The following is a 72,089-nucleotide window of genomic DNA, read 5'->3' as shown; positions in this document are numbered from 1 at the left end:
AAATGTGATAAGAAATAAAGTGAGATTAGTTGCAAAAGATTATAATCAAGAAGAAGAAATTGATTTTGATGAGATCTATGCATCTGTTGCTAGATTAGAAGCGATTAGACTTCTACTTGCATATGCTTGCTTTATGAATTTTAAGTTATTCCAAATAGATGTCAAAAGTATTTTTCTAAATGGATATATTGCTAAAGAAGTTTATGTAGAACAACCTCCAGATTTTGAAAATCATACTTTTTCTAATCATATTTTTAAATTAAACAAAGCATTATATGGTTTGAAACAAGCACCTAGGGCTTGGTATGAAAGGCTAAGCAAATTTTTGCTTAATAATAGTTTTTCAAGAGGAAATGTAGACACAACTATTTTTATTAAAAGAAATCAAAATGATATATTAGTTATACAAATATATATTGATGACATTATATTTGGATCTACTAATGAAACTCTTTGTCAAGATTTTGCTAAGCTCATGCAAGGGGAGTTCGAAATGAGCATGATGGGAGAACTTACATTCTTCCTCAAAATTTAAATCAAACAAATAAAGGAAGGAATCTCCATCATTCAAAGCAAGTACACAAGAGAACTACTCAAAAGATTTGGAATGGAGAACTCCAAAATAATTGGTACACCCATGAGCCCATCATGTAAGCTTGACAAGGATGAAGGAGGTAAAAATGTAGACTTAAAATTTTATAGAGGCATGATTGATTTTCTATTGTATTTAACTGCTAGTAGATCAGATATTATATTTAGTATTTATCTTTGTGCTTGCTTTCAATCAAATCCGAAAGAATCTCACTTGAATGCAGTTAAAAGAATCATTAGATATTTAAATGGTACATAAACTCTAAGACTATGGTATTCTAAAGACTCATTAATTGACTTGATAGGATATTCAGATGTCGATTTTGCTGAATGTAGATTAGATAGAAAAAGTACTAGTGAAACTTGCCAATTTCTTGGAGTTAACTTAATCTCTTGATTTAGCAAGAAGCAAAACTCGATAGCATTGTCTACGATCGAGACTGAATACATTACAGCCGGAAGTTGTTGTGCTCAAATATTGTGGATTAAGCAACAACTTGAAGACTTTGGCATCAAACTCAATGAAACTCCCATAAGATGTGATAACACCAGTGCTATAAATCTAACTAAAAATCCAATTCAGTATTCTAGATCAAAACATATTGAAATTAGGCATCATTTCATAAGAGAATATGTCCAAAATAAAAATATAATTTTTGATTATATTTGTACTGAAAAATAATTGACTGACATCTTTATCAAGACCTTAAGTGAAGATAGATTTTGTGAAATTAGGAGAGAACTAAGAATTCTTGATCCATCAGCTTAAGTATCTCTCTGATTTCAAATTTTTAATACCAAAAATTTATTGAACCAAATCTATTGAGCTTAATTCTCATTTTTCTTAAGAGCTCAAAAGCTCAAAACTATCATTCACATGATCAATATTTGGGTAAATATCTTTCTTTCAGAGTTTCAAATTTTTTTGAAATTATCCCATCATTCTTTTGAATTTTTCTGTGCCATGAGTCAACCCCCAGGGTCGACCCTAGGGTAATCTTGCAATTTTGTCAAAACCCTTCGGGCGCTCTCTTCTTATTGAGAATTTTTTCTTGAGCCAACTCAGCCCTTCATCTTCTTCCTCCCATCGAACAAAAAGCTCTCCATCCCTTCTCCCTAAAACCAAAGATTTCTCTCAAATATCTCCTCCCATCGATTTTCACTCCTCAAATCACCCGTTAAGGAACCAACTTCCTCTCCTCTCCCTTCCTCATTTGGGGCGGTTCGAGCTTGCCCTAGAATTATCCCCTTTTCTCCAAACTGGTGATTTAACTCCTCAAATCTTTGCCTTTTTCCTTCCAAAATCCTTTCCTCTCTGCCTCACATTTAGTCTCCTAAGCTCCTTTTAAGTCTCTCTTAACCTAATGGCTCTCAAAATGAAGCTACTGCAAAGAAAAAAATCCGTTTGCGGGTTGGAAGAGAGTGTGCTCAGAAAGAGATTAGCAGCCGAGCCCTCTCCTGCTCTAAATCTCTACTCCAGGTCCTGCTTCAGCTTCCACTCAGTCTTCAATCTGCCCAAGCAAGGTACCTCTCTCTGACTGAAAAGTAGAACCCAAAAAAAATATTGATTTCAAGTTTTTTGAAAAAGAAGGGTTCACTATTGGATCGAAGATTAAGAATCAAGGATGAAAATTTTACTGCTCTTTAAAGAAAAATACTTATGTCGATCTAGTCAGAGAATTTTACTTAAATTTGAGCTATAGCAATGGAACAGTGAAATCTACAGTAAAAGGTGTTGATGTTATTCTTGATCCAATCCACTTGGGATAGATACTGCATTTGCTTTGTGAAGGCTATACCAATATGGAGCTCCCTATTAAAGAAGAAAGAATTAATGTTATCTTAGGGAGAACTTATACTGGAAGTCTAAATAAATTAGAAGCAAAAATTCTTTCTATTGAGATGAGGCTGTTACATCACTTGGTAATCAAACTGCTTGTCCCTAGGAGTGGTAGACACGACCTGCCATCTGGTAGGGACATTTGCATTATGTACCATGTGATCACACAAACCCCCCTGAACCTTCCCATATTGATGTTTGAGGCCATGAGAGAGACCCTGAACAGGTTCAAGGCTCACTTGTCTTTTGGTATGACACTCACCTTAATTTTTAAAAGGTTCGAAATCAGTTTTGAGGGGGAGACAGTTGCTAGACTATCTCATTTCGATATCATCAACTGTCACACACTGCATCGCATTGGTTTCTCTAAGACTGATGGGGTTGGACAAAGGGTATTATGGAGAGAGCGGAGAATAAAGCAGATGAGGAGGGACCATTTTCACCTCTTCATGATCACAGAGCATCTCCAGATATTCAGTTCATATCTGATCATGAGGCTGGTCCTTCAGAGTCTGTGAGGAGGCATGCTTCAGTTCTACAGTCAGAGAGCAGGGCACATCCTTCAGAGTTCAGGCTAGCAGATGATCAGATTGAGATGATGTTCCAGCATGTTGCCTCCATTCTATCTCAGCAGTTTGCCACTTCAGTCTTTGCACAGAGATCGACATCCCAGGATGACTCAGACCAGACTCTGATCCCTCATATTTCTACTATTTTTTAGATGCTCACTGCTTAGTCGGTACGTATTAAGCAACATGAGGGATATATTTTGAGATTGACAGGCAGAGTATTAGATTTGCAGAGGCAAGTATTAGCTTTAGCCCATCCCCAACCGCATGAGGATATCACAGAGGTCTCAAACCTAACTACAGAGGCGGCTAGACTTCGAGGAGTCTTAGATAGTGGTTTTGACTTCTTGAGGATAGAGATCAGGGGCTCCAGTGAGAATGCTTCTACTCAGTTCAGTGCCTTGATGCAGTCTGTATCGAGAGCCTTAGATCTTTTGGACACCATCAAACTTTCTCTTATAGTACAGTCCATAGCTTCTCAGGCTCCAAGATCCTCTCACCCCTCTACTCGTGCTGGTACCTTTACCCATGGTCGAGGTAGATGCGGTCGAGGTCGTGCCCGTGGACTTGATCCTACATCTCCTCACCTTATTTCTGATTCTTCAGATTCTGATCCCTCTAGCCATGACATATATTAGATCTAGATTAATTTGTCTCCTATGTCTAGGATCTATCTTATGGGCCTTGTATTTGTTGGCTAATTAACTCTTGGATAGTTTCTATCCATGACTTTTGTATTTTGAGTTGACTCATGTGTATTGGGACACCTTTTGTATTCAATCACTTTTGAATATATATATATATATATGTGTGTGTGTGTGTGTGTGCGCGCGCGCGCGCACTTTGACTTTCAATGAATGTCTATGAATGTGATCAAATTGAATTATTTTAATTATGAGATATGAAAAATAACTCATATTAGTGCTGAGAAATACTATGAATTGCAATAACTTCTAGATGAGCAAGTTGATCTATCCTTTATGTTTGCTATGTTGAGGGGGAGTAGAGAAATAAGCAATCAAAGAAGGGGACTAAAGAAGTAAAATATAGTATCAAAAAGGGGAGTAAAGAAAATATATCCTTTTTATCATCTTTCTTTTCTTTTCTCTATCCTTAAAATTCTTTAAGATCTTAATTGATGCTATCAAAAAGTAGGAGTAAAGAAAATTTATCCTTTCAAGATCCTTTAAAAGGAGTAGAGAATCTTAATTGATGCTGTCAAAAAGAAAAAGTAGAGAATCAAAATTGAATTTGAACAATAAGCAATAAAGAAATACGCAATAAGTAATAAAGAAATTAGTAATAAGCAAAATTGTTAAGCAAATATGTCAAAGAACCAAAATCGTCAGCTCTTTTTTTATTTTTTTTATTTTTTATCTCATTTTTAAAGCAAATGAACTTATAAACAAATTTCAAATTGATCTTCAAACTGTTTATGATGCATTTCATTTAAATACTTGGTTATGATATTGAAGTGATGCATTTTCATAAATTTGAAATTCATGTTTAATACTTTATATATGCTTTTGCTCAAGTATTTTGTCATCATCAAAAAGGGAGAGATTGTTGCTCCTTGAATTGATTTTGATGATTACAAAGTATTTGAGGGAGTTACTAATGATTTTGGCTTGAAAAAAGATTATTGTATTTCAGGGATAAAATCGTAATTTTATCAAATTCTGATTTGGAAGCCTCAAGAGCAAGAACACAAGATTTGTAATATATTGGAGGCAATTTTAATATTTTTGAATATGTATTTTGAAAAAAAAAATCATGTTTATATATTTGAGTCGACCCCATGAGTCGACTCATGGCAAAAGGGGCTGAACGGCACGCTGAATTTTTTAGCTGGCACACTCTGTGAGTCAATCCCATGAGTCGACCCCTGAGCATGAGTCGACCCTATGAGTCGACCTCTACTGTTGTGTAGGCCAAAATTACAGAATAGTCATTTTCTGTTCTATGCCATAGAAGTCGACCCCATGAGTCAACTCATGAGCATGAGCCGACCCTATGAGTCGACTCCTGTGACAGAAAAATTTTGCAACGGCTAGTTTTCAGCTCGTTTTGGCTACATTTAATGCCCATTTAATGTGCTCCAACGGCTCTATTTCAGCTCAGATTACTCTCCACCATTATTTGAAGTTATAAAAGGCACTTAAAGGAGGAAATCAACAAGTTTTTTAAAAAGATTCTTCAAGCATTCATTTTCGACCTCAAGCAAGAGCCCTCTTGAAATTCAAGAAGCTTTTATTTCAAGTTCACCAACCCCTCAAGAGCTCATTCAAGTCTTCAACCACCTTGAGGGAAATCAGAAAAGCTTGCGTCTCTTTGTGTAAAGTGTATTTAAAGCTTTATTCGCTCGTTAAAGGAGCTACATCTGTATTTCTGTGTGATTAACTGCTATGCTCTATTTTGAGTTGATATTTTATTTTGGAAGGGTTTCAAAACGTGCAAAGGTTGATCCGAACCTTGAATCGGATTGTATTGGGTTAGTTTGTATCCGAAAAATAAGTGTTCTAGCTTGGAATAGCTAGAGTCGGAGGTTTCGACATTGTAATCGGGTTGAATATGGTTTAGTGGATTTGAATTCTCAAGTAGGAGCTTGAGGAGTGGATATAGGTGCAAGGTTGGCACCGAACCACTATAAATCTTCTTGTTTGTGTTGTGCTTACTTGCTCTCCTTTTAAATTTTTTTATCTTCTTGCATTCTTGCATCCAGCTTCTACACCTTGCATAAATTTTACTCTCCACATTTATCTTGCTTATTGTTATAAAATTCTCATAGTTGTAAATTAACTTTAAATTTTTAGAAACCCAATTCACCCTCCCCCCCTCTTGGGTTGCATAGCTGGGCAACAGTGCTCGTGCATCTGGACTTGCCCAACATTGCGGCCCACATGTGCCATATGCCTGGCTGGGCTGGCCCACTCCCTAGCGGCCTGCATCGGTCCGTGGGCCCCTTTGATGGCCTGTGGGTTGTACCAGCTACTTTCGATCTTCTCTCGTGCGTATCTCCTCCATTTGGGCTGTTCTTGGATTCGTTGGATTTTGTTCATCATCCTGGACCTTGTTCTTGGCTTATTATAGATTGAATCTTGAGATATTTTTCTTAACAATCTCCATCTTGACTCGATGTTCTGTCTCTATGTTGCCCAGCTATGCAACCCAAGAAGGGGGGGTGAATTGGATTTTTAAAAATTTTAAACTTAACTTACACCTTATGAAAATTATTTAACAATAGCAAGATAAGTAAGGAGAGTGTAATTGATTCAAGGCTAATAGTTGAATGCAAGAATGCAAGAGAATAAAGAAGTTCTAAAAGGAGAGAAATTAAGCACAACACAAACAAAAGGATTTATAGTGGTTCAGTGCCAACCTTGTACCTACATCCACTCCCCAAGCTCCTACTTGAGAATTTCAATCCACTAAACTGTATTCAACTTGAATACACTCATCGAAAACTCTGACTCTAGTTATCCCAAGCTAGTACACTTATTTTTCGGATACAAACCAACCCAATACAATCCGATTCAAGGTTCGGATCAACCTTCCCACATTTTGAAACCCTTCCAAAATAAAAACAATAACTCAAAAAGAGTATTACAGTTAATTACATAGAAATACAGATGAAGCTCCTTTAATGAGCGAATAAAGCTTTAAATATACTTTACACAATTAGAAGGAAGCTCTTTCTGATTTTCTCAAGGTGGTTGGAGACTTGAATGAGCTCTTGAGGAGTTGGTGAACTTGAAATGAAAGCTTCTTTTAACTTCAAGAGGGCTCTTTGCTTAGGGCTGAAATGTATGCTTGAAATTCTCTTCAAAAAAAAATATTCTCTCTTTTTTCTATTTTTGATTTTCTCCTTTAAGTCTCTTTTTATAACTTCAAATAATGGTGGAGAGTAATCTGGACTGAAATAGAGCCGTTAGAGCATGTTAAATGAGCATTAAATACAATTGAAACGGGTTAAAAACTAGCCATTGCGAAACTTTTCCATCACAGGGGTCGACTCATAGGGTCGACTCATGCTCATGGGTCGACTCAAAGGGTCGACCTCTGTGGAACAAAACAGAAAACGATCGTTCTGTAATTTTGGACTGCAAAACAGCAGAGGTCAACTCATAGGGTCGACTCATACCAATGGGTCGACTCATAGGGTCGACTCACAGAGAGTGCCAGTCAAAATTTCAGCGTACCATTCAGCTCTTTAAGCCATGAGTCGACTCATGGGATCGACTCAAAAATAAAAATCTGATTTTCTTGCAAAATATACTTCCAAAAATGTTGAAATTTTTTTCAGTAGACTGCACGTCTTTTGTTCTTGCTCTTGAGGCTTCTTAATCAGGTATTGATAAAATTATGATTTTACCCCTGAAAAGTAATAAGTCTTTTTCCAATCCAAGATCATTAGTAATCCCCTCAAATGCTTTGTAATCATCAAAATCAATTCAAGGAGCAACAATCTCCTTTTTTTTTTATGATGACAAAATACTTGAGCAAAAGCATATATAAAGCATTGAACATGAATTTCAAATTTATAAAGATACATCACTTAAATATCATAGTCAAGTATTGGAACGAAATGCATCATAAGTAGTTTAAAGACAGATTTGAAATTTACTATAAATTTGAAATTTGCTTATAGTTCAATCTCTTATTGCTCAATCTCGACTTCGATTTTTGGATTTGTGCTCAATCTCAATCTTATTGTTCAATCTTTGCTGCTCTTATTGCTTTGCTCAATCTCATCAATCTTGATTCTCTACTCCTCCTTTTTGACAGCATCAATTGAGATTCTTTACTCCCCCTTTTTTTTTTTGAAAATATTTTCTATTCCTTCCTTTTGATGGGATCAATTTTACTTCTTTAGCTGCTTTCTTTAATTGCTTGTTTTGGTATTGCTTATTGTTTTACTCTCCCTTAATATAGTAATCGTAAAAGATAGATCAATTTGCTCATTTAAAAGATATTGCTATTCAAGTTTTTCATAATTTAAAAGTAATCCAAGGTGATCACATTCAGAGATATTCATTGAAAGTCAAAGTGTATATATATATAGATCCAAAAGATGAGTGAGTACAAAGATGTTTCAATACATAAGTGTTGACTTAGAGTACAAAAGACATGGATAGAAACTATCCAAGAGTTAATCAGTCAACATTGCATTACATGCCCTACAAGATAGATCCTAGACAAAAACTAAAGAAAAGACTGACTACACTGGATCTAGTAGATATCATGACTGGATGGATCGGAGTCTGATGAATCAGAGATGGGGTGAGGAGATGAAGGATCATGTCCACGAGCTCGACCTCGACCGCGTCTGCCTCTGCCACGGGTAGAGGTGCCAGCACGAGTGGAGGGGTGAGAAGATCCTGAAGCCTGAGAAGCAAAGGACTGTGCTACAAGTGATAGTCTGATGGTGTCCAGGAGGTTTAAAGCTCTCGAAATAGATAGTAGCAGTGCAGTGAACTGAGTGGAAGCATGCTCACTAGAGCCCTTGATCTCTCTCCTCAAAAAATCAAAGCCACTCTCCAAGATTCCTCGCAGTCTGGCTGCCTCTGCAGATAGGTCTGAGACCTCATTGATGTCCTCATGTGGCTGTGGATGGGCTAGAGCCAGTACTTGCCTCTGCAAGTCGAATACTCTGCCAGTCAGTCTCACTACACAACCCTCAAGCTGCTCGATGCATACTGACTGATCAGAAATCATCTAGAACACAGTGGAGATGTGGGGGATCAGTGTCTGATCAGATATATCGTGAGATGTCGATCCCTGAGCAAAAGCTGAAGTACCCAGCTGATGAGATAGTATGGAAGCTACGCGTTGAGATATCATCTCTATCTGATCATTAGCCAATCTGATCTCTGAGGGATGTGCTCTGCTGTCCGGCTACTGGACTGAAGTATGCCTCCTCATAGACTCTGACGGCCCAGCCTCATGGTCAGAAACAAATTGAATGTCTGGAGATACAGCCCTGTGATCATGGAGAGGTGATGATGGTCCTTCCTCTTCTGTTCTGTCCTCAGCTCTCTCTTCCACACCTTTTGTCCAACCACCATCAATCTTGGAAACTCTTATGTGGTGCAGAGTATGACGGTTGATAGTGTTGGAGTGAGAAAGCCTAGCTACTGCCTCCCCCTCAAAGCTAACTCCAAACCTCCTGAATACTAAAGTGAGAGCCATACCGAAAGGCAAATGTGCCTTGGACCTATTCAAGGTCTCTCTCATAGCTTCAATCATCAATGCCGGGAGGTTCAGGGGGATTTGAGTAATAACATGATACATAATGCAGATATCCCGGCCAAAAAGGAGATCATGTCTACCACTTTTAGGGAAGAATAACTTAGTTACCATTTGGTGTAGTAGCCTCATCTCAATGGAAAGGATCTTGGCCTCTAATTTGTTTAGGCTTCCTGTGAACGTTCTTCCTAGAATTACATTTATTCCCTCCTCCTTAACTGAGAGTTCCATGTTTGTGTATCCCTCACAGGGTAAATGAAGAATTTTCTCCAAAAGCATAGGATCTAGGTTAATTTCTACACACTTTACTGTGGAATTTACTGTTTCATTGTTGTAGCTCAAGTTCAAATAAAATTCTCTAACAAGATCCACATAGGTATTTTCTTTAAGTGAGCAGTAGAATTTCCAACCTTGGTCCTTAATTTTTGATCCGATAGAGAACCCTTCCTTTTTAAAAAAATCTGAAATCAATATTTTTGCCGGGCTCTACCTTCCTATCGGAGAGGGGTATCTTACTGGGGCTAATTGGAGATCGAGATGTAGCTGGAGCAGATGCAGGAGCAGGGTCTGAAGCTGATGTGGTCTCGGTTGCTTGTCTCTTCCGGCACACATTTTTTTCCAACCCGCGAACTGATTTTCTCCTCTGTGGAAGCTTCATCTTCTGAGCCATTTGTACAAATAGAGCTAGCAAGGAACTTAGGAGAGCGAATGTGGGGAGAGATAAAGGGTTTTTAAGGGAAGGATAAGGATTTTGGAGAAGAGGAGTGCCGATTTGGAGGAGACGGGTAGAGTCTAGGGCAAGCTCGACTCGCTCCAAATAAAGAAGGAGAAAAGGGAGGAGCTGGGTTCCAAGAGGGTGATTTAGAGGGTGAGAGACAGTGGGAGAAGAGTTTTTGGGGAAGAACTTGGGTTTGAGGAAGAAGAGAGGGAGTCTTTTGGCTTGGTGGAAGGAAGAAGATGAAGAGTTGGATCGACTTAAGGGAGGTTTTCCAACAAAAGGAAGCGTCCGAAAGATTTGATCAAAATTACAAGTTTACCCTAGGGTCGATCCTGGGGGTCGACTCATGGCACAGAAAAATTCAGAAAAATGATGAAATAATTTTAAAAAAATTTAAAATATTAGGAGAAGGATGTATACCCAAAATTGATTATGAGAATGATTATTTTGAACGTTTGAGCTCAAAGGATGAGAATTAAGCTAAAAGAATGTTTAGTATTAATACCTTGGAATCAGAGAGACACCTAAGTAGATGGATCAAGGATTCCTAGTTCTCTCATAATTTCACAAAATTTATCTTTACTTAAGGCCTTGGTAAAGATGTCAGCTAATTATTTTTCAGTACAAACATAGTCAAGAATTATGTCTTTATTTTGGACATATTCTCTTATGAAATGATGCATGATTTCTATATGTTTTGACCTAGAATGTTGAATTGAATTTTTAGTGAGATTTATAGCACTAGTGTTATCGCATCTTGTGGGAGTTTCATTAAGTTTGATACCAAAGTCTTCGAGTTGTTGCTTAATCTACAAGATTTGAGCATAACAACTTTCGACTGCAATGTATTCGGCCTCGGCCGTAGACAGTGCTACCAAATTTTGTTTCTTGCTAAACTAAGAGATTAGATTAACTTTAAGAGATTGGCAAGTTCCACTAGTACTTTTTCTATTTAATCTACATCCAGCAAAATCGGCATCTGAATATCCTATTAAGTCAATTAATGAGTCTTTAGAATACCATAATCTTAGAGTTTGTATACCATTTAAGTATCTAAGGATTCTTTTAACTGCATTCAAGTATGATTATTTTGGATTTGATTGAAAGCGAGCACACAGGCAAACACTAAATATGATATCAAGTCTACTAGCAGTTAAATATAGTAGAGAACCAATCATGTCTCTATAAAATTTTAAGTCTACACTTTTACCTTCTTCATCCTTGTTAAGCTTACATGATGGGCTCATGGGTGTGCCAATTGCTTTAGAGTTCTCTATTCCAAATCTTTTAAGTAACTCTCTTGTGTACTTGATTTGGGTGATAGAGATTCTCTCCTTTGTTTGTTTGATTTGGAGTCCGAGAAAGAATGTAAGTTCTTCCATCATGCTCATCTCGAACTCCCCATGCATGAGCTTTGCAAAATCTTAACAAAGAGTTTCATTAGTAGACCCAAAAATAATGTCATCAATATATATTTGTATAACTAATATATCATCTTGATTTCTTTTCATGAAAAGGGTTGTGTCTACATTTTCTCTTAAAAAATTATTATTAAGTAAAAATTTTCTTAACCTTTCATACCAAGCCCTGGGTGCTTATTTCAAACCATATAAAACTTTATTTAATCTAAAAATATGATTAGAAAAAGTATGATTTTCAAAACCTGGAGGTTGTTCTACATAAACTTTTTCAGTAATATATCCATTTAAAAAGGCACTTTTGACATCCATTTGGAATAATTTAAATTTCATAAAGCAAGCATATATAAGTAGAAGTCTAATTGCCTCTAATCTAGCAACAGGTGCAAAGGTCTCATTAAAATCAATTTCTTCTTCTTGATTATAGCCTTTTGCAACTAATCTTGCCTTATTTCTTATCACATTTTCATGTTCATCCAATTTATTCCTATATACCCATTTTGTGTCAATTATTGAGTAGTTTTTAGGTCTTGATACTAAGGTCCATACATTATTTCTTTCAAATTGATTAAGTTCTTCTTGCATTGCATTAATCCAATTATAATCTTTTTCAGCTTCGTCTATAGTTTTAGGTTCAAGATGAGAGACAAAAGCACAATGATTGAATGCATCTTTAAGTGAGGAACGAGTTCTTACCCCATGTGTAGGATCACCAATGATTAGTTTCTTGGGGTGATTGTGATCATACCTCCATTCTTTGGATAGATTATTTGTACCTTGAGGTTGTTCTTGTTGTTCTTCACCTTCCTCATCCTGTTTATCTTCATGTTCTTCATCATCTTGAAATGTTGAATCTTTTAGAGTGATCTCCTTTATCCCTTCTATAAGAGGATCTGCATCATCAAAACCTTCATTCTTCCTTGAAAGAAGACCGTTAGTTTCATCAAAGACAACATGTATTGACTCCTCTACTACTAAGGTTCTTTTGTTAAAAACTCTAAAGCTTTACTAGAAGAGGAGTAACCAAGAAAAATCACTTCATCGGATTTAGCATCAAATTTTCTTAGTCTTTCTTTACCATTGTTCAAAATAAAACATTGATAATCAAAAATATGAAAAGTTTCATCCTTATGTGCCAAAAAGAAGATCCATGTAAAATAAAAAAAATCATCAATATTTATAAAATCATATTGTTTTCCACCTAGACTAGTAGTTATAGTGGATCCAAATAAATCCATGTGCAATAGTTCTAATGGCCTAGAAGTTGAAACAATATTTTTAGATTGGAATAAGACTCGTGTTTGTTTACCCATTTGGCATGCATCACAAATTCTATTCTTTTCAAAATTCAATTTGGGTAAGCCGATAACCAATTTCTTTTTAATAAATTTTGAAAGTGAATGCATGCTAATATGTGCAAGTCTACGATGTCAAAGCCAACTAACCTCATTAATCTTGGCATTCAAAGCTATTAGGCATTGCATATTTATTTTGAAAAAATCATTCAAACATACCATATAAACATTACCATGTCTATGCCTAACAAATTTAATACCTTCATTAATAGGACTAGTTACAATGCAAACTAGTTTCATATATCAAATATATGTAGTTTCAAATCTAAATAAAAATACATCACATATACATCAAATTTCAGATCTAAAACTAAATTTACACATATCAAATATATATATATATATAATTAAATCTAAAATAATGATTAAAATATTTTAAAAATATCTTTTCAAAAATTGATTCACATCAAACTAGGACAACCTTTACAATATAGGGGGTAAACTCTATATCAGGACAACCTTATATCAGTTTGATGTAAATTTTTAATCATTCTAATTTCAGAACTAAACTTAAATTAAACATATCAAATATGCTAATTTTTAGATCTAAAAGATTTGATTTAATTATGAAGATTCAAAAATGACTTTGTATCTTTTATCACAAAATTGACTGATGCTTAATAAATTATGTTTTAAACCATCTACTAATAAAATATTTTCAATATACTTAGAGGGAGTGATACCAATGTTACTTATACCAATGATCTTTCTTTTGCCATTATTTTCAAAGGTGACCATCCCTCCATTTTTAGCAACAAGTGTGATGAATTGAGATTCATCACCAGTCATGTGTTTTGAGCACCTGCTATCAAGATACCATTTTCGATTTACTTCTTGGGATGCTAGACACACCTGCAATCAAAAGTCAAGTTTTTACTTTAGGTACCCAAGCTTTCTTGGGTCCTTTTTGGTTAGTCACAATGATTCCTTTTGAAACCCATATTTTCTTTGCATTAGAATTTAAGAAATTGTTAGAGAGACAAGTGTATGACTTGTGACCTACTTTACCACATTTGAAGCAAGTAATATTTAAAAACTTATGGTTTGAAGAGTTTACATAGATATTTTTTAGAAACTTTTATTTCTTTAAGGGGTTGTAACCAAGACCAGCCTTATCACAAACAGCCTTTTGATTTTCAAGAATCATATTAAGTTTATTAGAACTTAAAGTGAATTTTTCAACTATTGATTTTAGCTTGGCAATTTCATTCTTTAAGTTCAGATTTTCTTGAAGCAAGGTAGATTTTTCATTTGAAATGCTCTCATTTTATTTTAGTAGAGATTGATTCTTTGATTTTAACTCTTTGTTCTTTACCCCTAGCTTCTTTAGTTCATCAATTAAATCATAAAAAGCTTCGTGAAGTTCTTCAAAGGTAAAGTCAATAGGAGTTGAAGAATTTACCTCATTCTCATGTGCCATAAGGCACAAGTTGGCTTGTTCAGTTGAGTCTTCTTCTTCGGAGCTTGACTCATCACTTCCACTCCAAGTAGCCATCATGGCCTTCTTCTTGTACTTCTTGGGACCCTTCTTTAGTGTGGGCATTCAGACTTAAAATGTCTCGGTTTCTTGCATTTGTAGCAGATAAGGAGTTGGTCTTTATCCTTTTCTTTGCTAAATTCTCCTTTTGTGGGTGGCCTCTTCCTCATTCCTTATTTTTTTTTCTTCAAAAATTTCTTAAATCTTCTAGTAATGAGAGCCATTTCTTCATCCTGCTCTTCATTTTCCGTATCATCAGTTTCTTCATCAAGTTGAGCCATGGATTTGAGGACGATTGTCCTCTTCTTTTTGACTTCTTCTTCTTGGTGTTGTTTCATGCTCAACCATGTGTCATCAGTGATCCTAGAAGCTCTTCCAAGGATAGAATATTCAGATCCTTGGCTTCTTGGATGGCGGTCACTTTGGCTTCCCAAGTTCTTGGTAATGACCTAAAAATTTTTCTCACGAGGTCACTGTTAGAATAAGACTTACCAAGACTTTTCAGACCATTTATAATATCCGTAAAATAAGTAAATATTTCTGTTATAGATTCATCATGCTCCATTTTAAAAAGTTCATATTTATGCACGAGCATGTTAATTTTGGATTCTTTCACTTGATTAGTTCCTTCATGAGTTACTTCTAATCTATCCCATATTTCTTTAGCAGACATGCATGTTGAAATATGATTGAATTCATTAGCATCTAGTGCACAATACAAAATATTCGTGGCTTTAGCATTTAGTTGGACCATTTTCTTATCAACCTCATCCCATTCTTTTTCGGATTTGGTTGATTCCACACCATCAATAATTTTAGTAGATGTGTGAGGGCCGTTTACTATGATACTCTACATATCATAGTCAAGTGCTTGAATGAAGATTTTTATCCGAGCTTTTCAATAGATATAGTTGGACCCATTGAAAAGTGGAGGTCAGTTAGTGGACTGCCCCTCAGCTAGAGAAGTGTCGACTTGAGTTACCATAGATCTTTAACTCTTTGATTGGTTAAGTCAAAGTAGGGCTAGAGCACCGGGCTTTGATACCACTGGTTGCCCAGCTATGCAACCCAAGAGGGAGGGTGAATTGGGTTTCAAAAAATTTTAAACTTAACTTACACCTTATGAAAATTATTTAACAATAGCAAGATAAGTAAGGAGAGTGTAATTGATTCAAGACTAATAGTTGAATGCAAGAATGCAAGAGAATAAAGAAGTTCTAAAAGGAGAGCAATTAAGCACAACACAAACAAGAGGATTTATAGTGGTTCGGTACCAACCTTGCACCTACATCCACTCCCCAAGCTCCTACTTGAGAATTTCAATCCACTAAACTATATTCAACTTAAATACACTCATCGAAAACTCCGACTCTAGCTATCCTAAGCTAGAACACTTATTTTTCGAGTACAAGCCAACCCAATATAATCTGATTCAAGGTTCGGATCAACCTTCCCACATTTTGGAATCCTTCCAAAACAAAAACAATAACTCAAAAAGAGTATTACAGTTAATTGCATAGAAATACAGATGAAGCTCCTTTAATGAGCGAATAAAGCTTTAAATACACTTTACACAATTAGAAAGAAGCTCTTTCTGATTTCCTCAAGGTGGTTGGAGACTTGAATGAGCTCTTGAGGAGTTGGTGAACTTGAAATGAAAGCTTCTTTAAACTTCAAGAGGGCTCTTTGCTTAGGGCTGAAATGTATGCTTGAAATCCTCTTCAAAAAAAAATTCTCTCTTTTTTCTATTTTTGATTTCCTCCTTTAAGTCCCTTTTTATAACTTCAAATAACGGTGGAGAGTAATCTGGACTGAAATAGAGCAGTTAGAGCACATTAAATGAGCATTAAATGTAATTGAAACGGGTTAAAAACTAGCCGTTGCGAAACTTTTCCGTCACAGGGGTCGACTCATAGGGTCAACTCATGCTCATGGGTCGACTCATAGGGTCGACCTCTGTAGAGCAGAACAGAAAACGACCGTCTGTAATTTTAGCCTGCAAAGCATCAGAGATCGACTCATAGGGTCGACTCATGCCAATGGGTCGACTCATAGGATCGACTCACAGAGAGTGCCAACCAAAATTTCAGTGTGCCGTTCAGCTCTTTAAGCCATGAGTCGACTCATGGGGTCGACTCAAAAATAAAAATCTGATTTTTTTAAAAAATATACTTCCAAAAATATTGAAATTTTCTCCAATAGACTGCACATCTTTTGTTCTTGCTCTTGAGACTTCTTAATCAGGTATTGATAAAATTATGATTTTGCCCCTAAAAAGCAATAAGTCTTTTTTCAATCCAAGATCATTAGTAATCCCCTCAAATGCTTTGTAATCATCAAAATCAATTCAAAGAGCAACACTCTATCTGTCTTTAAGAGCCTGTGATCCATCTCTCCCGCATGCCTTGGAGCACCCCTGCTGTCTCATGAATAGGCAAATATGGAAGTCGAGCCAGACCACTCGATCTCACCTCCATCATGAGCTGTGTCTACTCTGACCAAAAATCTGCTCGAAAAAGTCTCCTATGGTAGTAGAAATTTCACTCTGCGACGTCGCCTCTCATTCTTCTGAGTCTTCCATCTCGTGCCCGATCCACCTGCATCTGGAGCTCCACCACACTCTGAGCTCCCCCTGGCTCCTGAAGCTCCATCTCACATTGGACTTCCTACTAGATAGTAATATCCTCTCATCCTCTTCTTTTCTTCAATATCATCCTATCGCCATGCATAATCTTCATGATTCCATCACCAGCTATCTATCTGTGGTCGTTTGAATCTATTCTGCTTAATGAGATAAGATTTCATCTGAAATTGGATATATATCGAACCTCTCCCAATCTTCTCATTGCACCATTATGTGTCCTTCAGCTTACCATCTTGATGCCTCTGATCGCACAGCTTGATCCATCTAGCAGGTGAACAATGCCCTCACTGCTCTCCAGAGAGTCAAACAACTCCTCTCTGCAACATACATGATGGGTACGTATAGAATCTAAAATTCACTACTGAAAAGAAGGGATACCTTGGCAGATATCACTAGGACATCATCCTTTGATTTGCTACTAACCATCGCTGTAGTAGCTTTCATCCGATCTCTAAGTTAAGGGCAATCTCTAACACGATGCCCCAACTCATCACACCGGTAGCATCTGATCTTGCTGGGATCCCTTGTCTTGGACCTAGATCATCCTTCTCGTGATCCTTTGCTGCTCTGTCTGCTGCCACTTACTCCTTCAAAAACCACCAAAGCTAAGCTGCCACCATCTGAGCTCAAAGCCTGATTCTTCCGTCTGAAAATCTCATTCTGAAGAATCATCGAGGTGACCTCATCCATCTTGATGGTGCTCTTCCCCACTAAAAGAGTAGTTACCAAAGACTCATACAAAGGAAAAAGTGACGCTAGTAAGATCAACATCCTGATCTTCTCCTCAACCTTCTTACCTACACTGAGAAGATCGGTGAGAATCATCTGAAAGTGGCTGAGATGCTCCTGCACACTCTGTCTCTCGTCCATCCATAGTTGGTAAAACTGCCTCCAGAGGAAGAGAGTGTTGGTGAGGGACTTCACCATGTACAACTTCTCGAGCTTCGACCACAGTACCGTCGGAGAAGTCTCATCAAGTACATGATCATCACCTTATCCATCAGGTATAAGTATATAGTACTCACCATCTGTATTTGTAGCCGCTCTCAGGTCTTCTCCTCCATGGTGTCCGATTTCTTCTCATATAAGAGAATATCGATCAACCCATGTTGGATGAGCATGTCCTTCACTCTCGCTTGTCATAAGAAGAATTGCTCTTTCCATCGATCCAGTTGATCTCTATCTTGATTGTGCTTGTCTTTTCTATCTCTAATCTCGATCAACACCACCTCTGTCTGGATCGTCTGGTACTACTTGTCCATGGTAATTAGGCTCTGATACCAATTGTTATGCTCTGATACCACTTATTGGGATAAGAAGAAAGAAGAAAGAAAAAAAAATATCATAAATAAATCAAAGTAATATGGATCGGCCTCAAGCCTACCTCCATGGGATGTACAAGCTTCACTATAAGAGAAAGAAAATCAAACAAATATAAAAAGAACTCACCACTCAACCCTTGTATAAAGATCTTTCAACAAGAAATCTAAAACCCTCACAAAAGTTCTTTAAAACCTCTCAAAAAATCTCTCTACATGACTAGGACGTCACCAGCTATCCTACACAAAAAACAGCTCATCAATCAGAGCTATATATGCTCCAAAATCACCAAAATTATATTTTTCTAGGATACTAAGTTCAAATCAAATCCTAGAATCCTTCTGGATTGTCCGATCATGATTGGCTTGCTCCATTGCCATCGGATCACAAAGATTATGAGCCCATAGTCCTGATCAAAGGTGGATCCGATCCCAACCATTCGATCTCGACTGGCTGTAACATCAGCTGTCGGATCGCATCATTTCTTCGATCGTTGGATTTCCATAAGATTGCATCTGATTCGTTGGATCACCCAAACATTGGAGGCGTCAGATCATGACCTCAATCAACACCAACTGTATGATCATGCACTCGCACTGGTCATAGGATCAAAGCCCTAGATGGATCTCTACCGTCTGATCCATGCGTGGCTGGTAGACCGCACCAAACATCGCAGTCCATGGTGGACCATCATACCTCTGCGGGCCTGGGCGCCTGTGCGGGCCCTAGGCGCCCACGTGGGCCATGCCCGCACATCTGGGCCGGCCCAGTGTTACAGCCCATGTGCACCACACACTTGGCTGGGTCTAGCCCACTCCCTGGGACTTGCACCAGCCAGTGGGCCCCTCCAGCAGCCCATGGGCCATACCAGCTGCTCCCAGCCTTCTCTCGCGCATATCTCCTCTGTTTGGACTCTGTTTGGGTAGTTCTTAGGCTCATTGGATTCTATTCGTCATCTTGGATCTCGTTCTTAACTTATTGTGGACCAAATCTCAAGGTGTTTTCCTCAACACTAATCTATGATGCCATAATTAGCTAGTTTCATTGATCTTGGCATTTATTGCAACTAGATATTGTCATTCTTCATGGAATGATCATCAAGATCAACTATATAGATATTTTCATATTTATGTCCAATGAAAATAATGCCATTATCAATGAGACTAGACACAATGCACAATAAAGATTCAAAAACTAGGTAAAATATTTTATCACAAAATTGACTTATACTTAATAAATTATACTTTAAACCATCTGTTAAATGAATATTTTCTATATAAGTGGAAGGAGTAATATAAAGATTACCAATACCAATGATGTATCATTTGCTGTTGTCACCAAAGATTATCACTTCTCCTTTCTTAGCTTTAAGAGTGACAAATTACTTCCTATCATCCGTCATGTGCCTTAAGCACCACTATCAAGGTATCATTTTTATTTCTTTTTTTTGGCTGCAAGATACACCTCATCTTCTAGAGCCATTAGGTAAAGATTTATCATTTCTTATACCTCCTCATTTGAACTTGACTCTTTACTATCACTTCAATGGCCATCATCACCTTTTTCTTCATTTTCTTGGAGGTTTCTTCAATAAGAGATGTATCTTGAAGTACCCCAGTTTCTTGCATTCAAAATAGGTGGATGGCTTCTTATCTTTGTCTTTCTTTCTTTCTTTACTTAGCTCATCCTTAAAGAATGGCTTTCTCTTGAAGTTTGATCTCTTCTTCTTCATGAAGGTCTGAATTTTTTTGTTATGATGGCCAATTCCTCATCTTCATCACCTTCATCCAAGTCCTCACCCTCTTCTTTTTCTTTAGCTGTTGACTTGAGAACTATCGTCTATCTCTTCTTGGCCTCATCTTCTATATTTTACTTCATGATTAACTCATGAGTTACGAGAGAACTAAGAAGTTCTTCAAGGAGCAAGGTGTTGAGATCCTTCACTTCTTGTATAGCTATCACATTTGCCTCCCATGCCCGAAGAAGAGATCTAAGGATTTTTCTCATTTGATCACTGTTAGAATAAGATCTATCCAAACTCTTAAGGCCATTTATAATATTAGTAAAATGAGTGAATATTTAAGTTATAGTTTCAGTCGATTCCATTTTAAATAACTCATACTTATGCACCAGCATATTAATTTTGAATTCCTTCACTTGGTTAGTTCCCTTATGGGTAACCTCAAGTATATCTCATATTTTTTTGACAGAAATATAAATAAAAATTTGATTAAATTTATTGGCATCAAGCAAATAATAAAATACATTCATGCCTTTAGCATTCAGTTGAATATTTTTAGCGTTCAATTTTCTGTGCTTTAAAATTCTTGTACATCTTCCTTAACTATTGTTACAAATTTCTTAGATGAAGAAACTTACGGTTATTAAAGGGTTGGTCTACATCATAAATTGGATATTGTAAGATTTTGGTTAGTAAGTCAGAAAAAATTAATTGGATTGATTGTAAATCTGAAAAATGATCAATTGTAAGATTTTGATTGGTGAACCAAGAAAAATCAGTTGATTGGGTTGTAAATCTATGAAAACAATCAGACTGTAATATTGAGAAATTATAGTTGAAATTTCTAAATAATTTACCTTGAGAAGTAGAAATAGGTGCTGAGTTGAGTACTGAATCATTATAAATCTTGTATGTTTGTTGCTGTATTTTTACATTTCTTTTATTTTTCTATTATATTTTTAATTATGAATAAGCACTATACAAATATCTTTTAATTTATTGTTGGACACAAGTTCTTCAAATATTTTTTAAAAATCTAATTTACCTTCCCTATTAAGTTGTCACTTCTAGAAACAATTTTTTTTAAAAATTTGACATATGCTAGAATGAATCATACGTCATACACTTTTATTACCATTCTTTAATTTAATTATAAACGTGACATACCAATACGATTTTGCTAAATTGGCAAAAAAGCTGTTTTAGCCATTCAGTTTTATTCACTTGGATTGGGTTTGTAGCAGGGGATTTGCAATCTTGATCCAAGTTCACTTGAGCTATCCAATGCTCGATTAGCGAGGATCACACCAAGCCCAAAATTACCAACCTCAAGTTACCCATCCTATATCCAACCATAGCCTAACTGGAGCATAGAACCGACAGCTTAAGCAGTGAACAAATTAATAATCTATTTTTCTTTTGAAATGTGTCGTACGCGAGAATGGATTATACATCTTATATTTTTTTATTACCATTCTTTAATTCAACTATAAATTGTGACATGTCAATAAGAATGTGCTAAATTGGCAAAAAACTGTTTTAGCATACCAATTAGATTTTCAATTAGGTGGGGTTTGTTCCAAGGGATTTGCTGTCTTGATCCAAGTCCAGTTGCACCAACCAATGCTCGATTAATCCTAACAATACATGCAAGTAGCTTAATTTCCCAACTTTTTAAGTTCTAACGACCCTAATAAAGAATTTTCATTAGAAATTTAAATCATGATAAATTTCGATGAAAAAATCCCAACATATCTGATATTGAGACCGCAAAAGAGAAACTTTATATGGATCATGGTAGTCCCATATCTTCCAAAATCCAAATTTGTCATAAATTGTTTATCATAGAAAATCTCAAGCTTATTTAAAAAAATATATATCAAGTAAATCTTACATAAGCTTAAAGGAAAGATATGTTGATATATGAAACATGCTAAAATTCTTTAAAAATCTTTTCTATGCCTCGATCCATTGTCACATTATCACCATCATCAGTCCTTTATGAAGGATTTCAGGGAAAAGAGGATTCCTCATCTTCAAACAAACAGATTCTCTCTTCCAAAAATAAAAATTATAATTCATGATACAGTGCACTAACAGTTAAAGAAAATATTCCGTGCAGATGCTCTTCCATCAAACAACAACAAGGTCATCATACATAATTTCTTTCCTAAGTTTATATAATTCATGATACAGAACACACTGACAATTACAAAGCACAATCAATTATCATAAACCAATAATTTTTCTGTGCACATGCTCTCCAGTGGGATGCTCCCCACCATCGTGATGATGGAAAACAAATGTTAGTATTCCAACCAGGCACAGCACTGATCCAACAAGAAGCTTATCATAGCGTTCCACCCAGTGAAACTTGATCTGGCTGGCACCATAGAAAGAGAGAGCTACCAATAAGGTCATCACAGTTGTAGTACTGCAGATCCACAAACAAAAACATGAATACATTAAACACTCAGAACAAAACAAAAAACTTCAAAAAAAAGAAGGGTGCAATAAGTCTGACCAGATTTAAGTGTTCTACCAAGTAAAGGAAATTAATCTCTATTGTAGTGCTCTCTACCTTGTAAAGGAATCAATATCTAGCATACAAAACAATTGCCACATTACATGACCTGTAACTTAAATTGAGGATACGCCCCTTATTCTGACAATGTTCATTCTCACATCTTTGAATTCCAAGGTTGGTAGCTCTGATCTGTCACCATTTTGAGAAATTCTACTTATAACCTCATATTTGTGAAGCTAATGCTATATGTGTAGGCCAATAGAAGGGAAGGCCCCCATATACAATGTAGCAGCACAAAACTGAGATACTTCACCTACAAGACAACCACAATCACCGAACAGGAAAATGTTCCCTGAGCAGAAACAACAGATTGTTCCAAACTGCCAACAATATGTTCTAAGAATAATGCTCAGAAACTTATTATTTCATCACTTGAACCAGCCAAACTAGAATTTCAGAACAAAAATGATATAGCATCAAACCAACCCTACGGATCAGAGTCACAGCCAAGTAACCAAAGTCAGGCTTGAAGGGCCATGTGCCTGGGAGGCAGAAATTTTGGGAGTTTAACTCCATTTCATACAGGCTGAGGGTTGCTCATTGTTTTAGCGCTGCTATTTGAAAAATTATATACAGTTACCTTGCTCCTTTGAGACACTTGTTAAATATCACATGCTTCTGGAATCCCCTTAATTTGTAAACACACTCTAGATCAACAACGTCAGAATGTGAAAACCACACCTTAATAGTATTAATGCTTCAGTAAACAATACTACATTCATCCAGAGCCCCATATTCTGCAACTGTCATCTTATGCCAACCTGTTCCAGTACAGCCTCTTTAATCATATTTAGATTTTCTACAATATGAAATTATCAACAACCAAGAAGTTAACATCATTGCAACCCTAGCCAGACAATCCAAAATGCTATGAACAAACAAAAGATCAACTACTTCCTGTACTATAATAAGAGTGTCTGGATGAACAAACACGTTAAACGTCCATCATCTTTGTAAAGTACAAGATAAATTTTCTACTAGGTGATTCAATGGTGCCCTAAAATTTTAGGGACTATAGCATATCTGCAGCCTCAACGATTTTTCCCTTATGCCTCTCTGTTTCTAGGACTGCCAGCCAAACTAGAATCTATTTCTACCTGGCATGCTGTAGAATCTATGCACCCCCTAATTGCTTATAAGAAAGTGTACCAGCTACTTATTATTACCACTACTTTAGAAGTTGCAAAGCACCTAACACATTTGTATCACTTTCCTTCAGTTAGCCAAATCAAATTACAAGAAACAAAACAGCATACCTGAATAGTAGCACAATGATGGCAAGAATCATCAAAGAGGATGAGTTACCAACTGCAAGGAAGACAGGAAGTGTTGTTGCACAAGGAGACAATGCTGGTACGAGTACAAGCCCTGCCACAGCCATCTTCTCCATGGAATGGTTATGGGCATGACTATGGCCTCCCTTTCCGAATGCAAACAGAAGGACATAACTTCCTCCGAGAAGTATGAGCAAGAGGGAAGCAAGTCTGTGCACTGTTTCCTCCCCAGCAATAGTGTTTGCCATGGTGATTGCAGTCATGCCAAGAAGAGAGGTTGAAATTACATGCAACACAGCTCCAAATGCAGCTGTAAGGTTGATGAGGTTTCATTAGTGCACTTCGAAGTAAGATAAAAGAACTATAACCATCATAACCACTAAACCTTGTCCCGAACTATTAAGGATCAGCTTAAGTCCATCTCATAGTTTAGCAAGAAAGATAATGGAACCAGAAGAAATCAAAACAATGTTGATCAAAATAATATAAAATTATATACATAAGAATCATGTGAATATCATACTTAATATTACTTCTGCAAGGAACGTCCAAAATTAGCCTTATAAAACCAACAACATGGATGATGCAAAAGAAAGTGCTGAATGGAAGCACACATATGGATGTCCAAGATGATCTGCCAAAAAATTGAAAAAATCCAGAAGCAGCAATTTGGTGGCATTCCCCAATATATGAAATACAATACAAAGAACATATACAACTACATATTGTATATGGAGAGGTACATGCATATCTGCATGCATATCCATATCCACAGTATTTACACCATGCGCAGAGTTCTGGATATGGTAGGTACTTGGTATGGTTTAGCTTCTTTTAGCTAGTTTAACTTGACTTCGCAAATGTCGTTAAAGGTAGAACATAAAAGTTTGACAGATTTCCAGATATTTCAAAAATCATAATTCTCTGAGCTTGAAAAGACACCCAGCAAGAAATATGTTAACATAAATAAACCATCAAGGCATCATTTGATAAGCAATTGGATAAACATCAATAAAACATTATTTGAATATCGAGATATACTGTTTTTCTGTTTTAAAGTTCCAGCAAAACCAGAAGGTTGGTAATTTAGCATTTATGTATACAACAAACCATATGCCATTAAGAAGGTATCATGTGTAGTTTTAGCATCATTATTCTCCTGATCACCAATCTAAAATAAAAGCAAATAAATATATGGAATCAAGTCTTTACAGAACCATCAATGCATTAATGCAATACAAGATTTATTGATAAATAGGCATCGATCAACCTTCATAAGTAGACCAACATTTCTAATCATATAGCCTTAGAAATTTACCAAGCACCAGAGATCTATTTGTCTAACCGGTCAACTCTAGAAAGACTTTCAGATCTAGAAGGCAATGGAATTTAGAAGGATCATTTTCAATATTAGGGAAACTAGATCTGGTTCCTGGTCTATTTTGCTGTGCCATTTAAATCTGTGAGGAGCAAGATTCCTATAGTTTCCACCATCTAATTCCATTCCCGCTCCTGCCAATGTACCCACTACTGCCTTTTAAGCTATGAAATTCCAACTTCCCTCAGTGTCCGATAAATCTTGTACATTGGAATTCTAAATAATATTTAAGTTGCATGTCAACAATCAATTGGGAAATGTAAGACTGACTTGTAGATAGGAGATGGAAAAAGTAGTATGCTTCCAAAGTCCTAGAAAAAAGAAAGGATTTTGGCAAGAGAAAGAGAATTTGGGTTATAGACATCTATATGGGTCACATACATCTACACTGCTATACAGTGGCAGGACTCTTGCTTTTCATCTATCTGTTCCATACGTTCTCTTTCACATCTTAATCTGACATACCCCAGTGAGGAAAGACAATCCATCCCACAAATCAAGGGTGTTTATGGAAAGTCTTGCTCCAATGATAAAAGAAAAGTGGTGGTTAGTTGCATCCTTGCTAGGACATGTTTCCTTCCTATGCACGTTCAGAATAGTCCAGTAAAAACGATAAAAGAAGGGTAAGATCCCAACAGTAGGGCATGTTGGTAACTTCTTGATGGAGGATGTTGGCAGCAGCCACTGATGACCTATAAAAGGCATCCTAGGCTGGTTCTAATGCTCAAGCCTTGAGTTGGAATGTATTGGATGATATGGGGCCCTCTTTGGATCTTTCTTCGGGTTAACTGATCATTATAGAATCTTAAATTTTATGTTTTTCAGCAGTACTATAATGCTAGTTCAGTTTTATGAACGTTTTCTTAGGTTTCTAGAGTTGGGAGTATTTTTCTAGTTTTCCAGATTTTCTGAACATAGGCTATCATAGGGCTCATGAGCCATATGGTAGGTCTATTTATGTTTTGGAGCTTATTTATGGTCTTTTGTGGGGTCTCATTAGTCAAAATTATAAATTTGTTATTTGGACTCCAAGTCCTAGTAGGATTAGGAGTATTAGAACTCTATAAATAGGGCTGTAACATCTCATTATGAGGGCAATTTAAAATTTCAGAGACTTTTCCCAAGCACTTATACTTTCCTTTAGAATTACGTGATGCAATTCTAACCCTAGGTGTAATGGTTAGGAGATTCTAGGTGTGATTTCTAAAAAAATCTCTCTCGTCTTATTCTTTTTCTTTAATTACAGCTCCCTAAAATCTCAAATTCAGATCTGATTCAATCCCCACTAAACCTCGGCAATCAAAAGCAACAAACTCATAGCCCATCCATCAATTAGCCTTCAGATTCACAAAACAAACAAAATTTTTATTTCCGCTTTTCTTTCTTCCAGCTCACATAAAACCCTTAAAACTTCATCTTTTTGACCCTACCTTGCACCCAAATCGCTTCCCATCCATATACCAACACAGACCCTAGCTTTTTACACAAATTCCCTACCTAAAACAACCCATCTTTTGGCATCAGAGATGATGTTGGAATGTCAATACATTATGATTCTCCCACTAATGCAGGGTCTGGGAGGGGTCAGAAGTATGGAGTACTCTGCCTTGCCTTGGCATGCAGAGAGATTCTTTCCTTGTTTTTTGAACCCATGATCTCTAGATCATAACAGTTGTTGCTCCTTGAATTAATTTTGATGATTACAAAGCATTTGAGGGGATTACTAATGATCTTGACTTGGAAAAAGACTTATTCATTTCAGGGGCAAAATCATAATTTCATCATTACCTGATTCAGAAGCCTCAAGAACAAGAACAAAAGACGTGTAGTCTACTGGAGAAAATTTCAATATTTTTGGAAGTATATTTTGCAAGAAAACCAGGTTTTTATTTTTGAGTCGATCCCATGAGTCGACTCATGGCTCAAAGAGCTGAATGGCACGCAAGATTTTTTGGCTGGCACAGTCTGTGAGTCGACCCCATGGGTCGACCCTCAGGCATGAGTCGACCTCTGCTGCTTTTAGGCCAAAATTACAGAATCATTATTTTCTGCTGTTTTCCACAGAGGTCGACCCCATGAGTCGACCCTATGAGTCGACCCCTGTGACGGAAAAATTCCGCAACAGCTAGTTTTTCACCCGTTTTATTTGCATTTAATGCTCATTTAATGTGCTCCAACGGCTCTATTTCAGTCCAGATTACTCTCCATCATTAATTGAAGACATATAAAGGGACTTAAAGAAGGAAATCAATACATAGAAAATGAAGAGAGATTTTTGAAAGAGGTTCTTCAAGCATTCTTTTCCACCCTAAGCAAGAGCCCACTTAAAGCATTCAAGAAGCTTTTAATTCAAGTCCACCAACTCCTCAAGCGCTCATTCAAGTCTCCAACCACCTTGAGAAAATCAGAAAGAGCTTTCTTCTATTTGAGTAAAGTGTATTTAAAGCTTCACTCGCTCATTAAAGAAGCTTCCTTTGTATTTTTTGTGCAGTTAATTATAATACTCTTTTTGAGTTATTGTTTTTGTTTTGGAAGGATTCCAAAATGTGGAAAGGTTGATCCGAATCTTGAATCGGATTGTATTGGGTTGGCTTGTACCCGGAAAACAAATAGACTAGCTTGGGATAGCTAGAGTCGAAGTTCCCGACGAGTGTATTCAAGTTGAATACGGTTTAGTGGATTGGAATTCCCAAGTAGGAGCTTGGGGAGTGGATGTAGGTGCAAGGTTGGCACCGAACCACTATAAATCCTCTTGTTTGTGTTGTGTTTAATTGCTCTCCTTTAGAACTTCTTTATTCTCTTGCATTCTTGTATTCAACCATTAGCCTTGAATCAATTACACTCTCCTTACTTATCTTGCTATTGTTAAATAATCTTCATAAGTTGTAAGTTTAAAATTTTTAGAAACCCAATTCACCCTCCCTCTTGGGTTGCATAGCTGGGCAACAAGTGGTATCAGAGTCCGGTGCTCTAGCCCTACTTTGATCTAACAAATCAAAGAGCTCAAGATCTATGGCAACTCAAGTTGGCACTTCTCTAGCCGAGGGGCAGTCCACTAACCAACCTCCACTTTTCAATGGGTCCAACTATACCTATTGGAAAGCTCGGATGAAAATTTTCATTCAAACACTCGACTATGATATGTGGAGTATCATAGTAAACGGCCCTCACACACCCACTAAAATTATTGATGGTGTGGAATCAGCTAAATCTGAAAAAGATTGGGATGAGGTTGATAAGAAAATGACCCAACTAAATGCTAAAGCCATGAATGTTTTGTATTGTGTACTAGATGCTAATGAATTCAATCGTATCTCAACATGCATGTCTACTAAGAAAATATGGGATAGAATAGAAGTAACTCATGAAGGAACTATCAAGTGAAAGAATCCAAAATTAACATGCTCGTGCATAAATATGAACTTTTTAAAATGGAGCATCATGAATCTATAACTGAAATGTTTACTCGTTTTACTGATATTATAAATGATTTAAAAAATCTTGGTAAATCCTATTCTAACAGTGAGCTCGTAAGAAAGATTCTCAGGTCCTTACCAAGAACTTGGGAAGCCAAAGTGACCGCTATCCAAGAAGCCAAAGATCTGAACATCTTACCTTTGGAAGAGCTTCTTAGGTCACTGATGACACATGAGCTGAGCATAAAACAACATCAAGAGGAAGAAGTCAAAAAGAAGAGAACAATCGCCCTCAAATCCACAGCTCAATTTGATGAGAAACTGATGATACCGAAAATGAAGAACAGGATGAAGAGATGGCTCTCATTACCAGAAGGTTCAAGAAGTTTTTGAGGAAAAGGAAACAAGGAATGAGGAAGAGACCACTCACAAAAGGGGAACATAGCAAAGAAAAGGATAAAGACCAACCCCTTATCTGCTATGAATGCAAGAAACCGGGACACTTCAAGTCTGAGTGCCCACAACTGAAGAAGGGTCCCAAGAAATACAAGAAGAAGGCCATGATGGCTACTTGGAGTGGAAGTGATGACTCAAGCTCCGAAGAAGAAGACTCAAATGAACAAGCCAACTTGTGCCTTATGGCACATGAAAATGAGGTAAATTCCGAAACTCCTAGTGACTTTACCTTTAAAGAACTTCATGAAGCTTTTTATGATTTAATTGATGAACTAAAGAAACTAGGGGTAAAGAACAAAGATCTAAAATCAAAAAATCAATCTTTACTGAAACAAAATGAGAGTATTTCAATTGAAAAATCTATCCTGTTTCAAGAAAATCAAAATTTAAAGAATGAAATTGCCAAGCTAAAACCAATAGTTGAAAAATTCACCTTAAGTTCTAATAAACTTAATATGATTCTTGAAAATCAAAAGACCGTGTATGATAAGGCTGGACTTGGCTACAACCCCTTGAAGAAACAAAAGTATCTAAAAAATATCTATGTAAACTCTTCAAGTAACAAGTTTTCTAACATTACTTCAATTGTGGTAGAGTAGGACACAAGTCATATACTTGTTTCTCTAACAAATCTGTAAACTCAAATGTAAAGAAAATATGGGTTCCAAAAGGAACCATTATGGCTAACCAAAAAGGACCTAAGAAAGCTTGGATACCTAAAGCAAAAACTTGACTTTTGCCTGCAGGTGTGTCTGGCATCCCAAGGAGCAAACAGGAAATGGTATCTTGATAGCGGATGCTCGAGACACATGACTGATGATGAATCCCAATTCATCACACTTGATGCTAAAAATGGAGGGATGGTCACCTTTGGAGACAATGGTAAAGGAAAGATCATCGGTATAGGTAACATTAGTATCACTCCCTCCAAGTACATTGAAAATGTTTTGTTAGTAGATGGTTTAAAACATAATCTACTAAGCATTAGTCAATTTTGTGATAAAGGATATAGAGTCATTTTTGAATCTTCTATTTGCATTGTAACTAATCCTATTAATGAAGGCATTAAATTTGTTGGGCATAGACATGGCAATGTTTATATGGTAGATTTGAATGATCTATCCAAAATAAACATGCAATGCCTAGTATCCTTGAATGCCAAGATTAATGAAACTAGTTGGCTTTGACATCGTAGGCTTGCACATATTAGCATGCACTCACTCTCAAAACTCATTAAAAAAAAATTGGTTATTGGTTTACCCAAATTAAATTTTGAAAATGATAGAATTTGTGATGCATGCCAACTAGATAAACAAACAAGAATTTCATTCAAATCTAAAAATATTGTTTCAATTTCTAGGCCATTAGAACTATTGCATATGGATTTATTTGGACCTACCAGAACTACTAGTCTAGGAGGAAAACGATATGATTTTGTAATTATTGACGATTTCTCTCGTTTTACATGGATTTTCTTTTTGGCACATAAGGATGAAACTTTTCAAGTTTTCTCTAAATTTTATCGAAAAGTCACAAATGAGAAAGGTTTTTCAATTCAAAATATTCGAAATGATCATGGAACCGAATTTGAAAATCAAGATTTTGAAAAATTTTGTGATAAAAAAGAAATAGGCCACAATTTTTCAGCACCTAAGACACTCCAACAAAATGGAGTAGAAAGGAAAAATAGAATCCTTGAAGAAATGGCTCGTACCATGCTATGTGAAAGCAACCTTCCAAGATACTTTTGGACGGAAGCTATTAACACAGCATGTTACATATTAAATCGTGCTTTAATTAGACAAATCTTAAAGAAAACTCTCTATGAGCTTTGGAAAGGAAGAAAACCAAACATTGCATATTTTCATGTTTTTGGTTACCGATGTTTTGTGTTAAATAATGGTAAGGAAAGACTAGGAAAGTTTAATGCAAAATCCGATGAAGCAATTTTTCTTGGTTACTCCTCTTCTAGTAAAGCTTTTAGAGTTTTCAACAAAAGAACCTTAGTAGTAGAGGAGTCAATCCATGTTGTCTTTGATGAAACTAACGATCTTCCTTCAAGGAAGAATGAAGATTTTGATGATGCAGATCCACTTATAGAAGGGATGAAGGAGATTACTCTAAAAGATTTAACAATTCAAGATGATGAAGAATATGAAGATAAACAAGATGAGGAAGGTGAAGATCGACAAGAACAACCTCAAGGTACAAACCATCTACCCAAAGAATGGAGGTATGATCACAATCACCCCAAGGAACTAATCATTGGTGATCCTATACATGGGGTAAGAACTCACTCTTCTCTTAAAGATGCACTCAATCATTGTGCTTTTGTCTCTCATCTTGAACCTAAAATTATAGACGAAGCTGAAAAAGATTATAATTGGATTAATGCAATGCAAGAAGAACTTAATCAATTTGAAAGAAATAATGTATGGACCTTAGTATGAAGACCTAAAAAATACTCAATAATTGACACAAAATGGGTATATAGGAATAAATTGGATGAACATGAAAATATGATAAGAAATAACGCAAGATTAGTTGCAAAAGATTATAATCAAGAAGAAGGAATTGATTTTGATGAGACCTTTGCATCTGTTGCTAGATTAGAGGCAATTAGACTTCTACTTGCTTATGCTTGCTTTATGAAATTTAAATTATTCCAAATGGATGTCAAAAGTGCCTTTTTAAATGGATATATTGCTGAAGAAGTCTATGTAGAACAACCCCCAGGTTTTGAAAATCATACTTTTTCCGATCATATCTTTAAATTAAATAAAGCTCTATATGGTTTGAAACAAGCATCCAGGACTTGGTATGAAAGGCTAAGCAAATTTCTACTTAATAATGATTTTTCAAAAGGAAATGTAGACAACCCTATTTATCAAAAGAAATCAAGATGATATATTAGTTATACAAATATATGTTGATGACATTATTTTTGGATCTACTAATGAAACTCTTTGTCAAGATTTTGCAAAGCTCATGCAGGGAGAGTTCGAGATGAGCATGATGGGAGAACTTACATTCTTCCTCGGATTCCAAATCAAACAAACAAAGGAAGGAATCTCCATCACCCAAAGCAAGTACACAAGAGAATTGCTCAAGAAATTTGAAATGGAGAACTCCAAGCCTATTGGCACACCCATGAGCCCAACATGTAAGCTTGATAAGGACGAAGAAGGTAAGAGTGTAGACTTAAAATTTTATAGAGGCGTGATTGGTTCTCTATTATATTTAACTGCTAGTAGACCTGATATCATGTTGAGTATTTGCCTGTGTGCTCGATTTCAATCAAATCCAAAAGAATTACACTTGAATGCTGTTAAAAGAATCCTTAGATATTTAAATGGTACACAAACTCTAAGATTATGATATTCTAAGGACTCATTAATCGACTTAATAGGATATTCTGATGCTGATTTTACTGGATGTAAATTAGATAGAAAAAGTACTAGTGGAATTTGCCAATTTCTTGGAGTAAACCTAATCTCTTGGTTTAGCAAGAAACAAAATCCGATAGCACTGTCTACGGCCGAGGCCGAATATATTACAGCCGGAAGTTGTTGTGCTCAAATCTTGTGGATTAAGCAACAACTCGAAGACTTTGGTATCAAACTTAATGAAACTCCCATAAGATGTGATAACACTAGTGCTATAAATCTCACTAAAAATCCAATTCAACATTCTAGGTCAAAACATATTGAAATGAGGCATCACTTCATAAGAGAACATGTCCAAAATAAAGACATAATTCTTGACTATGTTTGTACTGAAAAATAATTAGCTGACATCTTTACCAAGGCCTTAAGTGAAGATAGATTTTGTGAAATCAGGAGAAAACTAAGAATCCTTGATCCATCTGCTTAGGTGTCTCTCTGATTCCAAGATATCAACACCAAAAATTCTTTTAGCTTAATTCTCATCTCTTGAGCTCAATCGCCCAAAATAATCATTCTCATAATCAATTTTTGGATATACATCCTTCCCATAATATTTCAAATTTTTTTTCGAAATTGATTCATCATTTTTCTGAATTTCTCTGTGCCATGAGTCGACCCCTAGGGTCGACCCTAGGGTAAACTTGTAATTTTTAACTAAATCATTCGGGCGCTTCCTTTTGTTGAAAACCTCTCTTGAGCCGACCCAACTCCTCATCTTCTTCCTTCCACCAAGCCAAAAGACCCCTTCTCTCCTTCCTCAAACCCAAGTTCTTCCCCAAAAACTCTTCTCCCACCATCTCTCATTCTCAAAATCGCCCTCTTGAAACCAAGCTCCTCCCTTTTCTTCTTCGTCATTTCGAGCGAGTAGAGCTTGCCCTAGACTCTACCCGTCTTCTCCAAATCGGCACTCCTCTCCAAAATCCTTTCCCTTCTCCTAAAATCCTTCTATCTCTTCACACATTTGATCTCCTAAGATCCTTGCTTGCTCTGGTTGTGGAAATGGCTCCGAAAATGAAGCTTCCACAAAGAAGAAAATCAGTCTGTGGGTTGGAAGAGGGTGTGCACCGGAAGAGACAGACAACCGAGACCACGTCAGCTTCAATCTCTACTCCTGCATCTGCTCCAGCTACATCTCGGTCTCCAATAAGTCCCAGTAAGATACCCCTCTCCGATAGGAAGGTAGAGCCCAGCAAAAACATTGATTTCAGATTTTTTGAAAAGGAAGGGTTCTCTATCGGATCAAAAATTAAGGATCAAGATTGGGAATTCTACTGCCCACTTAAAGAAAATACCTATGTGGATCTTGTTAGGGAATTTTATCTGAATATGGGATATGGCAATGAAACAGTAAAATCCACAGTAAAAGGTATAGAAATTAGCATTGATCCTATGCTTTTGGGGAAAATTCTTCATCTACCCTGTGAGGGATACACAAACATGGAACTCCCAGTCAAGGAGGAGGAAATAAATGTAATTCTAGGAAGAACCTTCACGGGAAGCCTAAACAAATTAGAGGCCAAGATCTTTTCCGTTGAGATGAGACTTCTACACCAAATGGTAACTAAGTTATTCTTTCCTAGAAGTGGTAGACATGATCTCCTCTCTGGCCGGAACATCTGCATTATGTATCATGTCATTACTCAAACTCCCCTAAACCTCCCGACATTGATGATTGAAGCTATGAGAGAGACCTTGAATAGGTCCAAGGCACATTTGCCTTTCGGTATAGCTCTCACTTTAGTATTCAAGAGGTTTGGAGTTAGCTTTGAGAAGACAGTAGCTAGGCTTTCTCACTCCGACACTATCAACCGCCATACTCTGCACCGCATGGGATTTTTCAAGACTGATGGTGGTTGGACAAAGGGTGTGGAAGAGAGAGCTGAGGACAGAGCAGAGGAAGGACCATCATCACCTCTCCGAGATCACAGGACTGTATCTCCAGACATTCAATTTATTTCAGACCATGAGGCTGGGCCGTCAGAGTCTATGAGGAGGCACACTTCAGTCCAGCAGCCGGACAGCAGAGCACATCCCTCAGAGATCAGATTGGCTGATGACCAGATAGAGATGACATCTCAGCGCGTAGCTTCCATACTATCTCGTCAGATGGGTACTTCAGCTTTTGCTCAGGAATCGACATTTCACGATATATCTGATCAGTCACTGATCCCCCACATCTCTACTGTGTTCCAGATAATTTCTGATCAGTCAGTTCGCATCGAGCAGCTTGAGGGTTGTGTGGTGAGACTAACTGGCAGAGTATTCGACCTGCAGAGGCAAGTACTAGCTCTGACCCATCCACAGCCACATGAGGACATCACTGAGGTCTCAGACCTATTTGCGGAGGCAGCCAGACTGCGAGGAGTCTTGGAGAGTGGGTTTGATTTTCTGAGGAGAGAGATCAGAGGCTCTGTGAGCATGCTTCCACTAAGTTCACTGCACTGCTACAATCTGTTTCGAGAGCTTTAAACCTTCTGGACACCATCAGACTATCACTTGTAGCACAGTCCTTTGCTTCACAGCCTTCAGGATCCTCTCACCCTCCACTCGTGCTGGCACCTCTACCCGTGGCAGAGGCAGATGCGGTCGAGATCGAGCCCATGGTCGTGATCCTTCATCTCCTCACCCCATTTCTGATTCATCTGACTCTGATCTATCCAGTCATGATATCTACTAGATCCAGAGTAGTCAGTCTTTTCTTTAATTTTTGTCTAGGATCTATCTTGTAGGCCATGTAATGCAATGTTGACTGTTTGACTTTTGGATAATTTCTATCCATATCTTTTGTACTCTAAGTCAACACTTATGTATTAAAACATCTTTGTACTCAAAGATCTTTTGAATATATATATACACTTTGCCTTTCAATGAATATCTCTAAATGTGGTCAACTTGAAGATACTTTTAAATTCTGCAATACTTGAATAGCAATATCTTTTCAATGAATATATCTTTTACGATTGCTATGTTGAGGGAGAGTAAAGCAATAAGCAATACAAAACAAGCAATTAAAGAAGGAAGCTAAAGAAGTTAAATTGATCCCATCAAAAGGAAGAAATAGAAAATATATTAAAAAAGGGAAGTAGAGAATCTCAGTTGATGTTGTCAAAAAGGGGAGTAAAGAATCAAAAGCAAATGGGCAATAAGTAAGCTGCTAAGCAAATGGACACATGTGGGCAATAAGTAAACTGCTAACCAAATGGGCACATGTGCCAAAGAATCAAAATCATCAGCTTTTCTTTCCAAGCAAATGTACTCATAAGCAAAATTTCAAATCTGTAGCAAATTTTCAAATTTGTCTTCAACCTACTTATGATGCATTTCATTCTAACACGTGGCTATAATACTTAAATGATGCATCTTCATAAATTTGAAATTCATGCTCAATGTTTTATATATGCTTTTGCTAAAGTGTTTTGTCATCATCAAAAAGGAAGAGATTGTTGCTCCTTGAATTGATTTTGATGATTACAAAACATTTGAGGGAATTACTAATGATCTTGGCTTGAAAAAAGACTTATTGCATTTCAGGGGCAAAATCGTAATTTCATCATTACCTGATTCAGAAGCCTCAAGAACAAGAACAAAAGACGTGTAGTCTACTGAAGAAAATTTCAATATTTTTGAAATTATATTTTACAAGAAAATCAGATTTTTATTTTTGAGTCGACCCCATGAGTCGACTCATGGCTCAAAGAGCTGAATAGCATGCAAGATTTTTTGGCTGGCACAGTCTATGAGTCGACCCCATGGGTCGACCCCCAGGCATGAGTCGACCCCATGAGTCGACCTCTGCTGTTTTTAGGCTAAAATTACAGAACTATTATTTTCTTCTGTTTTCCACAAAGGTCGACCCCATGAGTCGACCCATGAGCATGAGTCGACCCTATGAGTCGACCCCTGTGACGGAAAAATTCCGCAACGGCTAGTTTTTCATCCATTTTATTTGCATTTAATGCTCATTTAATGTGCTCTAACGGCTCTATTTCAGCCCAGATTACTCTCCACCATTAATTGAAGATACATAAAGGGACTTAAAGGAGAGAATCAATACATAAAAAATGGAGAGAGATTTTTGAAAGAGGTTCTTCAAGCATTCTTTTCAACCCTAAGCAAGAGCCCACTTAAAGCATTCAAGAAGCTTTTAATTCAAATCCACCAACTCCTCAAGCGCTCATTCAAGTCTCCAACCACCTTGAGGAAATCAGAAAGAGCTTTCTTCTATTTGAGTAAAGTGTATTTAAAGCTTCACTCGCTCATTAAAGGAGCTTCCTTTGTATTTTTTGTGCAGTTAATTGTAATACTCTTTTTGAGTTATTGTTTTTGTTTTGGAAGGATTCCAAAACGTGGGAAGGTTGATCCGAACCTTGAATCGGATTGTATTGGGTTGGCTTGTACCCGAAAAACAAGTGGACTAGCTTGGGATAGCTAGAGTCGGAGTTCCCGACGAGTGTATTCAAGTTGAATACGGTTTAGTGGATTGGAATTCCCAAGTAGGAGCTTGGGGAGTGGATGTAGGTGCAAGGTTGGCATTGAACCACTATAAATCCTCTTGTTTGTGTTGTGTTTAATTGCTCTCCTTTAGAACTTCTTTATTCTCTTGCATTCTTGCATTCAACCATTAGCCTTGAATCAATTACACTCTCCTTACTTATCTTGCTATTGTTAAATAATCTTCATAAGTTGTAAGTTAAGTTTAAAATTTTTAAAAACCCAATTCACCCCCCCTCTTGAGTTGCATAGCTGGGCAACAACAGTGGAACCCTACCATTGTGCCAAGGCTCACCCTCATTTCAATTTATTTTTCTATTTTTAATTTACCTTATTTGACTGTCTTTTATTTCCCGGATTCCGAATTTGCAATGCCAACATATTCATGCAGCTTTATGTTGACCTTTCTGTATTGCCATTATTTGGGTGTCAACTGCACACAAGTAGAATAATCAAAGAGACTATACCTTGTTGCTTTCTGAAGGCTTTGGATATAATTCTAGGAATTCAAGGAGGCTAGATTGAGACAGAATAGTGGACCAAAGGCCCATGGAAATGAAAGGGAAGCTAGAAGAATGATAGCATCATTTCCATTTTCTGTATCATAGGATTAACAGAAACTCTTTATGCAGTGACTACCATTAACAAGTGCATTGAACAATATCAAAAAGTTCTCATTTGATCAACAATGGTTATTTGGAGGAGGCTGGCAAGATCACATCTATAAAACTTGGTACAATCTGAAATTAATTTCAGGTCTAAATATTTTATAGTAAATTTCAATTTACAGAAAGTCCACATATGGATCAATTTCTATGATTTGAACAATCTTTCTTCTCAATGCCACACCTCAAGCCCAGCATAAGAAGGAAAACATAAAGAAGATAAATTGAGATATAGAAGAAGGAAAAGAACAGAAGTAACATTAATTATTATTTTATATTGTATTGCTTCCTTGTCCACATGATACAAAATTGGGCAATACTTAATCTGAAGCATTAAGTTAAGCAAACCAATCCTAATCTTGGGACAAATTTATGACTAGTTAAGGTATTCATGTCCCTAACTCCACTTTAGCATTTTCAGGCCATGATAGCTTGGCCTAAAAAAGTCGTGTTACTGATAATCTATAAGATGCCTGGCATTGAGACAATCCAAGCTCATATGTAATTAGCTAAAAGGAATGCTTGGATCTCAAGTGACAGCACCAAAAAAGTTATGATTGTAAATAAATCTGAAGAGAGAAAATGATAAAAAAATATTTATCGGCCTAAAACTCATCAGATTCCACCATGAAATCTGCAAAATTTGATTATAAGATCAAATACCAACTTCCTCCCAACCAGGTTGTCTGATGATGGTACTGGAAGTTCTTGATCAATGATTAGACTATCTCCAATGGAATACATTGATGGATCTGATAATCTAACAAGGGGTGAATCATAAGTTTTGAGATAGCACCACATCCTTCAAATATTGGTGTTTGTCTCCAACAGCCTAAAGATTATTTGAAACTGGAAACTTGCAATCTTCAATTGACTTGATTAGATTATCATAAATTTCCATGTATCCAACTGAAACAACAATATAGCAAATGTCGTGACTCCTCATCTTGTCAAAAGCATGACTCATGTTGATGTCATCTTTTATGATCCACTTGACTCCACATTCTTTTGGCTGGCAACTCCAACTCGAACAAACAAACCCTACGTAGCTAATGCGGATGTGAGTGCATGCAGGCATGCGGGTGCGGGTGCAGGTGTGGGTGAATATGTGGGGAGTGGCAAGGTTTAAAGTTATGAGGTGGAAGCATCTAGGAAGCATACTTACAAATTTAAATATCTAAATTTATTATATATTTATTATCATAATTTTAGCCTGTTTCTTTTTTTTCTTTTCTATGTTTAAAACTGACCATGTTGTATAAAATCATCTTTCAACAGCCATCAAAAGTAAATATGCAAAAGGTATTCTTTATAATAAACAAAAGACATTCTATTAATCGAATCAGCTAATTATATTTGATACCTGATGTTCTCATGTGCTGCAATCATTTTTTTTGTAAAAGATCAGCTTGACATATTTCTATAACGTCACATCAATCCCTTATCTATTTCTTTTTCTCATTTAATAAAGTAGCAGCGTACATCATATAAACACCTCCTCTTATCCTTTTTCTTTGTTCCTTTTCTCTTCTAAGGGCAATCCCCTGTTCTCTCAATCTTTGTCCCTTCCCTGTCTAACCCCAGTCACCTATCTCGTCTTGGAGAAAACATGGCCCAAGAGTTTGAGCCCCTCCCCTTACCATTCCTCTCTCTCTCTCTCTCTCTCACACACACACACCTAATAGCTCCAATCCTCCAACATGCACCAAACCAGCAAAGCATCCTATGCAGGGGTCCCACTGCACCAATCCTAGTCAACATCACCATAACCCCTGTCCACACTAACTGCCTTCCCAATCACTCCACAAATGTTATCACTTGGCACCACCATCTTCATTGATCTCCCATCACATACCCTTCTCAGTCACCACCTTTCATTACCTATTGATTAAATCCCAACTCTCTCTCTCTCTCTCTCTCTCGCATGCACACACGCTCGAGTGCGTGGGGCCACCTTGGTAAATTGATGCAATTCAAGATGATTTTTTGGGGATGGTCGGATTCACATTTCCTTGCCAAATACATTCTGAAAACAACACTTGTGCTTCAGAGTTGGATTCAGGAGGGGTAGTAGGCAGTTCCAACTTCTAAGCATAAACCTTTCTGCTCACTTGGAAGAACTGCATTCAGTTCAAATGTTCTAACGTGAATAAATTTGCATCAACATAAACATAGTTAATTTGACAATATGGTAGAGTTTAGGATGGTAATCCAGACCCAATTGGGTCATAAGATGTAGGGAAAGAGAGTTGGGGTCAGGAGAGGCTTTCCTGTCCATGACTATGACAACTGTGTGGTCTTAGCCACTTAGATGATGATGTCTTGACTTTGTTGTCCCATGGAGTACATTGAAGATGAGATCACCTAGGACATATAAGAGGAGCAGGGGGTGGTTTGGAAGGGGCAAGGTACAAAAGGGCTAGCAGGTCCAAGGTGGTGCACGGAGAGGATAGAAGGCATGTGCTATTTGCATAGATTGAAAGAAAAGGAAAGAAAGAAGAGCGAGTCAAGCTTTTAGGAGAAGGAAAAGCAAAAGAGAGGTGATGAGTAGGATTCAAGGACTAGATAAAAGATAAATAAATGAAAAATAATAAATTCAAATCAATATAAGTTAACTATGGGTAGATCAAATCTTGCTAGATGAGAGTGAAAGAAGATAGTGAGACAAGATGTTTGCTTGTTTACTCCAATTTTGCTTTTGTAGGAAGACCATTCGACAAGTGCCTATTACCATATAATTAAGGGTAAATTACAATAACCTTCCTAGAAGTTTGAGATAATTACAGATTCCCACCCAACATTTTAGAAATATACATTTTACCACATAACTTTTGCTATATACATGATATATAACCCCCTACGAATGTTTTTCTATTAAATAAAATACCAATCTATTTGATAATTTTTACTAATATCATCACTATCTAATTTATTTGTCTTAAAATATCTTATAATTTTTTTATTCTTCAAATTTTAATTTTTTATATTTGATCAGGGGTTATGTGTATATTTCCGAAACGTTGGATGCGATCATATAATTATCCCAAATCTAGAGAAGGATCAAGATAATTTACTCTACAATTAAATATTTCAGGTTGGTTAAGGAGAAAATATGAGGTTTCAGACCTTCTAGAATAGTTGGTGGATATGTTTACCACCTTTATGTGATGTGGTTCTTTTGGCCCACTATCCACTGACATATGAATGAGGTGGAGTACCATGTTAATCCACAACACTGAGAATCATCATCCCTTAGTATACTTTGTCCTTTAATGTATTTGTTTCCTATTGCATAATGTTGGAACCATAAATATTAATGAACATAAATCTGAATTTCACGGTAAGAATTACCTAGTCAAGTGTTTCAAAATTGAAATCAGAAATAGTATAACAGATCAATTATAATAAATCACTTTTAATAATCTGAATATCTAGTTCCAATGCTTAGGGAACATAAGATGTCATTCTAAAGCAACCAAAAGCGGCCTTAAATGCATATCTTTCAACCAATTGCATATCTTTTGGTAACATTCTGGAATTTCTCATGTCAGCTCATCAAGACAAAACACTAATCTCATTCCCAAAGTTTTCACAGATTATGCGTTTATATTGAAATTTCTTGATTGCACTTTTCATTTGGCTCCAGATCAGGTATCATAGCAAAAGAATTGCTATCCTATGATGTATATTTCTCAATTATTTCATAGTGATCTGCAAACAAATTCATGGAATCAAAGAGACAAGATAGATGAGGATTGAAAACTCAAAGCAAAGTAGAAGTAGGAGAGCTTACTGATGAGGAGAGTCCTTAAAAGGGTCCCTTGCCAGGCATTCCCAATGATGGAGAATGGGGGCCAACGTGTAGAGGATAAATGAGTGGACGGGTGAGATTGTGGCAATTCATCTGATAGCAAACAGATCCTCAGGAGTGAAGCCCTCCATTTCCAACACCAAGATCTATATTTCATCTCTCATCTCAAGATCCACCTCAAAAATTAGGGCTTTTGTGAATTCCAGAATTCGGGTTTCAATGGTTCGAGCTTTAGAGGAAGAACGAGAAACAAGTCCAAGAATGTAAGACACATGGAGATATAGGAGAGGAAAGCAAGGCAAGGTTTCAGTAATGTCAATATCCCAAATAATAGTCTCTCTCCTCTACCATTACTTACCTCACATAAAAAAAAATACCATGTTATTTTTTTTCCCAGTCTGTTAGGGGTGACCAACATTTAGGGTCCAGAAACACTAACAAAATGTTAAATTAGCCCATAGATCAAATATTAAAGTTGTGTACTTCCAAGCTCTAAGAAGAAATAAAGGCTATGAAACCCTTAGAAAAGAGAACTTTATGCAAACAAGATCCCAAAGATATTATCTATAATTTTATACAAGCCAGAATTGAATTTGGATCCAGTATTTTATAACTAATTTCATATTTTCTTAAGGGAAAATCTGCATAAGGATCATTTTCCATGACACAGAATGAATGAATCTTTTTTATTAATTTGATATCTCATACCTCAATGTAAGAAGAGAGAACAAAGATGAGAAATAGAAAGATGGTAGACCAATGGAGACCAGAATTTCATTATTTTTATTAAATGTGATTACATTGTCTTTTCTCCTTCTTAAATCGGCAAATTGTCAAATATAATATGATACATAAATTTAAACAAAAAGTCCAAATCTGTAGATCGTATTTATGACAAAAATGCATTCATTTACCTAGTCCCATTTTAGGATTTTCAGGCCATGATAACGTGGCCTAAATGGGTCTTCATGTGACATAGCCTAGGCCACATTTTAATAGAAAAGAGAAAAGTAAGATGCATAAAACAAAGAGAACAACAAAGATAAAAAGAAATTCTTTTCTGGAGTTTTGATTCAATATCAAAGAAAATAAACTGACTACAACGTTGGCTAAAAAGGCCATATTTATAGAAAAAAATCCTAGCTTAATGTCTAAACGACCCAAAAAAAAAAAAAAAAAAAAAAGATTAAGACTTTCAATTCGTCCAGGATCCTCCAAGCTCCATTGACCTATCAAATGATTGAATTTGGCCCCAAAACTGAGCTATAACAGCGAAACAGTCAAACTCGTAGGGACAGAAAGAGCTTTTCGAATTGAGATCTTATAGGTGATTCTGACTTCGGATGAGAGAGTTATGTTTGTTTTAATGCGGAGGGGTCAAAACCTGTAGGATCTGGTGCAATCAGCCTAATTTCTTGTCCTTTTAGATCCGATCCATTAAATCAAGGTATTTACCAGCAAAGGCGTCCATGTCATACTTCACAGACTGAAAAAAAACTCACCCTCAAGTTAGAAGTTTCAATTGCTTCCTTCAAGTAAAAATAATTCGTCAGAAGATTGATGCTGATCTCTGACTTTAATTTAGATAAATCCTCCTTTATTGGTGCTAAAGTAATCTTCTGATGGTTCTTCTAGAATGAGAAAGTATTCATGCAACCATCATAAGTGACGTTGCGATCATACTGCCAATGCCTCCCCAAAAATAGATGGCAAGCATCCATGGCAACAACATCACACCAAACTTCGTCGAAGTACTTCTGTCTGATAGAAAATGAAACAAGACAACGACTGTCGACAACTACCTCACTCCCTTTCCGAAACCATGATAGCGTATACGGTCGAGGATGCTTTTCAGTGGTCAGGTTCAGCTTAGAAACAACTACTTAAGAGATGACGTTCTCGTAGCTATCTCCATTGATGATAATCTTGCAGACCTTTTTTCAATGGTGCAGCAGGTATATAAGATATCGGTCCGCCTCCAGTCTTCTTTCTCCTTTTTGAGAGCAAACAGGCTCTTTCAAAGAACTAGAGACTCCTCTATCTCCAAACAGTAAAGAACCATCCTCCTCTTCACCTCCTTCGTTATAAGTAGGCTCTTGATCCTCGTCAGATATTTTATCTCCTTCTATCAGTAGCTGTTTTATGAGCCGACCAACAGGCTTTTTACACTCGCTCCACTGTGTTCGATCTTGCTACAGTTGTACTACCACAGAGTAGAAGATCCAGTCAGAACTGGCTTAGAGGACCTTGCATCAACAGTGCTATGAACAGGTGTAGAAACTATGCCTTATGTCCCCCTGATCCTCTGGTGCTTGGTTGCTCTACATAGGAGGATCAGATCTGAGCACAGGCCTTCATCGCTACTGCTCCTCAACAACTATGAAAAGGTGGTAAACCTCTTTGACTGTCCACAGAGAGTGGAGTCTCAATGCATCTTAGATCTGCCACCTTAGTCCACCAAGAAATCTCGCAACCATCTGCTCCTTGCTCTCTATCAGATCATTTCTAGCAACCAGTTCATAGAATTTTTCTATATATTCGTCCATGGATCTAGTCCCTTGTCGAAGGTTTTACAGATGCTGATATAAGAACTGCGTATAGTTGAAGGGCAAGAATTGCTCCAACGCCTTCCTCATCTTTTTTCAATCATGAATCTTCGACTTATCTCTGCATTCTCTGATCTTTTTTAGTTGTTGCCACCAGATAGAGGCCTGACTCATCAACTTCAGACTGATAAGCTTCACCTTCTTATCGTCAAGCACTTCTTTATACTCGAAGATGCGCTCGATCTGATCCAACCAATCAAGGAACACCTCTGTTTGTAGACTATCCGCATATTCAAGTAAATCTATCCTGATGATATCATACCAGCAAGTTGGTCGTTCAAACGAATCACCTCAATCTTCACATCGATGGGTGAGAGTACCCCTATGAAAGAGATTTTCGAAATTTGAAGCTTCTCCATCAGATCTGCGGTCTTTTGGTTCCATTTCGGATTTCGCATCCCGATTTTTCAACTGCATAAGATGCGCAGTCAATTCTGTCACATATCTCCTCAAATCATCGCACTCTATCATCAGATCCAACTCCCACTATGTGATTTCTTCAGGAGCTGCCACCATTTGGGTTACAGTTTGGTTCCGCTTGTGGCCACTACCACCATCCACCACTTAACTGCAGAAAAGAACTCCGCTTAAGGATCTGTTAAACTCTGATGCCAACTGACATAGCCTAAGCTACATTTTGATGGACAAGAGAGAAGGAAAAAGCACGAAATAAAAAGAACAGCAAAACTAAGAAGAAACTCTCTTCTGGAGTTTTGATTCAATATCAAAAAAAATAAACTGACTACAATGTTGGCCAAAATGGCCGTATTTATAGAAAAAAATTCTAACTTAACGTCTAAGCAATTTGAAACAAAATAAGAAAAAGATTAAGATTTTCAATTTGTCTAGGATCCTTAAGGCTCCATAGACCGATCAAACGATTGAATCTGACTCCAAAACTAGATCATGACAGCAAAGCGGTCAGACTTGTAGAGCACGGAAAGAGCTTTTTGAATTGAGATCTTATAGGTGATTCTGACTTCAGATGAGAGAGTTATGCCCGTTTTAGCATGATAAGGTTAAACCTGCAAGGTCTGGCGCAATCAGCCTAATTTCTTACCCTTTCAATCCTGATCCATCAAATCAAGGTGTTTACCAATTAAGGCATCGACGTCATCATGCTTCTAACACATCCACAAATTACATTACATGAGTGAGAGAAGATAGCGAATAAGAGTTTTCCATGCTGGCTCTACTTGTGCATCTATAGAAGGACCAATTTACGAGCATCTGTTATCTCACAGTGGTTGAGGAGAAATTGTTTGAGGCTGCAGACCTTCCAGAATAATAAGCTTAGCACCTGGATGCATGTTGGTCTTTTAGCTCAGCATCCAATGACATATGATTGGTGGAGTAACATATTAATCTGGATTTTCAGGATCGAGCATGCCTTAGTGTGCATAATGGTCCTTTGAGCCCACCATCCAATGACATATGATTGGTGGAGTAACCTATTAATCTGGATTTCTAGGATCGAGCATGCTTTAGTATATTGAATTTATCCTTTAATGTACTTTGTTCTCTTTTTCCGTAATGAAAAAGTCTTGACTCCATACCAAAAAAGAGTCCCGAACATAAATCAGTATTTTGGTACTAAGCATTAGAAAGTATTTGGAAATTGAAATCAGCAATAGCATGCATAATTAATCATAACAAGCTTTAAAAGAGCTGGACATCTAGCTCCAATGCTTAGTATACATCATATAATTCAAAGCAACCAAAAGTAGTCCAAATAGAACAACATCTTCTTGCACTTAATTCACGTGTTTTAGGAACATTGCTTAGCCTTAGGTTCTCATGATCAGCAAGAAACGAGATGCTGGAGATCTAGACGATCTAATTCCCAAATCCATCACCAAAGACACAAAGTTCTTCCAGATTATAAATCTCCAGATCGAGCAACGCCAAACTAGATAACAATGACGTCAATTTCTCAATTATTGCCCAGAAATCTACTAACAAATTCACCGAATCCAAGAAATTAATTGAAAAGGATTGGATTTTTCTTCTAAGAGAAGTAGAAGTAGGAGAACTCACTGACAAGGAGAGTCCTGGAGAGGGTCCACTTCTGGGCGCGGCCGACAATGGAGAAGGGGAGCCAATGCGTGGGGATGAAAGAGTGGAGGAGCGAGACGGTGGTGATCCCGCCGATCGTAGAGAGATCCTCGGCGGTGAAGCCTCCCATTTCCGCCGACGACGCCGAGATCTATAGATCCTCTCCCATCTAGAGATCTGCTCGAAAGATTGGCGTTTTTGAGGGATTGTGGAATAAGGGTTTTGAAAGATCCAAGTTTTGGAGGAGGAAACTAGGAATCGAGTCAAGGTGTGGAAGAAGGGGAGTCGAGAGGTTTTAGTAACACCAATAAATTCCCAGATATATGTTATTTATATAAATCTGCTTGGATGGAGAGCATCTGAAAATATGATAATAGTGATAATGGAAGTTTTTTCCTGCCATTGTAACAGATCATAATCGATTAAAAATTAATTATCCTTCTTTCTGTATAAAGTAGGGTTTTTTTTTTTAGTTCTAAAATAATCCTAATTAGACTACTCCATTAAAAATTAAAAAATTAATTTTATTTTTAATCCGTAAAGTTTCATAGATTTTTTAAATGATCCTTAAAGTTTAAAAACCTGAAATTTGTGGAAGTAACCTACTGACGAGGATAACCCCTCATTTTCGGGCGCATTTAGACCGACTTAACGAAATCAATTCAGACCCGAGTTTGAAACCTCGACCCCTCATCCATTTTAGATTATCAACTCAACTTTCCACACAGGTGAAGCCTGCAATAAATATCCATAATTAACAACTTGATCTGAAGGTTAGTGAGCAGATTCTCCTTCCCAGCAAATGACCAGACATGACCCAACGACCTAAAAAATCAAGCCTAATAACCTATAGATTCTAGCTAATAGCTTACGGCTCTATCGCCATATAAAAAAGGTATGGAGGGGATCCTCAAGCAAGGAATAATTTTAGGAGGAGAACTCTCAAGAAAAAAAGATGATATATCCCTTACCACTCCTCCCTTTTTCCTCCACTATTCTTGAGCTCCACCTAACTTAAGCATTAGAGGATTCTCACCGAAACATCCCCGATGGCATGGACTTCCTTTATAGATTCTCTTCGGGATCACGGATCCCAAACGGTGTCCAGCTCTAGTCATATTTGCACCCAATCAGAGTCTAGCAATAATAGATTGGTGTTAGAGAAATGGCCCAAGCCTATTTCAAGAGGAAAGAAAGCATAGTACGGATGAGAGTCCACAATTTCATCACCTCTCACCAACAATCTATCTGCTGCAATTAAAGCAACACTACTCATGGGTTCACCGCAGTGCAGCCTTCTGCTGTGATGGATCGACAAACCCTCTATGTCTTGGCTCAACAAATCTAGGCATTGACTAGTGCCATGCAACAGCTCGACTAGTGCCATGCAACAGCTCTAGCAGATGGTGGAGCAGCAATAGCAATGCTAGGAGATGACCCCCCAGGTAGCTCCCTCTCAACGTAGCCGATGATCTCGCCCTTAGTGTAGGAGTTGATGTGGTGCTCCCAAATCTTGAGAAGCTATAAAAAGAGTCAGAGTATTGGCTCCGGAAGGCTAGGACTGGTTTGGGTCTTAAGGCTAGGACAGGAGTGGTCCTAGGATGGAGGTGATGCATAGCTCTCTATGGACTCGAGGTTCAGGTGACGAGGACTTTGAAGGGCTTAGTTGGGACTCTGGATACTTGGGGATACAAGATAGAGCATGGAACTAGAGCCAGGGCTAAAATTACAAAGGAACGAGAAGATTCAAGATTTTAGTCAGCTCAGATTCAGACTGGGTCTATTAAGTCGTAGATGGATCGACTCAGTCCCAGTCTGAATCGACTATGTCTCAAAAAAATAGAAGACAAGATTTTAAAAAGCTGTGGCATGATACACAGGTTAGTCGATTCAGTACCAGAATGAGTCGACTAAGTCCCAGATTAGTCGACTCAGTCTGAGACTAAATCGACTCAGTATCGCGAGCAGAGCTACATGGGTTTTCTGTTTGGATCTAGGATAGGATTTGATCCTAGGATCTTAAGGCCTGGTTTGATAGATCTTAAGTAGGCTAACTCAAAATTTGGACTGGGATAAAGTCCAAGAAATGAGAGCATGTGAGATATGGGTGTACATGGGCTCGGTAAGTGCTTTCATGTATGGGTTCAGCAAGGAGAGTTTTTGGTCGGGCCTATTAGCTATATATATATATATTATATATATATATATATATATACATAGGTTGTATTAGGATTTCAACAATAAGTGGAATACAGATCTTTTCTCCCTCAATATCTCTTCTCTCTTTCTCTAGTGTTGCCACCCTAGATCTTGAAGAAATCCTAGAGAAAGGGGGGTGCCTCCCTCAAGCCCAAGGAGGGAGGCACCCCATCACAGATCCAAATGATGGATTGGTGTTCGCTGCTTTCAAAGAGTCCAAATCTATCACAGATCTCCTCAAGTGTACGTAGAAGATTCGGGAGTTCTTGACAGGTGCAGTCAGGGTTTCTTAACAATTGATATCAGAGCTAGATGATGCCAAGGTGCTGTTGGGGTTCTAACATTTGGTATCAGAGCCTGGTGGAGTGTGAAAGCGAAGGAGAAGTCATACAATATGAAATCAAAAATCTGGACATCTATTCCATGGTATGTCTCAGATCTACTTTCATTTTTGCTATAGTTTGACCAACCGAGAGTAGCAGATTGAAGATGGAGGCTAAGAGGATTGACAGGAAGGAATGTTTTTCAGGGTGGAAGGTTTGAGTGCATAATTTGCTGATCCAACTTTGGTTGGTGGCGGTCTTGATGGAAAGATCAGAGTGTATGACAGTTAGGTGATAGAGATCTCTGGAGAGAAGGGCAGCATAGGGGTAGTTTGGTGGATGAAGAGAGTTCACCCAAGGGGTAGTGATCGAGGGGAAGCTGAAGAAGTGACTACAGCCTTCGAATGTAGGAAAGCGAGGAAGTAGTCGGGGATGCATTCAATGGTTTGACCTGGGCAAGGGTTTGTGAAGCCTTAGGGGGATGGAGATGGTTGATCCACGGAGTGTCACTATTGATTCAGAGGATGGTGAGTTCCTCTGGGGGGTTTTGTAGGTGTTCGCGGTGTGCAAAAAGTTCGAAACGGTAGTAGCGATGGTGGAGGTCTAGCAGGATAGGACTGGATGGTTGATCTTGGATCAGATTTTATCTTCTACAGGAGCACCAGGAGAAGTCATGATTTAGGTGGAGCACCATCTAGAGGTGCCTTCACGGATGGAGGATGTTTTGGCATAGGTTTAGAGCCAAGGGGTGCAGGGATAGGTGTCAAATTTCAATCCAGCGGTGGTGACGCATTGCTTGGATCTATGCAGGGTTGCGGGCACCATGGATCGAGGTTCTGGGGAGACCATATCAGACAGGTTATTTACAATAAGAGAGGACCTAGATACCTATGAGGAAGTGATGGCAAGCCTCAGGATGAGATGGTGGGTCTAAGCCTAGGACAGAGTTTGAGCTGCAGTTCCTCCAGATGAAGTTGAAGTGATGGTTGATGCAGGGACAAAAAAGGATAATGGCTAGGATGGAATTTTCTAGGGTTCAGTCACTGAAGAAGAAGAGTTGGATGAGCTCTTGAATTTTGGAAGAGCCTGCAGGGTGCGATGTGTCTGAGACGGCTTCAGAGGAGTCCATGGAGTGCGGAGGGTCCGAAGGGACAGCGATGGTGTTCGAGATACAACGACAAGGCCGATAGTCCACATTGGGTGGTTGATCTTGGGTGACTTGGTTGCAGAGTCATCTTCTACGGCATCAGATGAATTTTGAATTTAGGTGGAGCACTGGACAGTGGTGGCTTCACAAGTGGATAGGGATTCGACATGAGTTCAGAGCGACATTATTCTGAGGAGACTGTGTTAGGATATGCAGTGAGTGCCGATATAGGACGCTACGATTTTCTCCAAAAAAGTTCAGGACATGGTGTACGACTGCTTAGCAGAAGAGAGTCTACAATTTTTAGGATGGTGCTGAGAAGCAAGCTAGAATCTTCAGCTATGGAGGCGGTCATCCCAAACGGTCTTCAAGGGCATGCAGAAGCTGAAGAGGGTTGACGATGGCAATGATATTTACAAAAGGAGACGTCAAGGCATGCAGCGACAGCAGGAGCGTGCAGAAGAATATTTTCAGATTTGCCAAAGCTTGGACGCACCAAAGTGGAGATTGTAGGAGTTGGTGTGGTGCTCCCAAGTCTTGAGAGGCCACAGGAGGAGTGAGGGTGTTGACTCCGAGAGGCTAGGATCAATTTGGATCTTAGGGCTAGGACAGGAGTGGTCCTAGGGTGGAGACGGTGCATAGCTCTCCACGGGCTCAAGATTTAGGAGATGAGGACTTTGAGAGGCTTGGTTAGGGCTTCGGATACCTGAAGATACAAGGTGGAGCAAAAAACCAGAGCCAGGGCTGAAGCTGCGAAGGAACGAGCAGATTCAGGATGTTAGTCGGCTTAGACTGAGATTGATTCGACTAAGTCATAGGTGGGTTGACTCAGTCCCAGTTTGAATTGACTATGTCTCAGAAAAATAAAAGATAGAGTTTTAAAAAGCTATGGTATGGTACACAGGTTAGTTAGCTTAATGCCAGACTGAGTCGACTAAGTTCCAGATTAGTCGACTCAGTCTGAGATTGAGCCGACTCAGTGTCATGGGCAGAGAGCTACATGGGTTTTCTATTTGGGTCTAGGATCGAATTTTGATCCTAAAATCTTAAGGCATGGTTTGATAGATCTTAAGGAGGCTAACTCAGGGTTTGGATTGGGATTAAGTCCAAAGGAAGAGAGCTTATGAGACATGGATATACATAGACTTTGTGAGTGCTTTCATGTTAAATATGTGCCCTAGAAGTCAATCTTAGTTGATGCATATATTTCTCTAGGATATATTTTTGTACTTGTCGAATAATTTTTTATTACCAATCATATTGTATGTGTCCATGATTTATCCTAGAAATTAACTAAGATAATTTTGTATATTCTCAAAGTGTTAAAAATTTGAGACATATATCATTAATGATTAATTTCTAAATGCTCTCGATCATAGAATCATCACGGAAGACAGTGATCAATCTATTTAAGATCGGTGTATGAATCATCTTCTTTCTGGACAAATAGATCTTAAGTCTGCAGTGTAAAGACACTAGAATAAGAGTGCAGGTAGTTGTTAGAGAACAACTTACACAGAGTGTGACCAACATGAACTTAGATATCTACTCATTTGTTAGTGATTTTTTCGATGCAGCAGTGGTAGGACTGATCCTTTGACCTGCGGTGTGTTGGCTACTCGCAGTAAGGCTACTTAGTTTGACTATACATTCCCTTAGTCCCTAGCCATTCGGGTCCTTACTGTTTATGTTGGCTATTGTAGGTTCAGGTTTGCTGTTTGGACTAGGATATACTTAGATAGAATCTATTGATCTTGATAGAAAAGGAGTAGTTCTATGCGATTCGCAAGACTGAGTTCAGGAAGTCTCTAGTCAGAGCAAAAGTGAATATTGAAAAAGAGTTTCCATGAGTTTCACAAGTGAACTCGAGTCGAGCCAATCTTGCATATGACTGATGATGAGATTTGACGAATTTTTTATGACCTCCATCGAGTCGGGACTCATGATAGAAAGACTGAATCACATGATAACTGCACCTATGGATTCATACTTTTATTTTGCTGGATTGTCACTACATACTGTTAGGTGTTACTGGTGGATTGTGGAACTCATCAAGTGTCATTTTGATGATTGATGACCCTCGAAGGGCAGAGTTGAAAATTTTTAACCCATCGAAAGGAGTTTCGATGATATTGTGATGAAAATTATAATATATCTCACTGCTAGATAGAATGAAACCTATGGGGTCATACACAAAAGAGATTCTTATCCGATCAGATGACTGATCGATGATTATGAATCATTGAAGGATAAAATCGTCAATATGATTGATGATTAACTTTATGCAAATATTACAATTAGATAATTTACTAAGTATTAGTGAATCATAGAAGGATTAATTAGTAATTAGATTATTAATTGGCTTAATTAGATTGAGCATTGAGGTTCGGATTAGGTCTAATTGAATTGGATTCAATTTGACTTAGATTGGATTTGATTGGATCAAGCCTAATTGTGAGAGAGATTAATTCTTGATTTGATCAAGACTTGGGTTCAATTAATTTTTGATTAAATTGGGATTTAATTGAGGAGATTGGGTTTCTAATTTGGTTAGATTTCCTTCTCCCCTTGGGTCCAAACTAGATAAGATTTGATTTCATACAAAATAGGAAATCTAAAATCTCAAACCCCTGGGACTCCTTCCTTGCACATGCCCCATATTCTTCAGGATGTTTCTCATGGGAAAACATTTTTGCATGAAGGATATCAGTGTAAATGAGAGGTGGGCACAGATAGAAGGGCACAGATAGGGTAGGTGATTTCATGATGAGTCATGATCCTTATCCTTTCCTAATATGAATATGATTCAAATCAAAAGGATAAGGTCGGGTGTTTCTTGATAAGTCATGATCCTTATCTTCTTCTTGTTTTGAATTTAATTCAAATCTAGATAAGGAGATAAGAAAGAAACCAATCAAAAATTTTATGGAAACTTTTGGTGGTGCCTAACAACCTCTCTCTTTGTGTGTTGAGAAAGAAATAGTGTGAGAAATCAGATCTGATTTCTCACGTCGTTCCTTATTTCTTGGTGATATTATTTTGGATGTCCAAATTGGTTGGCATGCAAGAAGGTGCGGTTCCCCCTCCTCCAAACCCTAATATCTAGCCCCACTTATAAAAGGGGTCCAATACTTGGATGCCTAAAGTAAGAAAAATAAGAAAAATCCTAGCCCTCTTTCTTCCTCCTTCCGTTCTCTCTAGTTCTCAAAAGAGTCTATGAGATCTGTGAGAGAACAACCTTAGCCATCAAAGAGAAGTTTTCTGTAAGAAAAATAGTACCCCGATGAAGATACCTATCTTTGATCGGAATGAGTCCTCGTGTGGATACTTATGGAGGCCAGACGCATGTATGGCTAAAGGAACCCATTTAGATCCAGGATCATCGGCTGTGGTGTAGATCGACTCGTGCAAAGGTATTGAGATTCGATCTCAATATTTTTCTTTTATTTTTTAGATTATGTGCATATCATAGATCCAGGAGCTTGGGTAATATAGATTAGATCTATTGCATGTGGGGTTAAAGGGGTTTAACCTAGATCTATTTTCCACTGTGATTAAAAATCATTTTGAAATTTGTTGGTGCAAAAATCCGCTTGCGCCGGAGAAGCTGGAGTCAAGGAAGTCGCGGTCGCCGCCGGGACCTGCAAAGGAAGTCTAAATCGGAGGTGGGGTTGCTCCGGCAAGACCCTCCGACGCTCAAGTCAGTTCTCTGCCTCAACAAGAATGGAGTGCTCGAACGGAGAATTTAGCAGAGTTTTTAGATGAAAGATGAGAGCTTATGGAATAACGTATCTGGGGTTTTCTTTTTATAGACGGAGAGGGCAACAGATTGATAGCGACGCCTGTAACCGTCTGGTAGTGGGCCGCCCAGAGTCAGGAGGAATTTATTGCGGAGAGTAGTGGAGCGGGGTCGTGGCTATTGCCGTGGCTTACCACGCGGGATCAGTTACGGGGAGTGGAGCGGCGTCCGCTGTCGCGACTCATCTGGGGGTGGTGGAATCGCACAGGATCTACCGCAGGGAGTGGAGCAGAATCATGGCCGTTAATACAGCTTGTCAGGGAGTAATGGGGTCGCGTAGGGTCCGCCGCAGAGAGTGGAGCAGAATCATGGCCGTTAATACAGCCTGTCAGGGAGTAATGGGGTCACGTAGGGTCTGCCGCAGGGAGTGGAGCAGTGTTGTCCGTTATTGTGGCCCGCCAGGGGATCCAGACTTGTCGGTCGGAGCTTGGTTGGAGTCGGTAGCGAGGTCCGGCACCCGTAGAAGTTCGGACGAAGTCTACTTGCAGTTGGGGTCGTGGGCAGAGTCTGGCTCCCACAGGAGTCCGGACGAAGTCTGTCTGCAGCCGTTGGTGTCGAGGACGGAACTCGGCTCCCGTAGGAGACCGGGCAGAGTCCTCTCAGAGTTGATGTGGCGGATGGAGTTCGGCTCCCGTAGAAGTTCGGGCGGAGTCCTTCTGCAGTTGAAGTTGGCGATGGAGCTCGGCTCCCGTAGGAGTCCGGGCGGAGTCCTCCTGCAATTGAAGTTAGGTGCGAAGTCCGGCTCCCGTGGGAGTCCGGACGGATCTTACCGGCGGTTGAAGTTGGCAATGGAGCCCGGCTCCCATAGGAGTCCGGGCGGAGTCCTCCTTGCAGGTTGAAGTTGTGGGCGGAGCCTGGCTCCCGTGGGAGTCCGGGCGGAGTCCTCCTTGAGGTCGGAGTCGTGGGCGGAGCCCGGCTCCCGTGGGAGTCCGGGCGGAGTCCTTCTGCAGTTGAAGTTGGCGATGGAGCTCGGCTCCCGTAGGAGTCCGGGCGGAGTCCTCCTGCAATTGAAGTTAGGTGCGAAGTCCGGCTCCTGTGGGAGTCCGGACGGATCTTACCGACGGTTGAAGTTGGCAACGGAGCCCGACTCCCGTAGGAGTCCGGGCTGAGTCCTCCTTGCAGGTTGAAGTTGTGGGCGGAGCCTGGCTCCCGTGGGAGTCCGGGCGGAGTCCTCCTTGAGGTCGGAGTCGTGGGCGGAGCCCAGCTCCCGTGGGAGTCCGAGCGGAGTCCTCCTGGAGTTGAAGTCGTGGGCGTAGCCCGGCTCCCGTGGGAGTCCGGGCGGAGTCCTCCTTGAGGTCGGAGTCGTGGGCGGAACTCGGCTCCCGTGGGAGTTCGGGCGGAGTCCTCCTGGAGTTAAAGTCGTGGGCGGAGCCCGGCTCCCGTGGGAGTCCGGGCGGAGTCCTCCTGGAGTTGAAGTCGTGGGCGAAGCCCGGCTCCCGTGGGAGTCCGGGCGGAGTCCTTCTTGAGGTCGGAGTCGTGGGCGGAGCCTGACTCCCATGGGAGTCCGGGCGGAGTCCTCCTGGAGTTGAAGTCGTGGGTGGAGCCCGGCTCCCGTGGGAGTCCGGGCGGAGTCCTTCTGCAGTTGAAGTTGGCGATGGAGCTCGGCTCCCGTAGGAGTCCGGGCGGAGTCCTCCTGCAATTGAAGTTAGGTGCGAAGTCCAGCTCCCGTGGGAGTCCGGACGGATCTTACCGGCGGTTGAAGTTGGCAACGGAGCCCGACTCCCGTAGGAGTCCGGGCAGAGTCCTCCTTGCAGGTTGAAGTTGTGGGCGGAACCCGACTCCCGTGGGAGTCCGGGTGGAGTCCTCCTTGAGGTCGGAGTCGTGGGCGGAGCCCGGCTCCCGTGGGAGTCCGGGCGGAGTCCTCCTGGAGTTGAAGTCGTGGGCAGAGCCCGGCTCCCGTGGGAGTCCGGGCGGAGTCCTCCTTGAGGTCGGAGTCATGGGCGGAGCCCGGCTCCCGTGGGAGTCCGGGCGGAGTCCTCTTGGAGTTGAAGTCGTGGGCGGAGCCTGGCTCCCGTGGGAGTCCGGGCAGAGTCCTCCTGGAGTTGAAGTCATGGGCGAAGCCCGGCTCCCGTGGGAGTCCGGGCGGAGTCCTCCTGGAGTTGAAGTCGTGGGCGGAGCCTGGCTCCCATGGGAGTCCGGGCGGAGTCCCCTGCAATTAAAGTTAGGTGCGAAGTCCGGCTCCCGTAGGGGTCCGGGCTGAGCTCGCAAGGGCTAATCCCGCTGAGAACTTCGGCCGTGGGTATTTTGTACCCAACACTAGTCTCCCTACTTTCGAGTTTGAATTTCGAATGAAGGAAGTACAGAGAGATGGGCATGGCCGAAGTTATCCCCTCGAATCCTGCGCATAACCGCCCTTGGATATGTTGGCATTTAATGTGAGCACGTCAGAGCCCTTTTTTCGATTAAGGCGACCTGAAGAGTCTTTTCGGAACTCCCGCCGAAACGTGATCCCAAGCGTCGCGCTACGGAAATTTGCGAACAGTCAATCCTCGATAGTGGCGAGTGGGACACGTGGGACACGTGGCATGCACCAGTTGGCCTAGGGACACCCGCCGCCATAACTGCGCTAAGATCCGTTGGCTATTTAAACCCCCTGCTCTTCCTTCGGGGCTTCATCCTGTCGAGAGGACGGCACCTTTCTTTCGTCTGAGAGCCTAGCTACTCAGCCACTTCCTCCGCACCGGTCCTTGCCATCTTCAGCCCCTCGATTCTTCTCTAAGGGGTTCCCACGTCATGTCCTCCACCCCGGAGGCCATCCTCGAAGGGATGTCTAGGGCTTGGAGGAAGGCGAGGAGGAGAACAGCGGTCGGTGAGTTCTCCGGTCATCAAGTGGCCGCTGAGGATCCCCGTCGTTTCAAAGGGGGCTCAAGGAAGAATTCCTTCAACAACAGGGGTTTAATAACGGGGGCCGCCGGTAAAGGTATTCTGCCCGAGAATTTCAGAGTAGCAAGACGGGGTGATACCGGTCAAGAGGACAGAGCTGTCGTCACAAGCTGTGGCGGGATCTTTGATGCCGTAGGGGCCGAGGGACCAGAAGCGATCGACGTCGACGGTGGGGCAGTAAAACTTGTTGCGGGGGCGGTGGAAGTAGCGCATGCCGACCATGTCGGAGCATTTTGGACGGTGGCTACCACGGAGTATTCGGTGATGACGCATATCTCTGGCGCCACCGTTGCCCCCAGGGTGACTCCGGTTCTTCTTGAAACAGGTCTTCGTCGCCGCTGCCGTTGCCCTTACCGCCCTCGAGAATCTATCCCATCCTTTTCCCCCTGAGGTTGGGACTTCGGAGGTGGGGCGAAAGCCGATAGGCCCGCCACACGCACTGGACACGAAATGGGAAGAGAAGTTTGTAGCTTGAAGCGGCTTTCGATGTATCCTTTCCAAACCGTGTTCTCGATGTCGTCGATGATGTATTTATTATTTTTTTTTTCTGGCCCATCGGGTCTTGTAACGTACACCTTGTTGGTTGAAAAATGAAAAGAAGATTTTGTTACCTCGTCTGCATCTTGTATCGAATAGTCGTCTGTCGAACTTCTTTATTCTTCTTTCTTCTCTCTTCCTCCTTTTCTTCTTTTCTTTTTCACGTCGTCCTAAGGTCATCGACGACCTCTTTTATTCATGTTGGATTGTTATTTGCCGAGCTCCTATTTGACTTTTACGCCGTTCGAAGATACCTGGTTGTCATTTTTTCGTCAATGGCTGCAGGCTCGCTTGGGGCCATTCGGGCCTGGGGTCCCTCCTAGGGCTTGAATTCGGGGATCTGAGCTTCTGTCACCCTAAGTAAGTTGTCCTATTTTGTGTCGAAAACTTCCTCAAAAGCTGGGACTCCCGATGGGAGCCCCAGTCCTTGCGGTGACAGAGTTTTCTGTACCTCGACCGCTGTCCGTTTTTCAATCGTAGCTGTCATGGTCCGTTGCCTTCCTTTTTCCTTTTTGCTCGAAATTTTTCTCCGCTGAAGTCAAGGCGAAGTTCGGCTCCCATGGGAGTCCGGACGGAACCCTCCTGTGATTGGAGTCGTAGGCGGAGCCCGACTCCCGTAGGAGTCCGGGTGGAGTCTTTCTTGGCATCGTGGATGGAGCCCGGCTCCCGTAGGAGTCCGGGTGGAGTCTTCCTTGGCATCGTGGACGGAGCCCGGCTCCTGTAGGAGTCTGGGTGGAGTCTTCTTTGGCATCGTAGATGGAGCCCGGCTCCCGTAAAAGTCCGGATGGAGTCTTCCTTGGCGTCGTGGATGGAGCCTGGCTCCCGTAGGAGTCCGGGTGGAGTCTTCCTTGGCGTCGTGGACGGAGCTCGGCTCCCGTAGGAGTCCGGGTGGAGTCTTCTTTGGCGTCGTAGATGGAACCTGACTCCCGTAGGAGTCCGGGTGGAGTCTTCCTTGGCATCGTGGATGGAGCCCGACTCCCGTAGGAGTCCGGGCCTTCCACTTTGCTCGAGTCAGGGCGAGGTTCTCCTCCCGTTTTCGGCCCGACTGTGGGGGAGCGTTAGGGCGCTGTGAGGCCTCTCCCCCCATCCGGTCTAAAAGAACCAGACCTTTGACTTCGCTCATGTCAGGACGAGGTTCCCCTCCTGTTCCTGACATGGCTGTGGGGGCACATTAGGGCGCTGTAAGGCCTCTCCCCCCATCCGGTCTAAAAGAATCGGGCCTTTGACTTTGCTCATGTCAGGACGAGGTTCTCCTCCTGTTCCTGACATGGCTGTGGGGGCACATTAGGGCGCTGTAAGGCCTCTCCCCCCATCCGGTCTAAATGGAATCGGGCCTTCGACCTTGCTCAAGTTAGGGCGAAGTTCTCCTCCTGTCCCTAACAGGGCTGTGGGGGTGCATATGGGCGTTGTAGGGCCTCTCCTCCCATCCGATCTAAATGAAACCGGGCCTTCGACCTTGCTCATGTCAGGATGAGGTTCTCCTCCTGTTCCTGACATGGCTGTGGGGGCACATTAGGGCGCTGTAAGGCCTCTCCCCCCATCCGGTCTAAATGGAACCGGGCCTTCGACCTTGCTCATGTCAGGACGAGGTTCTCCTCCTATTCCTGACATGGCTGTGGGGGCACATTAGGGCGCTATAAGGCCTCTCCCCCCATCCGGTCTAAATGGAACCGGGCCTTCGACCTTGTCGGGACGAGGTTTCCCTTTCGTTTTTGATACAGTTTGTTTGCATTGTCCAAGGACATATAGGTATGTGATTTTCAATTAAAATGAAGTTACTGGTAGTACATCCGCAAGTTTTTCGAGCTCCACGATCGTGGGAGGTCGGCTCTGTTGCTCCTAGATTGATTTTGATGATTACAAAGCAGATTGAAGGGATACAATATTTTAAAATGAAAAAGTCCTTATGCTCTTCAAGGGCAAAATCATAATTTCACTAAAATCCTGATTTGATAGTACCATTTGGTAGAACAAATGATTTGAAATCTATTGGTGAAAATTTCATTGTGTTTGGACTTATATTTTTGAAGTTATGAAGGTTTGAAGTGCATGAGTCGACTCATGAGTCAACTCATGGCACTATGAGCTGAATGGCACGCAAAAAATTCCCATGGCACGCTGGATTTTTGACTTGGCACGACCTGTGAGTCGACTCATGAGTCGACCCACAAGGCATGAGTCGACTCATGAGTCGACCCCTGCTAATTTGAGCCAAGAAATTCCAGAAAAGCATTCTCTGGTTTTTGCAACAGAGGTCGACTCATGAGTCGACCCCTGAAGCATGAGTCGACTCATGAGTCGACCCCTGCGACGGGAAATATCAGCAACGGCTATTTTTTTGTCCGTTTTAATTGCCATTTATGCTTCCTAAAAATCCTCTAACGGCTCTTTATCTGCCTAAATTGTTTTCTCTTGCTTCTAATGCTACAAAATGCTTTAAATGATGAAAGAAATTGCAGATTAAATAGCGGATCAAACGTGAAATCAAATGTGAAAAGAAAAAGAGAGGAAAAAGAGAAGAACAGAAGAGAGGATCCGAAATTTGCAAGAAAAAGCCTGAGATCAACGAAATATCTATAGAGAAAAAGAGAGAGGATCCACAATATACCAGAGAGATTGTGAAAGAGAAAAGGAAGATCTTTCAAGGAGAGAATTCTTCACGCCTATCGTTTCAACCTTGATTTAGAGATTGTTCAAAGCTTTCAAGAGATCTTCAATCAACAATCAACCTCTTCTCAAGCGTTCAACCGTTCATTCATCTTGAGAAAATCTGAAAAAGGGGTTCTTCATTTGAGTAAAGCTTTTATTGTTATATTTGTTCATTTAAGGAGCTGTTATTGTATTCATCTATGCTCTAAATATTCTTACTCTTTGTGAATTTTTGCTCTTGTTTTTGGAGGATTTCCAAAACAAGGAAAGGTTGATCCGAACCTGAAATCGGAGTGTTTTGGGTTTGCTTGTACCCAGGAAACAAGTGTTCTAGCTTGGGATAGCTAGGGTCAGAGTTTCCGACGTCTTGTATTTTAGCTTGGGATAGCTAGTGTCGGAGTTTCCGACGTTTTGTATTCGGGTTAAATACAAAGGATAGTGGATTAAAATTCTCAAGTGGGATCTTGGAGAGTGGACGTAGGTGCAAGGTTAGCACCGAACCACTATAAATCCTTGTGTTTGTGGTGTGCTTTATCGTTTTATCTTATTTCTTTATTATATCCTTGCAATACTGCTTTAGTTAATTAATATTGATTTAAAGCCATTGTTTTGTTCTTCATAAGTTATCTGTTGGGCTTAAAATTTTTAGAAACCCAATTCACCCCCCCTCTTGGGTTGCATAGCTGGGCAACAAGTGGTATCAGAGCCAGTGCTCTAGCCCTTCTTTGATCTAACAATCAAAGAGCCAAAGATCTATGGCAACCCATGTTGGAACTTCTCTAGCTGAGGGGCAATCAACAAACCGACCTCCACTTTTCAATGGGTCTAATTACACCTATTGGAAAGCTCGGATAAAGATTTTCATACAAGCACTCGACTATGATATGTGGAGTATCATAGTGAATGGTCCTCACACACCCACCAAGATTATAGATGGTGAGGAGTCAACCAAATCCGAGAAAGAATGGGATGAGGTTGACAAGAAATTGGCACAATTAAATGCCAAAGCTATGAATGTTCTTTATTGTGCACTAGATGCTAGTGAATTTAATCGCATTTCTACTTGTGCATCTGCTAAAGAAATATGGAATAGGTTAGAAGTCACCCATGAGGGAACAAATCAAGTAAAAGAGTCTAAAATAAACATGCTTGTACATAAATATGAATTGTTCAAAATAGAGCATGATGAGTCCATAACTGCTATGTTTACTCGTTTTACTGATATAATCAATGGTTTAAAGAGTCTTGGCAAATCTTATACTAACAGTGAACTTGTAAGGAAGATTCTCAGGTCACTGTCAAGAACTTGGGAAGCCAAGGTGACTGCCATCCAAGAAGCAAAGGACTTGAACACTCTACCTCTAGAAGAGCTTCTTGGATCCTTGATGACTCATGAACTTAGCATGATGCAACATCAAGAGGATGAAATCAAAAAGAAAAGAACCATTGCCCTCAAATCCACAACTTCACCTGATTATGAAACAGATGACTCTGAAGATGAAGATCAGGATGAGGAGATGGCTCTCATCATCCGAAAATTCAAGAAGTTTCTAAGAAAAAAGAAACAGGGGATGAGAAAGAAATTTACAAAAGGGGATCAAAGCATAGAAAAGGAGAAAGATCAAACCCCTATATGCTACGAGTGCAAGAAGCCAGGACATTTCAGATCCGAATGTCCTCAATTGAAGAAATGTCCAAAAAAATTCAAAAAGAAGGCAATGATGGCGACCTGGAGTGCGAGTGATGACTCAAGCTCCGACGAGGAAACCTCAACCGAACAAGCCAATCTGTGCCTGATGGCACATGAAAATGAGGTAACTTCTGAATCCACTAGTGAATTTACTTTTGAAGAATTGCATGAAGCATTCTATGATTCAATTGATGAATTAAAGAAACTAGGGAAGAAAAATAAAGAGCTGAAATTGGAAAATCAGTCCTTAGTGAAACAAGCTGAAATTCTTTCAATTGAAAAATTCACATTGATTCAAGAAAATCAAAACTTTAAGGATGAAATTAACAGGCTGAAATCTATAGTAGATAAGTTCACCTTAAGTTCAAACAAGCTAAATATGATCCTTGATAATCAGAAAGCTATATATGATAAGGCTGGACTTGGTTATAAACCCCTGAAGAAACAAAAATTTTTGAAGGATATTTATGCAAATTATTCAAGCAAAAAGCCTACAAATATTACTTGTTTTAAATGTGGAAGAATAGGACATAAATCATACACATGTCTTATTAACAAATATGCAAACACAAAGAAAATATGGGTTCCAAAAGGAACCATTCTGACTAACCTGAAAGGACCCAAGAAAGCTTGGGTACCTAAGACAGAAACTTGATCTGTGCTTGCAGGTGTGTCTAGCATCCCAAGAAGGAAACAGGAAATGGTATCTTGACAGTGGATGCTCGAGACACATGACTGGTGATGAATCATAATTCATCACGCTTGATGCTAAGGATGGAGGGATGGTCACCTTTGGAGATAATGGCAAAGGAAAGATCATCGGGATAGGTAACATTGGTATCACTCCCTCCAAATACATTGAGAATGTTTTTCTTGTTAAAGGTTTAAAGCATAACTTACTTAGCATTAGTCAATTCTGTGATAAAGGGTATAAAGTAAGTTTTGAATCATCTGTATGCATTGTGACGAGTCCTATTAACGATGGCATTAAATTTATAGGACATAGGCATGGCAATGTTTATATGGTAGACTTGAATGATTTAACTAAATTAGACATGCAATGCCTAGTTTCCTTAAATGCTAAAATAAATGAGACTAGTTGGCTGTGGCATCGTAGACTTGCACATATTAGCATGCATTCTCTTTCAAAATTAATCAAAAAGGATTTAGTTCTCGGTTTGCCAAAATTAAATTTTGAAAAGGATAGAATTTGTGATGCATGCCAATTAGGTAAACAAACTAGAGTATCATTTAAATCCAAAAACACTATTTCAACTTCTAGACCTTTAGAGCTCTTACATATGGATTTATTTGGACCAACTAAAACCACTAGTCTAGGAGGAAAACGATATGGATTTGTAATAATTGATGATTACTCTCGTTTTACTTGGGTTTTCTTTTTAGCTCACAAAAATGAAACTTTTCAAATTTTCACGAAATTTCATCGAAAAGTCACTAATGAAAAAGGGTTTTCAATTCAAAATATTAGAAGTGATCATGGAACAGAATTTGAAAATCATGACTTTGAAAATTTTTGTGATGAAAATGGAATTGGCCACAACTTCTCTGCTCCTAGGACACCCCAACAGAATGGGGTAGTTGAAAGGAAAAATAGAACCTTAGAAGAAATGGCCCGTACCATGCTCTGTGAAAGCAACCTTCCAAAATATTTTTGGGCGGAAGCTATTAACACAGTATGTTACATTTTAAATCGTGCTTTAATAAGACAATTTTTAAAGAAAACCCCCTATGAACTTTGGAAAGGAAGAAAACCAAATATTGCCTATTTTCATATTTTTGGTTGCCGATGTTTTGTATTAAATAATGGCAAAGAAAAACTTGGTAAATTTGATGCAAAATCAGATGAAGCAATCCTTCTAGGTTACTCCTCCACTAGTAAAGCATTTAGAGTGTTCAACAAAAGAACCTTAGTAGTTGAGGAGTCCATACATGTTGTCTTTGATGAATCTAACAATCCTCCTTCAAGGAAGAATGAGGGTGTTGATGATGCAGATCCACTAATAGAAGGTATGAGGAGATCACTCTGAAAGATTCAGCAACTCCAGAAGACAAGGATCAAGAAGATGAACAAAATGAGAAAGGTGAAGAAATTCAAGAACAACTTCAAGGTACAAATGACTTACCCAAGGAATGGAGGTATGTTCACAACCACCCTAAGGAATTAATTATCGGTGATCCTATGCATGGGGTAAAAATACGTTCTTCACTTAAAGATGTACTTAATCATTGTGCTTTTGTATCTCAACTTGAACCTAAAACTTTTGAAGAAGCTGAAAATGATCATAACTGGATTAATGCTATGCAAGAAGAACTCAGTTAATTTGAAAGAAATAATGTTTGGACCTTAGTGAAAAGACCTAAAGATTATTCAATAATTGGCACAAAATGGGTCTTTAGAAACAAGTTAGATGAGCATGGAAATGTAATTAGAAATAAAGCAAGACTGGTTGCTAAGGGATATAATCAAGAAGAAGGAATTGATTTTGATGAAACCTTTACACCTGTTGCTAGATTAGAAGCCATTAGACTTCTACTTGCTTATGCTTGCTTTATGAAATTCAAACTATTTCAAATGGATGTTAAAAGTGCATTTTTAAATGGATATATTTTTGAAGAAGTATATGTAGAATAACCCCCAGGATTTGAAAATCATGCTTTTCCCAATCATGTCTTCAGATTAAATAAAGCTTTATATGGTCTAAAACAAGCACCTAGAGCATGGTATGAAAGGCTAAGTAAATTTCTACTAAATAATGGTTTCTCAAGAGGCAATGTAGACACAACCCTATTTATTAGAAGAAACCAAAATGATATGCTAATTATACAAATTTATGTTGATGACATAATTTTTGGGTCTACTAATGAATCCCTTTGTCAAGACTTTGCTAAGCTTATGCAGGGAGAGTTCGAGATGAGCATGATGGGAGAACTCACTTTCTTTCTCGGACTCCAAATCAAACAATCAAAAGAGGGAATCTCCATCACCCAAAGCAAGTACACCAAGGAACTACTCAAAAGATTTGGAATGGAGAACTGCAAACCTATTGGCACACCAATGAGTCCCTCAAGTAAGCTTGACAAGGATGATGAAGGTAAAAGCGTAGACTTAAAATACTACAGAGGTATGATTGGCTCATTATTATATCTAACTGCAAGTAGGCCTGATATCATGTTTAGTGTTTGCTTATGTGCAAGATATCAATCTAATCCTAAGGAATCTCATTTGAATGCTGTTAAAAGAATCCTTAGATACTTAAATGGTACACAAACTATAGGGTTATGGTACTCTAAGGACTCACAAATTAATTTGTTAGGATATTCTGATGCTGATTTTGCTGGATGTAAATTAGATAGAAAAAGCACAAGTGGAACTTGCCAATTTCTTGGAGTTAACCTAATCTCATGGTTTAGCAAGAAACAAAATTCGGTGGCACTGTCTACGGCTGAGGCCGAATACATTGCAGCCGGAAGTTGTTGTGCTCAAATCTTGTGGATTAAGCAACAACTCGAAGATTTTGGAATCAAACTTAATGAAACTCCAATAAAATGTGACAATACAAGTGCCATAAATCTATCTAAAAATCCAATACAACACTCAAGATCCAAACATATTGAAATAAGACATCATTTTATAAGAGAACATCTTCAAAACAAAAATATAATTCTTGAATATGTTTGCACTGAAAATCAATTAGCCGATATCTTTACAAAGGCCCTTAGTGAGGATAGATTCTGTGAAATTAGGAGAAATCTAGGAATTCTAGATCCATTTGCCTAAACTTCTCTTAATTATTATCAAATATTCTTAGAGCTCAATTTCCAACAACTATCCTGGTTCCAAAAGCTCAATTTTATCTCTCTAAAAACTTATCATTGAGCAAAATTCCTTCTCCCAAAACTTTGAATTTTTCTGGAATTTATTTGTATTTTTTCTGATTTTTTGAACTTCATGAGTCGACCCCCATGAGTCGACTCAATGGCAAACTTGTAAATCCCACCAACTTCCATCGGGTTCATTTTTTTAAAACGGGAAACCTTGTTTATGAGACGACTCATCTTCTCGTCGTCTTCCTTCTGAAAGCCGTCCTCTCAAACTTTTGTTTTGCTCCAAATCCAAGGATCAATTTCGAGGCAATTCTCCCTCCTTCTCTCCACCAAAAATCGCCTCCTTGAAAAGGACTTTTCTGTGCTTTCTCGCAGTGATTGGCGCAGGTGGAACGTGCCCTAGAACTTCACCGTTCATTCAAAATCCACTTCTTTTCTCCACCAAAATTCTTCTTTACTCTTTTGTGATCCCTCCTCCACTGAATTCAAGTCTTCTTGTCTGCTACTTTATTGGATATGGCTCCAAAGATGAAACTTCCCCAAAGGAGGAAATCAATCCGAGAGCCTGAGGAAATTATCAGAAAGAAAAGGCAAGCTGGTCAGTCTTCTAGTGTTCCAGCTCCAGTTTCTGTACCTGCTCAAGGTCCCTCTCAATCCTCCATATGCCCCAGTGTAAATCTTCTTTCTGATAGAAAAGTAGAAACCGAAAAAAATATAGATTTTCGGTTCTTTGAGAAAGAAGGCTTTACTTTTGCTACCAAGATCAAAAATCAAGGATGGAAACTTTATTGCTCTCTTAAGGAAGTCACCTATGTTGATCTAGTCAGAGAGTTCTACCAGAACCTAAATTATGGAAACGGGTCTGTGACTTCAACTGTAAAGGGGATTGACATCTGTTTGGATTCTAGGATATTGGGAGAGATACTTCAGTTGCCTAGTGAAGGATACTCATATATGGAACTCCCAATTAAAGAAGAAGGGATCAGAATTATCTTAGGAGAAGATTTTTCAGGAAGTTTAAACAGATTGGAAGCAAAGCTACTGTCCATTGAGATGAGGGTCCTGCATCAGATTGTGACAAAACTATTCTTTCCTAGGAGTGGTAGACATGACTTACTATCTGGCAGAGATGTATGTGTCATGTTTCATATCATCACTCAGACCCCCCTAAACCTCCCTGCACTTATGATAGAGGCCATGAGAGAAACTTTGAACAGATCCAAGGCACACTTGCCTTATGGTATGGCCCTTACTAGAGTTAGCTGTGAGGGGGAGACACCTACCAAGCTCTCACATGTGGACACTTTCAACCAACACAGCCTGCACCGAATGGGAATTACAAAGACTGTTGGTGGTTGGATCAAGGGCTCTGAAGAAAGAACTGAGGAAAGAGCTGAAGACAGAACTGAAGGCAGAGTAGAAGAAGAAGGTCCATCTTCTCCTGTACATGACTTCAGGGCAGCTTCACCAGATACCCAGTTCATTCCTGATACTGAGGCTGGCCCTTCTGAGTTTACTAGGATGCCCACACCAGTGTATCAGCCAGAGAGCAGAGCACCTCCATCAGAGTTCAGACTGGCTGATGATCAGATCGAGCATATATCTCAGCGTGTGGCTTCTTTGTTGTCTAGCCAGTGGAGTAGTACTTCTTTTGCACCTGGAGCTACTTCTTCTGATCAGACCATTACTTCCCACATCTCCACTGTATTTCAGATGATTTCAGATCAGTCCGTCAGGATACAGCAGCTTGAGGATACAGTCTGGAGACTTACTGGCAGAGTTCTTGACTTACAGGGGCAAGTTCTTGCATTGGCCCATCCCCAGCCACAGGAGTCTACTATTGAGGTCACAGACCTCACTGCAGAGGCTGGAAGGCTCAGAGGAGCATTAGAAGGTGGATATGAGCTACTGAGGAAAGAGATCAGAGGATCGAGTGAGCATGCTACCACCCAGTTCACTGCTCTACTTCAATCTGTTTCCAGAGCACTGAACGTACTTGATTCTATCAGACTCATGGTATCAGCCCTAGTATCTCAACGTTCTCAGCCTCCCAGTTCATCTCGTTCTCCTACTCGTGGCAGAGGCAGACGGGGTAGAGGACGCACTTCTGATCCATCATCTTCTCATACCATATCTGATGACTCCGATCCATGATTTGTCTTGATCATTGACTTATCTTGATGTTTACTAGGTTCTAGGAGTTAGTATCTTGTTCTAGGATCTATACCTTGGGGCCATGTATTGACATTTAGCTGGTTGAATTTTATGTATTGAAATAATTATGATATTAATGAAATCATCTTTTACCTATATCTTTGTAATGATTATATTTTGGTTATATTTCAATCTCTGATACATCTATTGAAATATTATCTTCTCCTTGTTGTTGTTTGCTATTGATAATTGCTATATTAAGGGGGAGCAAACATCTGTGAAAAACTCTAAAGAGGAAGAAATTAAAGAATATTTCAAAAAAAAGGAAGAGTTAACTATGTTTGATGATGTCAAAAAGGGGGAGAAATTAAAATTAAACAAAAAATTGAAATTAGACAAAAAGCAAAACCCTAAATTATGAGAAAAAGGAGCTAAATTATGAGAAAAAGGGGGAGAAATTAAATTAAAATAAATATTGAAGAAATTAAACAAATATTGAAGAAATTAGACAAAAACAAGGATTGAAAGATTAAACAAAACTTTGAGAAATTTTGGTATCAAAATTTGGTATCAGACAGAACTTTAACAAAAAGTTATCTATCAAAAGCAAAATCATGAGTACAATGCAAATAAGTATTTTTTTTATATATAAGCTCTGATATTCAAACTTGCTTTTGAAATTTTACTCACCTTGATACATCAATAAGAAATTTGTTTTACTCTGATACATCCTACAATTTCTTTCAACTTGATCTGATACATGATAACATTTGATCCGATACAGTGTGAAGGTTTCTCTAATATATTATAACATTTGCTCTGATACTGTATGAAATTTTCTCTGATACATTAAAATTTTCTTGCTCTGATACATTATAAAATCTTTTTTGATATCATTGTAAAAAATTATTTTTGCTCTGATACATAGAAAAAGTTATTTATCTTCTCTTGCTCTGATATATCTTGAACTCAAAATGATCTAATACCCTTTTCAAATCTTTAAGAAAATGGACAAACTATTTTTGCATTTATATTACATGCCAAAAGAATCATACTCTTTTCAAGCATATACACCTATAATGGATTCTTTTGAAATTAATGCATTAACATAAATATTTTTGTTCATATGTTTTGTCATCATCAAAAATGGGGAGATTGTTGCTCCTAGATTGATTTTGATGATTACAAAGCAGATTGAAGGGATACAATATTTTAAAATGAAAAAGTCCTTATGCTCTTCAAAGGCAAAATCGTAATTTCACTAAAATCCTGATTTGATAGTACCATTTGGTAGAACAAATGATTTGAAATCTATTGGTGAAAATTTTATTGTGTTTGGACTTATATTTTTGAAGTTATGAAGGTTTGAAGTGCATGAGTCGACTCATGAGTCAACTCATGGCACTATGAGCTGAATGGCACGCAAAAAATTCCCATGGCACGCTGGATTTTTAACTTGGCACGACCTGTGAGTCGACTCATGAGTCGACCCACAAGGCATGAGTCGACTCATGAGTCGACCCCTGCTAATTTGAGCCAAGAAATTCCAGAAAAGCATTCTCTGATTTTTGCAACAGAGGTCGACTCATGAGTCGACCCCTGAAGCATGAGTCGACTCATGAGTCGACCCCTGCGACGGGAAATGTCAGCAACGGCTATTTTTTTGCCCATTTTAATTGCCATTTATGCTTCCTAAAAATCCTCTAACGGCTCTTTATCTGCCTAAATTGTTTTCTCTTGCTTCTAATGCTACAAAATGCTTTAAATGATGAAAGAAATTGCAGATTAAATAGCGGATCAAACATGAAATCAAATGTGAAAAGAAAAAGAGAGGAAAAAGAGAAGAACAGAAGAGAGGATCCGAAATTTGCAAGAAAAAGCTTGAGATCAACGAAATATCCATAGAGAAAAAGAGAGAGGATCCACAATATACCAGAGAGATTGTGAAAGAGAAAAGGAAGATCTTTCAAGGAGAGAATTCTTCACGCCTATCGTTTCAACCTTAATTTAGAGATTGTTCAAAGCTTTCAAGAGATCTTCAATCAACAATCAACCTCTTCTCAAGCGTTCAACCGTTCATTCATCTTGAGAAAATCTGAAAAAGGGGTTCTTCATTTGAGTAAAGCTTTTATTGTTATATTTGCTCATTTAAGGAGCTATTATTGTATTCATCTGTGCTCTAAATATTCTTACTCTTTGTGAGTTTTTGCTCTTATTTTTGGAGGATTTCCAAAACAAGGAAAGGTTGATCCGAACCTGAAATCGGAGTGTTTTGGGTTTGCTTGTACCCGAAAAATAAGTGTTCTAGCTTGGGATAGCTAGGGTCGGAGTTTCCGACGTCTTGTATTCTAGCTTGGGATAGCTAGTGTCGGAGTTTCCGACGTTTTGTATTCGGGTTGAATACAAAGGATAGTGGATTAAAATTCTCAAGTGGGATCTTGGGGAGTGCACGTAGGTGCAAGGTTAGCACCGAACCACTATAAATCCTTGTGTTTGTGGTGTGCTTTATCGCTTTATCTTATTTCTTTATTATATCCTTGCAATACTGCTTTAGTTAATTAATATTGATTTAAAGCCATTGTTTTGTTCTTCATAAGTTATCTGTTGGGCTTAAAATTTTTAGAAACCTAATTCACCCCCCCTCTTGGGTTGCATAGCTGGGCAACAGGCTCCTCTGAGTTCCTTAAGATAATAAGTTCCGGGTCGGACTACTTCTTTGACTTCATACGGTCCCTCCCAGTTTGGGGCGAGTTTCCCTCGGTCCTGAGGTTGCGAGACAGCGGCTCGTCGAAGCACTAGATCTCCCGCTCCAAAGGCTTTGTTCTTAACCCGGGCGTTGTAATATCGAGCAACCTTCTGTCTGTAGGCTGCCATCCGAACCTGAGCTATCTCCCGTCTTTCTTCCAGTAGGTCGAGGTTGGCTCTAAGACCTTGCGAACTTTGATGTTCGTCGAACGCCACGACTCATGCTGATGGAAGTTTAAGCTCGATGGGGATGACGGCTTCCGTACCGAAGGCTAAAGCGAAAGGGGTCTCCCCCGTAGGTAGCCTCTGAGTAGTTCGATATGCCCACAACACATGATAAAGTTTGTCCGCCCAAGTTTCCTTCACTTTTTCAAGCCTTGTCTTAATCCCCTGCAAAAGGGTTCTGTTGGTCACCTCAGCTTCGCCGTTCGCCTGGGGATGGGCTACTGATGTGAAGTTGTGGGAGATGTTTAGATCTTCACAGAATTCGATGAATTTTGCTCCTGCAAATTGTCGTCCATTATCAGTGATTAGGGTTCTAGGCAGACCGAACCTACACACGATCGATTTCCAGACGAAATCTTATACTTTTGCTTCCGTGATTTTTGCTAGTGGTTCGGCTTCAACCCATTTGGTGAAGTAGTCGATCGCTACGAGGAGGAACTTTCTTTGCCCAGATGCCATGGGAAAAGGGCCAAGGATATCCATCCCCCATTGTGCAAAAGGCCATGGGGCACTCAAGGGTGCGAGCTCGGTGGTGGGCTGTCTCTGGATGTTGGCGTATCTCTGGCATCGATCACACTTTTTGACATATTCAATCGAATCACGATGCATCGTTGGCCGGTAATATCCCTGGTGGAGCAGCTTGTGGGATAAAGATCTAGCCCCCAAATGGTTTCCGCAAATCCCCTCATGTACTTCCCACAAGGCATAGTCAGCTTCCGAGGGCCGGAGACATTTCAAGAGGGGCAAGGAGTATGATCTTTTGTACAATTTGCCCTCATAAAGGATGTATCGGGAGGCTTGATTTCGGAGCTTTCGAGCCTCCTTCGCGTCCTGGGGGAGAACTCCATCTCTGAGATAGGTTATCAGCGGGTCGACCCAGCTGGGCTCGTGGTCGATCTCCATTATGGACCGCGATTCTTCTGTACTCGGGTGTTTTAGAACTTCAAAGAGGATGCCTTTGGGCAATTCGGCCGGAGCCGATGTCGCCAGCTTGGAGAGAAGATCGGCTCTGGTATTCTCCAGCCTTGGAATCTGTCTAATGTTGAAGCTGCTGAAGGCGGGGGTGAGCTCCTTTACCTTCTCAAGGTATCTGGCCATACTGTCCTCCCGTGCTTCGTAACTCCCGCTGACTTGCCCCACCACCAGTTGAGAGTCACTGTGCACCCGGAGCTGACTTATTCCCAGCTCTCTGGCGATTCTTAGTCCTGCGATCAGAGCTTCATATTCCGCTCCATTGTTTGTTGCGGGGAACTCGAAATGCAGAGCGTACTCTGCGATGACTCCCTCCAGACTGACCAAGATCAGGCCTGCACCTGCGCCCGACATGTTGGAAGATCCATCCACATAGAGGGTCCAAAAGCGATCGGAGGGATTGGCCTCTTCGTTGGGGGAGTTCGGTTGAGACTTCAGGTCGTCAACTTTGCTTTGCTCAGGTTCGGCCTCCTCTGGGATGGTGCATTCTACTATGAAATCTGCCAGTATTTGGGCCCTTACTGCTGGTCTAGGTCTGTAGTTGATGTCGAATTCTGTGAGCTCGATCGCCCATTTTGCCATTCTTTCGGAGGTGTCAGCCCAGTGCAAAATCACCTTGATCGGTTGATCAGTGAGTAGCGTCACGGTGTGCCCTTGAAAGTAGGGTCGGAGCCTCCGAGCTGCAACCAACAAGGCGTAGGTCAGTTTTTCTAATTTGATGTACCTGGTCTCGGCGTCCCTCAGCGCACAGCTAATGTAGTAGACTGGTCGCTAGACTTTCGTTTCTTCTTTGACAAGGATGGCCGTGAGGGCCTT

General features: G+C 39.4%; 1 protein-coding gene across 1 annotated transcript; it reads right to left on the bottom strand.

Annotated features, from left to right (window-relative positions):
• Positions 1 to 21,954: 21,954 nt before the first annotated feature.
• Positions 21,955 to 46,412, bottom strand: LOC105035341 (uncharacterized). The gene is made up of 3 exons (XM_010910887.4): positions 46,087 to 46,412; positions 23,763 to 24,090; positions 21,955 to 22,353 (listed from the first exon to the last, which is right to left on the bottom strand). The coding sequence occupies exons 1-3, from the start codon at positions 46,232 to 46,234 to the stop codon at positions 22,149 to 22,151; spliced, it is 681 nt and encodes a 226-aa protein (XP_010909189.1). The 5' UTR covers positions 46,235 to 46,412; the 3' UTR covers positions 21,955 to 22,148.
• Positions 46,413 to 72,089: the final 25,677 nt, after the last annotated feature.

Source organism: Elaeis guineensis, chromosome 1 (genome assembly GCF_000442705.2).
Source record: "Elaeis guineensis isolate ETL-2024a chromosome 1, EG11, whole genome shotgun sequence".
Taxonomy (NCBI): Eukaryota; Viridiplantae; Streptophyta; class Magnoliopsida; order Arecales; family Arecaceae; genus Elaeis; species Elaeis guineensis.
The sequence above is the reverse complement of the archived record's forward strand: the minus strand, read 5'-3'. Positions and strand labels throughout refer to the sequence as shown.

Bases quoted from the DNA above. Each gene is read 5' to 3' on its own strand.
- LOC105035341 (XM_010910887.4), bottom strand. From the start codon at position 46,234: ATGGGAGGCTTCACCGCCGAGGATCTCTCTACGATCGGCGGGATCACC. The intron at 24,091-46,086 runs GTGAGTTCTCCT...TCAACCTTACAG, and splicing joins CTCCAGGACTCTCCTTGTCA to CTGCATTTGGAGCTGTGTTG. The intron at 22,354-23,762 runs GTATGCTGTTTT...GTGGATCTGCAG, and splicing joins ATCATTGTGCTACTATTCAG to TACTACAACTGTGATGACCT.